General features: G+C 37.7%; 1 protein-coding gene, 1 non-coding gene and 1 pseudogene across 2 annotated transcripts; all 3 read right to left on the bottom strand.

Annotated features, from left to right (window-relative positions):
- Positions 1-7,233: 7,233 nt before the first annotated feature.
- On the bottom strand, positions 7,234-24,922 carry EXOC1L (exocyst complex component 1 like). Its single transcript, XM_049789961.1, has 3 exons — positions 24,770-24,922; positions 11,851-11,981; positions 7,234-7,500 (listed from the first exon to the last, which is right to left on the bottom strand). Exons 1-3 carry the CDS (start codon positions 24,888-24,890, stop codon positions 7,234-7,236), a joined length of 519 nt encoding a protein of 172 aa, XP_049645918.1. The 5' UTR covers positions 24,891-24,922.
- A 12,231-nt stretch (positions 24,923-37,153) lies between these two features.
- On the bottom strand, positions 37,154-37,217 carry LOC126033217 (uncharacterized; annotated as a pseudogene).
- A 2,850-nt stretch (positions 37,218-40,067) lies between these two features.
- Positions 40,068-40,174, bottom strand: LOC126033013 (U6 spliceosomal RNA). Its single transcript, XR_007504171.1, has one exon. It is a non-coding gene; the product is annotated as a U6 spliceosomal RNA (small nuclear RNA).
- Between the last annotated feature and the right edge of the window lie 27,423 nt (positions 40,175-67,597).

Raw genomic sequence — 67,597 nt, 5'->3', positions numbered from 1 at the left:
TGTAGAAACTGCTAAATTCTAGATTCAAAGATAAATTCAGAGATAGATAGATGATAGATTCAGAGGTAGTACAATAGGTAAGGCATTTATTTGCCTTGCATACAGCTGCAGAACCCGGTTCACTTCTCTGTATTCTCATTAGATCTTCCAGCATCGCTGAGCACAGAGCCAGGAGTAAGCCCTAAGAATGTGTGCTTGGGGACTTCCAGAATCTGATGATTCTTGGGAGGCCTTGTGGTGCCAGAGATAGAATTTGGCCCCTGACCTTTTCTTCAGGTCTCCCAAGCACGTAGCAGAGTTACCTTTAGTGCTCATTGTTTCCTAATTTTCAGGTACTACTGTCACCATATAATTCATCTGATCATCTAGATCAGAATCTCTAATACTCTTGAATTAAGTGTTTTGGTTATTGTGATGCAGGAGTTAATCACTAGTTATAATATACCAGTTGTCACTTTAACCAGCAGGGGGCCCTATTGTATTCTAATCATGTTCTATGATGAGCCTCCCAAATCCCATTCTGATGATTTTGATTTCTAGAGCCTGGTGTACTCTTGAAAGATGAGTTCATGACAAACACTTGTTACGTGCTGCTAGTTTTAGAATATAAACTCACATTTAGAATAGAATAAGCATCTCATAGAGGAAAAGTCACTGCAAGTTTCCCCATACTATGGGAAACTGTTTCACTGAATTTTTAAGAAAGGACCCATAATGAAAGACTTAATCCTAGGCTTTGGCCTAAAATCTGAGCAAAAGCCAAGATCACTAATTACAGATGACTGATTACAACAACAGTGATGGAATAGAACTTCTAGAACCATAAAGATTCTATTCTTGCCTTCGTTCTATGACCTGTGCAAATACCAAGATCTCTAGCTACAGAGGCCTGATTTTTATCATCCACAACTGAGCGGAAAGTTTCCTGGCAACATAAAAAGACCTTGGGTGTGAAAATGAGTGTGCATGGAGCCTGTAGTTGTTCCCATGGCAGTTTGCTTCAAGGGCAGAGAAACTTTGTATCTCTTAGGCCAAGGGAATTCCTTTTCTAATTTTCCCAATACTTACTGTGCCTATGCAAAAAAAAGAAAAAAGAAAAGAGAAAAGAAAAAAAAGCACAAAACCTTGCCACACCAGCCCTCCTTCTTTTGCTTTTTCTTTTTCTTCTTTTTATTTATTTTTTCCTTTTTTTCTGTTTATATTTTTACGTCTTTATATTTTTTACTTTTCTTTCGTTCTCCTGGTTATTATATGTAGCTTACATGTATATATGTATTGTTTTATATATATATATATATATATATATATATATATATATATATATATATATATATATATATATATGGTTATTTTTAGTAGCTGGGTGTTTTTTGTAGTGTTTTTGTTTTGATTTGGTTTTTGGTTTGTTTTTATTCTTTTTTGTTTTGTTTTGTTTTTCCTTTCTTCTTTTAAATTGATATTTATAACCTCTAGATGGATTCCTCCAGGTTTTTCTTCTTTTTTTTTTTCCAACAGAACCACATAACTTGAATCATCTTGTTCTGCCTCATGAGTTGAGGTGGGGGAGGGAATGGAGACTGCAGGACCAAACAGTGGTATGAACATTGAGTGGAAACAAAAAATGATCAGACTCAAACACCAAACCCAAAGCAACAACAGAATTGATACCCAATCTACAACAAGCTATACACAGAGGGGAGCAGTTAACTGCAGTCTGGGGGTAAATGAGGGAAATTTGGGGTGCATGCTGGAAACTGGGGTGGAGGGAGGACAACACTGGTGGTGGGAATGGCCCTGATTCATTGTCACTATGTACTTTAAATATTACTGTAAAAGATTCGTAATTCACTTTGGTCACAATAAAAATTAGTTAAAAAAAAGAAAGGTGTTTCAGATCTCTGCAAGAATGAAGACGATAAAGAAAAATAAAGCAATTTCCACCAGCTCTTTCATAGAAAGGAGCTTTTGGTTAAGGGTGTTTTCATGATTTTAGTTGAACATATGCATGAGGAGATGGTTTCTTGGGTTTCTCTTAGTGAGAGGACAAAGTGCTTTTACATTGCTCTGGAGAAAACTGGTTATTATCTGTATAGAATTGGTCACTGTCTCAACACCTAGACATCAAAACTAAGAAATTGATTTTAGTATAATTGTAACTAAATTTATCTCATGCATATTTGTTCAATTTCCTATCTATCTATATCAATCAATCAATCTGTCTGTCTAGTTTTAAGGTGCAATTCAGAATCTTACAGAACATTTGTCATATTTCTTTAAACTTCTTCCAATATTTTCCTCAGAGATAAGGACTGAATCTGTGTGCTCCCCAATCCTATATTTATTTCATAATTCATAGTTCCTCAGAATATAATCTTATTTGGGGGAAAGGTCTTTATAGTATAAATTAAGGTGAAATGAGATCATTAGTGTGGGTTATATATATGATTGAGGTCTTCTTAAAGAAAGTTTAGGCACAAATGTCTGTGCAGAGAGAAGAAAAATCAGGGGTCTCAAACTCAATTTACCTGGGGGCCGCAGGAGGCAAAGTTGGGGTGATCCTTGAGTGCAAAGTCAGTAGTAAGCCTTGAACATTGGGGCTGTGGCCCAAACAACTAAAACAAAACAAAACAAAAAAGATTCCTCTAGGGCAGGACCACAAAATGTTGTACGGAGGGCCGCGAGTTCGAGACCCCTGAATTAAATTGATATCAAGGGAACACAGTCATCATCAAGCCAAGGAGAAGCACTGTCTCTTACAGCTATTCCATAAAACCAGTGCTATCTCCTGGGTCTTGGACTATTTTCCTTCAGCATTGTGAAACAATCAAGTTTTATAGGTGAAATGTTCTTTGTTTTGCAACCCTAGCAATAGAATATAATCTATTCTCTTTGAAAACTTGACATTTTGCAAGGATGGTATCACGTAGAGTACCTCTCAATGTAGAATTGTCTCATGTTTTCTTGTGTTACACTCACATTATGGATCTGGGGGAAGAATACCACAGAGGTTATGTACACTGAACAAGGACACATCTTGTCCTTTCACCAATGGAGATGTGAATCTTTATTCCCTTGTTAAGGGAATGTCTCATATCTGTCACTGGAATATTACAATTTTTTTCTTTTTAGTCAAAAATATTTTAGAACACTTTGAAAATTAAAATATCCTATTTCTCATTTAATCCACATCCACAAATCTAATTTATTTTTAAATTTTTATTCTGTTAAGGCAATATGCAAATGTTTCTGTTGTAACCATCACATCCACCATCAACAGGACAATATTCTTCCACACACAAGAAATTGATCCTTTTAAGTTCAACATCCTCCATCTTGGTAACCCTCATTCCTGTGAATTAGATCAAAGAATTTTTCCCCTTTGACCATTGCTTTATTCCCTTGCTTTGTTTCTGACAAGCAACTCACTAATTTTACCATTCATTTCTTGATCTTTTTATAGCAATTGTTACTGTCTTTAAAATGGTGGCCATTGCCCTCTTTCTTTTCTATATTCATTAGTTTTTCTTATACTTTTTTTTTTTTTTTTACTGTAGGAGGATTTTTTACTTAAGTCATAAAGAAAAGTTGTCTCCCTTTTCTGATTTATTTTCCTGTTAGTATGGTCCCTTAGATAAATTAACTTTTATTGTTTGGATTATATTCCAAAGGATCTATTGCTTATTTTATTCCTCAAATTGCTTCATTCTGCCATTGGAATATATTTCAAGTTGTCTCTTGTGTTTTTGGGGGGACTGTCATATGACTTTTTAATTATAATTACTTTATTTAAATGCATCATGTTTACAAAATTGTCATGGTTGTGTTTTTGTCATAGAATGTACACTACTTTTCACCAGTGCACTTTCCCCACCATCAATGTTCTAGTTGAATTCCCCTTCTCTCTCTCTCTCTCTCTCTCTCTCTCTCTCTCTGTCCCTCTCTCTCTCTCTGTCCCTCTCTCTCTGTCCCTCTCTCTCTCTGTCTCTCTCTCTGTCTCTCTCTGTCTCTCTCTCTCTCCTCTCTCTCTCTCTCTTTCCTCTCCCTCCCCATTTTGACACTATTGTTAATGAAGGGGTATCAAATATCATTGTTATAGTGGCCTCTTCTCTACCCTAACTACATTCACCACTCTTTGTGGCAAGCTTCCTACCATGAACTGGTCATCCTGAGTTTTAGGCAAACAATATTTCTATACCAACCCCTTCATCGGGGCCCATTTTTACCAATCTTATAGTAAGAACTGGGATCACACTAGAAACTTGATTTAAACTTTGTTTACTATGGGTAAGTTTGTATATCTTTCCATATTTTTGCATCATTTATGACTTTTTTCCTTATGATCTCTTCACAAATTCTTCAATTTTCCACAGATTGGGTTATTAGGTTTTTTTAACCTCTTAATTTTAGATGCATTCTATAAATAAAAGCTACTAGCATATTGTAATATTATTTGTAATATTTTATGGTTTTATTTATTTATTTATTTTGGTTTTTGGGTCACACCTGGCAGTGCTCAGGGGTTACTCCTGGCTCTATGCTCAGAAATCGCCCCCGGCAGGCACAGGGGACCATATGAGATTCCGTGACCTTCTGCATGAAAGGCAAACGCCTTATCTCCATGCTATCTCTCCGGCCCCCAACCCAGGAGCTATTTCTGAGCAGATAGCCAGGAGTAACCCCTGAGCACCGCCGGGTGTGGCCCAAAACCAAAAAAAAAAAAAAAAAGATTTCTATAATTTAAATAGAAAATGTTTCTTTATTGTTTATGGATTTGGGAGAACAAAGGTTTTCTTCACACTCTGTTTTTTGTTAAATTGACCCATTCATCTAGTAGAATTTTTTTGAAGTAAAATAAGGTTTTTATTTAGAAATTCTGAGGAAGAAGAGAGAGATTAGAGAGAACTTAATAGAGAACTTGGGCTTCTCCAGTGGTAGAGAGAGCTTCCAGTATACATCCCAGTATTAAAGTAAAGTATTAAAAAGTACTCATCTTGGGACTGGAGCTATAGGACAGTGGTAATAATAATAATAATAATAATAATAATAATAATAATAAACGCCTACAGTTTGCTTTGTAGATGGCTGACTCAGGATGGACCTCAGTTTGATCCCCAGCATCTCTAGTATTCAGTATCCACTGAACCAGGAGCAATTTCTGAGCGCATAGCCAGGAGTAATCCCTGAGAGTTACTAGGTGTGGCCCAAAAACCAAAAAAAAAAAAAAAGGTACTCATCTCAGGAGGGGGAATTTAGTTGACATACTCAGGCAACACACATAGACACATGTTTCACTTTTAACAAACTTAATCAAGACAGGTTCCTGTTTTTCCTATCGCTTTATTGAAATATAGTTCACATACACACAATTTACCCACTAAGACAATCTACTTTTACTATTTAGATAGCACATTATTACTTTTTTAATTATGGTAAAATACATGACATTAAATAATTTAAATATACAATTAAGTACTATTAATTGCATTTATAATGTTGCACAAGTTTCACTACCTGTTTTTCTAAACTTTTTTATTCTACAAACTACACATTGAATTCAGAATCACATTGAATTCAGAAACTACCTGAGCATTTAAGCAATAATCTCCCATTCCTCCTTCATAACAGTGCCTCAGAGTTATTCTACCAGTAATATGACAGTTCTAATTTCTCCATAGCCTTATGTACACTGCTTATTTTCTGTTTCTAATAGTCCTTTCAGTGGGTGCAAAGTGACATTGAATTGTATTTTGATTAGAATTTGACTAATAATGAATATTTTTCCTGTGTTTAATGCATAAATTCTTTGGAGAAATGTGTCTTCAAATCCCCTATTTTCTAAATTTGATTGTATTGATGAGTGATAAGTGTTCTTTACTTATTCTGCATATCAAATCCTTACCAAACATATGAGTTTCAAATATTTTCTTCAAGTATGTTTTATCTTTCAAGTATGTTTTTTTTTTCATTTCCTTGATAACATCCTTTAGCCCAAATGTAATTTGGGTGAAACCCAATTTAATTTTTCTTTTGTTGTTCATCTTTTTTGTTGTTAGTTAGCTTGTATTTGAGCCGCACCTAGCAATGCTCATGGCTTTCTCTGACCCACCGCTCAAGAATCAGTCCTGAGTGGTACTCGGGAGACCATTCAGGATGCCTGAAATTGAACCTGGATTCACTACATACAGGGCAAGCACTTTACCTTCTGTATTATCACTCCTGCCTCATCATTGCTCATACTTTATGCTATAAAATTCATTGTCATCTAAAGTTCTTAACTTTTTTATATTTTATTCTAAAAGTTTTATAGTTTCTATCTTGGGTTCATACCATTGATCCATTTATATAAAAATAGATGTTCAGCATCAATTTTTTGCATGTGAATAACCATTTGTGTCTCAGCACCATTTGTTGAAAAGATTACTCTTTGCCCCAGTCAAAAATCAATAGAACACAGATGTATGAGTTTATTCAAATCTCAATTCTATCTATATTATAGCCTTAAATTAGTAACACCCTATTTTCATTACTGTATATCATTTTTTTGAAATTGGAAGAGCTGAGTTCTCTAAAGTTGTACTTCCTTTTCAAGATGGACTGTTCAAGGACTTTCATAATTCCATTTGATTGAAGATAGACTTTTCCATTTCTGTCAAGAAAAATGCCGTTGGAATTTTGGGAAAGATTGTTAAAACTTGTAGGTTGCTTTAAAAAGTATTGACATCTTGGGCCCGGAGAGATAGCACAGCGGCGTTTGCCTTGCAAGCAGCCGATCCAGGACCAAAGGTGGTTGGTTCGAATCCCGGTGTCCCATATGGTCCCGTGCCTGCGAGGAGCTATTTCTGAGCAGACAGCCAGAAGTAACCCCTGAGCAACGCCGGGTGTGGCCCCCCCCAAAAAAAAGTATTGACATCTTTAAGTTTTCCTAAAATGAACATGGTATATCTGTCCATTCATCTAGGCTTTTACAGATGCTTCATGGTACTTTTTTCCTAAAATACAATTTAGGTCAAATTTACAAAGGAACAAACAGGCAAAAAAATAAATCTTAATTGTTGAATGACTGCATTAAAACACATTTCATTATAAACCATAAAGAAAGCATTATTTTATTTTTATAAAAATAATAGTCATCAATATGAGGAAAAAAAAATTATGTTGTAGGAAAAAAATTATGTTGTAGGATTTATTTAGGAAACCTTTTTTCATTAAACACTGGTGAAAGAACATAATTTGTCAGAGTGGCAGAGGACACAAGGACAAGCATACAAGATTGAAAGCATAAAAGCATATTCGCATAAGAACCAAACAATCCTTATTATTGGAGGACCAAATGGAATCATCATTAATGTAAGTAGAATCAAAGTTCACAATCTGTAAGTCCTTTTTAAGATACGCATGATTCAGCTTATTTACGGTTCGAGCAAATGCATATTTGGAAGCACAACTATATGCTTCCAAACGGTACACTTTCTTGAAGTGCAGATCAAAAAATGGATTATCCTAGAAGAGAAAGGGAGATACAATTTTTTAGATAGAAAAGTAGATAGATTTTCTAGATTGACCTGTATTTTCTTGTATATGCTAATTGATTGTATCATGAACATAATAAACATATTTTCAAAACATACAAATGGGCTTTTAATGGTTATTACATCAAACATATAACATCTAAATAGTAAACAATAGAATATATTAGAGCATTTCTGTTTATCCAATTATGAAAATAATTATACCTTATACTGTGCAGTTATCTTGACTTCCTATGATAGTAAATTTGGGAAGATGGGTAGAGATGGAAAAAAGAATAAGCTCACTTTTGGAATTCTTTTTTGTTTTGTTTTGTTTTGGGTCACACCTGGCAGTGCTCAGGGGTTACTCCTGGCTCTATGCTTAGAAATCACTCCTGGCAGGCTGGGAGGACCATATGGGATGCTGGGATTTGAGCCACCACCCTTCTGCATGCAAGGCAAACACCTTATCTCCATGCTATCTCTCCGGCCCCCACTTTTGGAATTCTAAACAGTAGAGAAGGTTCTTTTCTCTGATAGAGGCTTTGTCTGATGTGTTCTTTAAAAGTGTTATTGAAAGAAGGGGGGGGGGAATAAAAGATAACTTATTAACCTTCTGATTCTAAAGTTAATAGCAAGGAATTAACTTTGAATCATTGGATGACACTGATGAAATACTAAGTAAGATTCCTTATAAATCAGCTGACTCTCGTTATACTTCTAGTGGAAATATTTTAAGAAACATAGACATAAAGGTTAAATAAAATTAATTATTAACATGACTAATAATAGTAATAATTCTTTTTCTTTATGCAATGTTAAATGCTTTCATATTTGTTATCTGTCTAATTTGTAATTCTCCTTGTGAGTAGTGGCTTTGCATTATTTATCTTTGTGTTCCTAATGCTTATCTCTGTCAACTACTAAGTTCTCAACAAATGTGTATTGAACTGATTTGAAACAGTCCTTTAGAAAAGAGAAAAGAGGGGCCGAAGTGGTAGCACAGCAGTAGGGTGTTTGCCTTGCACATGGGTGACCCAGGATGGACCTGGGTTTGATCCCCAGCATTCTACATGGTCCCCCAAGCCAGGAGTGATTTCTGAGTACAGAGCCAGGAGTAACCCCTGAGTGCCGCTGGGTATGGCCCAAAAACCAAAAAAATAAATAAAAATTAATTAACTATTAAAAAAAGAGAAAAGAAAGAAAATATTGCTATATATGACAAGAAGATAGAGACTAAATCATAGTATTCATTAATTACCATGTAAACATATATACAATTTATGCATTTTCATATTAATTTTTCAAGTATAAAATTTTTGCAGGAGACAAGAAAAAGAACACTTTCCATTTTTGTTATTTACTTTCTCTAGTTTCAGTTTAGTTTACTCTTCAATTTCTCCCTTCTTTAGTGTCTTAAAGTATTTTTACCTTTTAATAGTTTTGAAATTAGAAGTTCATTTATTTATTTATTAATTTACTTTTTGCCACACCCAGAAGTTCTCAGGGTTTACTCCTGGCTCTGTGCTTCAGCATCATCTGAGCTGACTTTACTATTCTCAGTATAATTTATAACATTTTATGTGGAATTAATCACATAAATTATCTAGTTGGGACTTAATAAGTAATAGTTATTTTTCTCAAATATGTTCCAGATCATCATATTTGTGTCAATATTACATTGCTTCATATCACCAAAGAGTTATGAAACAAAATTTTAAAAATAAAATGTACAATAGTGATGGGATTTTTTAGATATGGTGTTTACACATAAAATTTTTTTGCTACCTCTCATCACTGCAGCTTAAAAGACACTTCTGCAGAGATTCTCAATAATAGTAAATCACTTATTATGTCATCAGATGCTAATTTTCTTATGTAATTTTTTCTCTGAGACATTTGTCCCTGATATGTAGAAAAGATACTTAATACTTTTGAGTTACACAGAGGATTAATTTGTCACATTGCATAACAATAAAAGTCTTAGCATAAATCAATATACAATAAAATTCAAATACAATAGAACACAAGTTCTTCTTTACCTTCCTTAATTTCTTTTTTCCCTTTTTCTTCCTTTCCCCTTTTTCTTCCTTTCCCCTCTTTTTCTCTTCCCTCTTTTCTTTTTCTTTCTTCAATAGAATACTAGAGCTTAAAGAGGTTCTCACAGATAATTCAGTCAATTTTTGTATATAGCCAGGATGATACTTTCCAGAGATTGAACTCAAAGTCACACATGTAATTATAGGCAGAGCCAGAACAAGAAATAAAAAGCCTGTCTAGAGTACAGGTGGGGATGAGGTGGGGAGGAGGGATATTTGGGACATTTGGTGGTGGGAATGTTGCACTGGTGATGGGGGGTGTCCTCTTATATGACTGAAACCCAACCACACCATGTTTGTAACCAAGGTGTTTAAATACAGTATTATTTTAAAAAAGGAATTAAGATCTTAGTCCATCCAATACCATTTTTGCTATATAACTCTCTCTCCCATTGCATTATATCAATCTCCAAATCCCCAGTCATTTTGATTTCTGCTTTATAAATTGACTTCAATTTCAATTCCATTCCATTTTAAAGTTGACAACTTTCTGGCTTGAAATTGCTTTATTTAAAACTGTATCATGGCTATTGAGAAAAATATGATAAATGCTGACTCCTGAAGATTCAGTTCCAAAAGAGAGAAGTCTCAGAACAGCTGAGATCTTTTCATTTTATTCACAGAAATGAAAACCTTTAAGATAACCACTACTCTTCTGATATTATGGTTTTTCAACATAATTTAGAAATTAAAAAATTAACTATGGCAAATAGAAATGGACTTGACTCCCTGGTGTGGTAATGAGTTCTTCAATGGTAGGAGAGTTCAAAGAGAGCCTAGAAACACTATTTTTCTTTTTCTTTTTATTTGGGGGGGGGTGCACACCTGACAGTGCTCAGGGGTTGCTCCTGCCTCTGTGCTCAGAAATCACTCCTGGCTTGGGGGACCATATGGGATGCCGGGGATCAAACCCACATCTATCATAGGTCACCCACATGCAAGGCAAACGCCCTACCACTGTGCTACCACTCTGACCCCTGGAATCACTATTTTTCAAATGGTCAAGTGTGCATTTACAACTTTCCCCAACAAGGGTCTGGAGAGATAGCACAGCGGCTGTATAATAAGGAAAAAGAAAGGGTTTGTTAAGAATTACTTAACAGGGCCCGGAGAGATAGCATAGCAGTGTTTGCCTTGCAAACTGCCGATCCAGGACCAAAGATGGTTGGTTCGAATCCCGGTGTCCCATATGGTCCCCCGTGCCTGCCAGGAGCTATTTCTGAGCAGACAGCCAGGAGTAACCCCTGAGCACCCGTGTGGCCCAAAAACAAAACCAAAACAAAACAACTTTCCCCAACCTTTCAACTCTAAAGTTGTAGAATTTCCAAGACTTATTTATCCTTCTAGAAAATCAAGTGGCATGGACAGTAAACTTAAAGAACATAAGGAAAGTAATACCAAAACTTCCTTTTTTTCTTTTGGCTTTTGAGCTACACTGTCAATGCTCATGGGTGGTTACTTCTGCACTCTGTGCTGAGTAATCATTCCTTGTGGTGCTCAGGGGACCTATGCAGGGCCAGGAATCAAACTAGCGTCAGCAGGGTAAGATAAGTACCCAAAGTACTATCTCTCCATCCCTGGAATCTTAAAACTTATGGAGGAAACTAATATGCCAATGTGACGTTGAGAACATCACTTATTTCAATTTTCAAAATTGACCGGGAGATTTTGTTTAATGTGTTAAGAATCTTTTGGGAAAACTGGAGAGACTGCACATAAGGTGAGGTAATTGCCTTGCATATGATTCAATCTCTGGCAGAATAAATCTCCCCAAGCACTGCTGGGAGTATATAGTCAGTAGTTTCTGAGCACTGCTAGGTGTGGCCCTAAAATAAACCAGCACCTGGGAATATGTTTTCAAGCATTATTTTAAAAATAGATGTAATTCAAATTTAAACTCATAAAAAATAGAACAAACGTGGCTAGTGAGCTAGTACGGGGATTTAGGCACTTGCTTTGTTTCCACTGACCCTGGTTTGAATTCCCAGTACGACATATGGTTTCCCAAGCACTTCCAGTGGTCATTCCTGAACACAGAGCTAGGAATAGTCCCTGAGCACTGATGGGTGTGACTCAGCCAACCCTCACCCACATCCTAAAAAACAAAACAAAACAAAACAACCCAGAGAACAAACCCCCACTGTATTGTTCCTGTAGATTAGGACAAATCACTAAGAACAATATACTTAAATTAGGGTATAAAACATAAAGATTTTATATTCTTCTTATAAAACATAACTTACTGTATTTGCTTCTTTTCCATCAATCTTCTGCAGATCCTTCAAAGACCACTTTTTGGTTACTTCATATTTTTCATCTAAACCTATTCTGTAGTGTTTCACCATAATTATTTTTACTTCTTCTTTCTTGGTAACTGTAGAATAAAAAAATAAATCAAACTCTCAGAAGAAAATACATTGCTATTGTCATACTTTTCAGTATTTATATATCTTTTTCATATACTGACCTTGAACCACAATTATTTGAATCCCAGTGTGAGTATACTCCCAAATGCTTTTATTTTTGCTACAATTGTGAACTGTTACAGTAATGTCTGCCAAAAACAATTATATGCTTTGAAAGATGAGCTTTGAAGCAGAGAATGGGGTTTAATTCTGGGCAAGAAATAGTAGTTTCAATATTGGCATAAGTCAGTGTCAAGATATTTACCAGAACAAATTGGAATTTTAATTTATGGCAATATAAGAAAGTGAGGTCAGGAAAGTAGTTCTACTCATACAGCAATACAGTATTAAAAGTAGGTTAATATCACTGAATCTACTTTTTTGTTAAGTTGTGGTGGGATTTTTAATGAAGAAGTATTCTCTTTTTTGGGGGGGGGGCCACACCCAGTGTTGCTCAGGGGTTACTCCTGGCTGTCTGCTCAGAAATAGCTCCTGGCAGGCACGGGGGACCATATGGGACACCGGGATTTGAACCAACCACCTTTGGTCTTGGATTGGCTGCTTGCAAGGCAAACACCCCTGTGCTATCTCTCCGGGCCCTGAAGAAGTATTCTCATCACAATTACCATTGGTTTGGGTTTTTTTTTTTTGGGGGGGGGCACACCCATTTGATGCTCAGGGGTTACTCCTGGCTAAGCACTCAGAAATTGCCCCTGGCTTGGGGGGACCATATGGGACCCTGGGGGGATCGAACCGCGGTCCTTCCTTGGCTAGCGCTTGCAAGGCAGACACCTTACCTCTAGCACCACATCGCCAGCCCCTAGTTTGAGTTTTCTTTTCTTTAAATTTTGTTGTTGGTATTGCTTTAGTTTATTAATTTAATATATCTCCAAACTACTAGCATTCAAATGTGTCACTGAGACAAAAAGTTTTATATTTTACTTAAAAATTTTAGTCTTACACTTTTAGCATGTATAAAAATTTGACTTATATGAGCAAAATAAAGATTATTTCTTAACCTTAAACTCACTTGTATATGGTCTTAAATAAACATATTATCAGAGAACTAAACTAGATTCCAGATCTAATTCTGAATTGAAAATTATCAATGAGTATTGATGAGTAATGATGGAGTATTTACTGAGTCACAGCTATTTGCCTATTAGATTTTATATGACAAAATATAGGTGTGAAACAAAGTTATTGCTTTCTAGAAATAAGGTTTTCTTAAGAAGAAAAAAGGCTGACACATATGGGTCATATAGAATAATATTATAAAGATTTATAGTACATTATATACAAATTATATAACTGAGCATGGTTTTTGTGTTTTGAAGAGGTAACATCTGGCTGGTCGGCCAGCATGCAAGGCAAGTGACCTACTCACTACTATCACTCTAGTCGTGTGTGTGTGTGTGTGTGTGTGTGTGTGTGTGTGTGTGTGTGTGCCATACCTAGTAGAGCTGAGGGAAACATGGTGCCAGAAATCAAATTTAGGACTTTCTATATATGAAGCATGTGCTCTACCATTTGAGTCAAATTCAAGAATTCAGTTTTAAATTTATTCAGGATGGATCGGATAGCTTAGAGAGCAATGAGCTGACTTTGCCTTCTAAGAGTAAGATTAAAATTTTTTTTTTTTTGTATTTTGGACCACATCTGGTGGCACTCACGGGTTACTCCTGGCTCTGTGCTCAGAAATCACTCCTGGCAGGCTCAGGACCATATGGGATGCAAGGGATCGAATCCGAGTCCATCCCGGGTTGGTCACAGGAAAGGCAAATGCTCTACTGTTGTGCTAACTCTCTGGCCCTGAGTGAGATTAGAATTTATCTTCAAAAAATTCTCATTTTTTTCTGGAAAATACCACCTGAAAATTTCCTCCTTAATTAATATTTATAAAGCAATATTTTGCAACATAATTATTGTTCTAGGTAAGTGACATGGAATGGAATATCATTTTAAGAGGAGCTCTGGGAAGAGAGAAAATGAGATTGTTAAGGGAAAAATTATAAAAGAAACAGAATTTGAGATAGGACTTAAAATTAAACCAGTTTACAAATATAGAAGACATTTAAAGATGAATGCCTATAGGAGAAAATGAAAGGGAAATAGAAGTGCTTCAGTTCATTACGTTTTTGAAAGACTGGGTTTGAAAAGTGACAGAGAGGGACCAGAGCGATAGCACATTAGTAAGGCATTTGCCTTGTACTCGGCCAATCTAGGACAGACCTTGGTTTGATTCCCCAGTGTCCCATATGTTCCCCTGAGCCAGGAGCGATTTCTGAGCACATAGCCAGGAGTAACCCCTGAGTGTCACCAGATATCCCCCTTCCCAAAATTAGAAAAAAGAAAAGTGACAGAGAGAGACCACTGTGGACTTGTGGTATCTGAAGGCAATCTCTGCTGAGAAGGATAAAAAGATACCCTACGTAAATGAGTGCTCTAGAATTGGGGCTGGAAAAGGGGACCATTATCCTCTGGAAGTGCAGGAGATACTGAACTTAAAGGCAGTAAGCTGAGTTTAGTCCCCTAATTAAGGGAGTCAGAGCAAGTGGACACAAAAAATGGCATGGTGTCAGGTGTTCTGAAAAGGTCATTGCAGTAATGCATGCATAGTACACTCCCTCATTCCCCTGCAGGAACATCCTATTAATGGAGACTCTGGAAACTTTAATGTATTCTGAAAAAGAAAGGAAAGAGGAACCAAAGGCCTCTGAAAGAGGAGAGATGACCACTGGTCTCATATATGAAATATTCTAGATTTAAGTCTCAGCACCACTTCTTATAGTGTGGCCAATGTAAATGACTTCATGTTCAGAGAGTCTAACCTCAGTTTCCTCATGTAATGTGGATAGCAGAGTCATAAACAGCAAAGGGCATAAATATTAAAGCAGATGAAATCTGGAAGTGGCTTAGGGAAGTACTTGATTTGTACTAAGCAAGAAAGAGTTTTGTTTTAAGATATTATTGCCATCTAGGCATAGGATGTGGCCAGTGGAAAGAGAAGAGGTAAATCCAAATAAGCTTTCAAAATGAGGCCTTGGCAACCCAAGATGATAATACTGGAAGAAACCAAAACGGGAAAGAAAATAGAGAAGGTGTGAGTAGTTAGATGGAATAATGAGATTGGCTTTTGACAGACGTATTAGGTGTTCATAATCTATCTCTAAAGAGAAAAGTGTAAGTTGATAATTTAAGAATAAATATTTGGAACTGTTCTGTGTGGACAAATACCCAAGGCTAAGTGTAGAGGACAAAGACTAAAGTAAAGAGGTGGAGAGTGGAAGAATGTTGGAGAAAGGCAATCAGAAAGGAGAGTAATCAATTTTTCAGATGTTGAAAGACTGGATTAAAAAAATTGTGGGGTAAGAGCAATATCATAAAGGGTAGGGCATTTGTCTTGCTTGAGAACAACCAGGGTTCAAACCCTTGCATCACATGGCACCCCGAGCCCTGTCAGGTGTTATTTCTGAGTGCAGATTCAGGATTCACAATAAGCATCACTGGATGTGGCCCCCAAATAACCTCCCCCCATATTTTTGTTGTTAGTTTTTAGGCCACACGAAAATGCTCAAGGTGCACTCCAGACTCTATGTTCTGGGGTTACACTTGCTGGCACTGGGGTGTCCATATGCAATTCTGGGATTCAAACTATTTTGTGGTCACAGGCACATGCTCAACAAGTACTCTTTCCAATCCATAAGCTGCATTTTTAAATGTCTTTTCTTTTTACCTAGTTTTTAATTTTAGGCATCATCATTTGTAATATAGTGATAGGATTTAATGCATATAATACAGAAAGATTGAATTTGAAACTTGGCAGAAGCTCTGCAGACAAGTGGTGTCTGAATACAAACTCTGGTAGAAAGGAGGAGTAAGAGTGATTTGGATGTGGAAATGGGGTTTGGGAAAATGAATCCTTGTCCTGTGAAGGTATAAAAGATTATTCAATCAAGCTGAGCTTTTAGAAAAGTGTTTGAGCAGGCTGACATATCTGAAAAAGAAGCCACAGTGTCTTAAAGGGCACAATCATGCTGTCTGAAATTCAAGAGATTATCAAAGAATTGTAGACAATTCCATGAACTCAATTTGTTGGGTAAGGTCAATTCAGTCCTAGCACAGAAACACTTTAGGAAGATCATTGATTTCCTCCCTGATAGCATTTTTCTTGACTGAAGAGGACAGAATACAACCCAAAGCAGAAGATCTTAACCCAGAGCCAACAAAGTGGTTCAGTATATGGGTCTTCTGAAATTATGTGCAATAAGTGGTGAGTCTGCCTATGCCTTCTATTCTGGCTGATTTCCACTTTCATTGATTTCCATTTGATTTTCCATTGATTTTCCACTGATTTCCATTTCCACTGATTTAGATACTATGGGTAAAGGAATGGATTAGAAAAGCCTCTAGAAAGTTGGGCAGATAGCACAAAAATTAGAATTTATGCCATATAGCCCCCCCACCTGAGCTAAGAGTAACCCTGTAGTTTCCTGAGCACTACTGAGTATGTCCCCAGAGGTACCAACATTTTATCTTGGGGCCTTCACATTGAACTGTACTGGCCCAATTGCCCTAAATTGCTGGGAGTGTCCCTGGATTTCCTGAGTATCCGTATCCATTGGGAGTTCCCCTGCAGAAGTAATTAGACTGATGTGGTGAATGGGAGGAATAGTTGGTTCTGCCTGACTTGCTAAGGACAAGAAGCTTGGAAGCAGTTTTCTACAGGCTCACAAACTACTTAGTCTATCACCTTCTTTTCAGTAACAAATTATCACTCAGTACCCCACTAGAAATCTGCTTGCTTGCTTTGAGTGAAAAATCAGAAAGCACTCCAAGGCCATTGCACCCAAGTTACCACTATTTCCTTCCCTTAAATCCCCCCAAAAGATCCAGTGCTTTCCAGTGGGGGTGTGTATCCCCCTTTGGGATACACTAATTCAGACAAAGGTTCTACTTAGAGCCTAGGATCTAGTTTTGGCTAGCTGCCTCATTTCTTACTGACTAGTGGAACTGGGTAAGGATGAGGAGACAGAAAGAAATAATTGACATTATTTATCACATTATTTTATTATTTATATTACATATTATATTATTTATGATATGTTAGTATAGAGAAATAACTGTGAAATTTCCTTCAATAGTATTGAAGTCTAGGCTCATCTAGAGGATATAATCAGATAATAAAATTATAGATACCACATTCTATTTCATTAATTTGATAAATACTCAAAGGCTTTTTTTGGACAAAGCACTACGATAGCATTGAAAAATTAATTCTTGTCTGGCACCAAATCATTTCCATTGATATTACTGTAAGTTAGGGGCTTTAGAAAGTAGCTCAGTGTTATGACAGAAGGGCATTTTTAATCTGATTGGCTGTCAGAACACTTTCTGAATGTCACTGATTAGTAAAAGGCAATGGGAGTTAACAGAATGAAGAATTGGGTTCATGGGAGTTTGAGAACACATGTGTACAAAGTCATAAACTACTTGATACTTTTGAGTTTTTGTAAGTATTTGAATTTGACATTGTATATGAGGGCAAAGAGGTTACAGAAAGCACTAGAGACTGGAGTTAGTTTCACAAGAACCTTAAAAGAGCAAGTGTTAGGGACTCCATCTTGCTCCTCACATATACACTGTTCTCACTCTCTCTCCTTTTTTTGGTGGGGGGGACAATGCCTGGTCATGCTCAGAGTTTACTTTTGGCTCTGAACTCAGAAATTACTTCCAGCAGTGCTTGGGGGACTAGATGGGATGCCCAGAATTGAATCTGAGTCAGTTTAGTGCAAGATCAACACACTACCCACTGTACTATTGCTCCGGTCCCATCTATACATAAACAATTCCCCTTTCCTTTTGATCTTTGTCTTATCCCTCAATACTAAGACTTTTTCTCATGGTGTGTTTTATGTTTAACCAAGTTCAGTTAGAAAATAAAATGAGGGATCAGGAAAGAAAAAACAACAGGCCCTCTGAAAATAATATGCTTGGAATTTATTATGCTCAAGGACTTTTCTTTCCTTTGGAGAAGATTCAACAAGACCCCTGGTAAGACTCTAGAGATAAGTCAGCATACAAATCCTGGAAAAGAATGGTTTGTATGATCTTGTTACAAAGAAAAGTCCATCATCCTTCAAGAATCTATTAATTATTGACAGCAACCTGGATAACCTCAAAACAAAATTCTCTTCTCTTCTGACCCCAAATCATTAATTTCTTTTAACTTCCTGTTCTCACCAGTCTTACATGCATCCCTTGCTCCAACCCAAGAGTAAGATGGTTTTATTTGTTTTCTGAGGACAAAAAGTCTTCTATCTTCTAATTTTGCAAGTCACTGAATAAGCTCTCCTATCTCCCCCCACCCCAACCACCCTTATTCATTGCCCTTTTAGTGTAAGCACCCAAACTTGGGTTCAGAAACAAGTCTAAAGAGCTCAAATGTTATCTTGAAAATTAAGTAGTTGAGAGGGAAAATGAAGGAAGATGTCGTCATTGAAGGACTTTTAAGTATACAGGATGAACTCTAAATTTTTTAGTTTTCTTGAGTAGTTCTGTGAGGGATAGGTTGTGTAGGGAATGAAATGAAGAAAAAAAAAAGTAGGATCTTGACATTTAAAAAGAGTGAGCGGATGTTCAGTAACATTATCCACCAAGGGCATAAATATTCACACTATTGTGACCATGTTACCTCAACTACAAAAATATGATATGAAAACACGGGCTTATTGGTTGCATTAATAGTCTCTGTCCCAGTAAAGCCCAACAAAAGAAAATAAGAAAGCATGCTCTAAAAATTGGCCTTTGGATCCAAAGATGCACCAAAGAGACAGTACAGTCTCCTTCATTTGGCAAAACAGCCTCTCTTGGAGCCAAGCAGTCTCCAGAAATTGTCTTCAGCCAAGAGCCAAAGAAGTCTTCTCAGGCTGGAGTGGACCCAACCCCGAATTTCCACATTTGGGTTAAGCTGCCAGATCAAATTAAAAGGCCATATCCACATTAATGCAGTGGCAAAGCAGAAACTTCTCACATAGTCTTAAAACCAAAATGTGTTTATAAAGTCAAAATGTTAGAGAGTTGGTTTCAGACGTTTCATAGGAGCCATTATAAATACCATTTAGTGAGTAATATCTAGAGACCCAGGGAATTCCAGAATTAACTGTTCCAGTTTTGGTTTCTTTTTGAGCTCACATTTTCAGAATTATAGTCTTTATGTCAACCAACTCCCTAGTCTTGATCCCTGGCACCATGTTACACCCCAAGTGTCATTAGTGTGACTCAAAGGCCCTGCAGCACTATTGGGTGGGCTTCATGGCCCCTAGAGCTACAAGGCCTGCAGCACTGCATCAATCTATCATAGAACTAAAGGACTGACTTCCTTGTCCCCCTGCCCTGCCAAAATAAAACACACACACACACACACACACACACACACAAAGTCAGTATTCTTTGTGAAGCTAAGTAGAAAAATTGTTGGCCAACTGGAAAATATAATCTGGCAGCCCCAAGAAAACAGCTCAGATATGCATTAAATAAATAAATGCTATTTTATAGTCCCAGAATTATCTAATTGTTCTCATCTTTGAAATGAAATAATATGTAAAAATTACCAAGACATATCAAAGATAAAAAAGCGCTGTATAAATGTTTTACTATATTACAATGTATTAATGATATCTTGGGTTGGTTGAGATTACTCAACTTTCACTGAACTTTTTAATTTTTTCATTAAAATTTTTATTAAAAACTAAAAATAATTTTAAGTAACATTGTTATGGTCATATTTTAATAAAATTTAATTAAGAGCTTCATAAGTTGAATGTTTATATCCTCACATTCCTATGTTGGAATCTTTAAACTACAAGGTGACCCTATTCAGAGGTGGGGCCTCTAGGAAGTGCTTAGTTCATGAGAGCCAAGTATTCATGAATGGCATTTGAGTTTTATTAAACCCTCACTGAGCCTTTGCGCTCTACCTCATCTCTCTGATCGTGCCAAGATATAGGGAGAAAACAGCCCATGAGGAAGAGGCTTTTCACCAGATATCAGGTAGGCAGTGATGACATGAAGAATAAATAACTGTTGATCATAAATCACCCAGTCAACTGCATTTCTTTCATATTCTTGTAATTTATTCTCATTCAACAATATTATTGTTAATACTTTATGAAATAACTTGACAAAATTGATTCTCTGAATTACGTAGAAGTTTCGGCATCAAATGTAATATGAATGGAGAATTTATGTATATAATTTTTCTAAGTCTACAAAATGGTAGTTTTAGATTTAATCTGTAAAGAATACTTTTCTTGGGGCCGAGTGGTGGGGCAGCAGTAAGGCATTTGCCTTGCATGCGTCTGACCTAAGACAAACTGCGTTTCGATCCCCTGGCATCCCATATGCTCCTCCAAGTCAGGAGTGATTTCTGAGTGCATAGCCAGGAGTAACCCCTGAGTGTCACCTGGTGTGGGCCAAAAACAAAAACAAAAATTAAAAAAAAGAAAGGAAAAAAGAATGCTTTTTTTTAACATATGAGAGTACTGTGAAACAACCTTATCTAAATACATACATAACTTTACTATAATTATGAGTAATATATACTTATAGTAATGCTATAGTTTTAATATAAATACTTATTTTAATATATGTTTGCATATACATTTTAATATATTTTAATAGTATATTCTTTTTCTATAAATTTGGATAGAATTTTTAGATTATTTCATTCATATATGGTGTATAAGTTATTAGAGAAAATGGGCAAGAAATTTGGAGGGTTTCTGATACTTTTGTGTGGACATAATGTAGCAGCACATTATATTTTAACTCTTAAAATCAAGAAAACTAATGGCTACAGAAGGAAAGTAGCAGGAGTGAGCAGGGAGTGATTTGGGTGGTAGGAGAACTTTGGAACTTTGATGGTGAAAAAGGGTACAATTACACGAGAGAGAAGTAAAGCCCTAACCAATGATGGGTCAATGAAACTATCTATCTGTATCGATAAAATACTGGCTCTTATTTTATATGGGATGCTATTCCCTATTATAGTCTTTCCAAGTTAGAAATAAATAGGAAAGCACCAAATGCATAGATAAGTGTTATTACCACCACTTCAGAGACTTCAAGATGAAGAGATACTCTTTTGTTTGTTTGTTTTGTTTTGTTGGGCCACACCTGTTTAATGCTCAGGGGTTACTCCTGGCTAAGCGCTCAGAAATTGCCCCTGGCTTGGAGGGACCATATGGGACACGGGGGGGGGGGGGGGGGGGGGGGGGGGGGGGGGGGGGGGGGGGGGGGGGGGGGGGAGGGGGGGGGCGTATTGAACCGCAGTCCTTCCTTGGCTAGCGCTTGCAAGGCAGACACCTTACCTCTAGCGCCACCTCTCCGGCCTCAGAGATACTCTTGATTCAAATATCACAGCTGGCAGGTGGGCAGAGCAGAGTTAGTTTTACACTAGATTCATCTTATTCCAAGCCTTCTAATATCTGCTTCTCCATGAATTGATTCTTCCCTTCAATTTTGACTTATGCTTCTTTTCTCTTTATATTCCTTGAGAATGTCATTACTTTATTTGCACAAGGGACATCCCTTTCTAGAACCTTCACATCTAGAACCTCCCTCATCAGAAGATGCTTCCTCCCTCCTATCTATTTAACATTTTTTAAATTGTACTTTAGGTAACATGGTTACAGTAGAGTTAAAGTTTTTTGGTTTTGGTGTATAATTACTACCAAAGTTTTCCAGACCCTCCACCTTATCCTTTTTAATTAAGAGTTTACATTTTACAAAAGTGCCAATATTATTTTTTTTATACTTGCTGTGCTTCTACATCATGTCTATGACAAGAGTGTCAGAATTCCTCCATCTTTTCTCAAGATCTCTTACTCCTCAATCAGTTACTACACCCAGATCACAGTTCTATTTGTTGTAATTATTGTTGTTTTGGTGCCACCCCAGTGGTGCAGAGCTTATTTCAAACTTTGTGCTCAAGGTTCATTCATGTGGTACCAGGGATTGAATCTGGATCAGTCACATACATGAAAGGCAACCACCTTACCTGTTGTACTATATCTCCAGCCTAGAAAATTCTTATTATAAATGCCAGTGATCTGTTCTAGGCTAGAGAAAGCTAATATTAGGAGTGTATCACGAAAGTTCTTAGGTGAGAGGAGACTACAGTGTCAGAAACCCCAAGCAAACTCCAGAGAGATTGGCATTAGAGTTTATGATGTCTTAATTTTTTAAAAAAATTTCTCTCAGGTAGAGCATCAAAATAATAGTAGTAAATAATAAATATCTGCTGTGAGACAAGATAAAAGGGTAAACTTTGAGTAGATATGTAGAAAATGCATCTAATTTAAAAATATCTTCTTTAGTTTGGAAAAAATGTAAGGTAAAATTTGACTAGCCTGCACCTGTGAGTCTTGGACATTATAGGATAACAAGGGTGGAAGTTGTAACTGTGTGTCTCACATGGAGTTATTTGCCTCTTGGGCTATTATTGTAACTTGCCTGATTCATACGCAGAGAAATTTTCTGAGCAAAGTGTGGTCAAAGATTTAATCTGCCACACAACTCTTCTAAGTTATTTTATATGACTGATCTTATAAATTTGTTTATATTCATCAGGATAAACGTGTAACATTTGGGGAAGGTGCTCTCAAATGGATGGATATGCTATAGAAGATAGTTAGGAAAAAGTAATCGTTAGAATTAGTCTGATTTATTGTCAACATTTATCTGGGATGTCACAATATTGTCTTTTCTTCCTGTTCTCTGGAAATTACCTTGTTTTTGTCTTGCTTATTACTTTACAGAATCATTGACTTTTCCAGTAAATGTGATCATCTCCTTGATTTGCTCATTTTCCAGATGAGAATGTTGGACTCTAAAGAGTTTACTTCTCACGTGTTTACTATAAATACTGTTTTAAAAGGTTAATGTCATGTAATAAGACAGCAGGTGTCCATGCCCAAAGTGTCTTTGAGGATACCAAGAATAAAATGAGATTTATTAATTTTTTTTCTTTTAGGAGATATTTTTCCCAGTCAGACAGAGCAAGTTTAGTTGACCTATATGATTGGAGGACAGTCTCAGTTTATATATGGTAGATTATATGTATATATAATATATATGACACATATTTTTGTTGTTGCCTTTTTTTTGTTTGTTTTTGTTTTGGTTTTTGGTTTTTGGGTCATACCCAGCAGCGCTCAGGGGTTCCTCCTGGCTCTATGCTCAGATATCGCTCCTGGCAGACTCAGGGGACCATATGGAATGCCAGGATTCCAACTACCATCCTTCTACATGCAAGGCAAACCGCCTTATCTTCATGCTATCTCTCTAGCCCCATATTTTTGTTGTTTTTAAAACATTTGGATATTAATGTGATGAGGAATCAACTTTATAAAGTAGGATCAACAATAGGTATAAAATTAAATATTAATGTTGGAATAAGTATCTTTGCTAATATAGTAAGTTAAAATACTTTATGACGTGTTTATTTGGCAGTTGGGCTATGATATATTTTCTAAAATTTTTTCTTTTAATTTTTTTTTTGCCATAAAGTTATTGCTTTCTTTCTCCTGGTCCAATAAAACACTTTACTTTTCTGATGTGCCAATTGCCCTTTGTAGAGCAAACTGCTAGAGAAGTATTATTGGTAGTAGAGTATTACTATTTGTATAATTGAGTAATTACTATTCTTTATTTTTGGGGGGGACACATCCGGCGGTGCTCAGGGGTTACTCCTGGCTGTCTGCTCAGAAATAGCTCCTGGCAGGCATGGGGGACCATATGGGACACCAGAATTCGAACCAACCACCTTTGGTCCTGGATCGTCTGCTTGCAAGGCAAACGCCATTGTGCTATCTCTCCGGGCCCTGAGTAATTACTATTCTTATCAAAAATAATATAATTAAAGAAATTCTTAGCACTTTAATGATGTCCTACTTCCCTTAATGTATTCCATCTTGGCACCTTTAGAAAGATCTTCTTAAGGCAATTATCAGATGGAATTGTAACAAGCTATTTACTGGAATGCAGAGTGGAATGCGTTAGAAAAGAAAGTTAACAATGAACATTTAAAGTTTCCAAAGTTCTTTCCTCCTCACTTCCTGAAAAGTGTTAAAGACAGATTAGGAAAGGGAATGAAATAATGGCATGCACACATTATTTAGTTAGCAAATGTTACTTTATCTGACTTACATTTTCATGAGTTTATTTTTACCATAAAATACTGCCTTTATGAGTACACTTTACATAAGAGAAAAACTTTTTAAAGATCATTTCTCTCTTCAAAATAAACCACAAGGAAGTCTGAAGAAATAAAACCAAACCAAAACAAAACACCTTGGTAGCATGAAAAAAGAACTTTAGCTGGCCAGACTGGTTGAAATAGAACTTATAACTCAATTCTCCAAGATACTAAAATAAATATTCAGTACTCTCTGCTGAAAATTTAAATGTACTCTTACTCTATAATATTGAACCTCATGCAAGTGAATTAAGTAAAAGATGGGAAGCAAAATAATAAAATCAGGAAAAGTACACACCCATTTCCCCTTCTGAACAATTAGCCGAAATATTTTAAGTATTCTTTTTGTCTTCCACTCTGTCATAATTATACTCTATCATCACAAGAAGATTATGGTGCATTATTAGGAAAGAAAATAAGTATTCCCGAAATCCCTCTCTCACCCAAATAGCTTGAGGTTGTTTACATTTGGAAAGGATAACAAAAAGAACAGATTACCTGACACACAGAGGTAGTACCTGTCCTGGACCGAGAACTCTATTTCAATAAACTCGTACAGATTCTGAGAGAGAGGCGTAAATAATTTCTTCTCCAAGTCCTCTTTTACCAATGATGACATTGCCTCCACTTCCACTTGGCTTGCTCTCTTGACTCAAGCTCTCTTTTCCCGTTTGCTCCCTAAATTTCTGACTTGGATTTGGCAGTCTTGTCCACTTCCCAGCCTTCACTTTCTAAACGTGTCTTTCTTAGCAAAAGCCAAAAGCCGGCTGCCCAAAACACTCAGCTGCGGCCAGACCCCTCACTGTAAAATCTACCCAGAGACAGCAGAGGCTGGCGCAGCCCAAATACAACAGCATCACCAGCTCAGCGTCACTTTTCAGTATCCAGGCTCCAGCAGACTGCTCGCTAAAGACCTCCTCAGTTTGCTGGTGGGGAACAGATTTCTGAACACCAGCAAATATACTTTTGGAGTCCCCTGGTTATTCTCCTCTAGTAGACTTGCCCTCCCACTTCACTCTGCAGATGGAGACCACGACTTCAGCCTGATTCCATTATATAAATCAGCTGTCTGGCGCTATTGATTGAGATCATCTTCCATTAAGAATTTCACTATCATTGGCAAGAGAGAAAGCAAGCACTCTTGACACTTCCAACAAGTCTTTTCCCCCTCCTGCAAATCGCACAGATCTTTGCTTCCTGACAAGCAGAACTGATTCCTGGGTTCAAATTTCTTTGTTTAAATGAACCACCATGTTGCTAATTAACACACACACTAATTATTAAATATTTACTGATCCAAATTATTATATGTGTTCCTGGAGAAGGTGAACTTCCTATCCTCAAGGAGTTTATGATTTCATAGAGGAAAATATGCCAGATGATCATAAATGTTAAAAATGATAAGTCGACAAGAGAGAAGGGAAAGATGTATCTGAAAATATCAGAGAAAGTGTGATGGGAAAAGATCTATAGCTTGAAGAATACAAGAAATGAATACCTTGCAAATGAAAAGGAGCATATTCATGGTGAGCCAAAATCCAACGTCAGAAACTGAAATGATGCAGTTTTCTCTACTGTGGCATGTGTGAAGGTAGAGAGGGGCCAAGTCATGAAATTCATGAATGTTAAGGGAAGTCAGCTAGCTGTTTTCTAAAATAGTTGACTCTTTGTGAGCCAGACACATACTACAGGGATTAAAACACTTACCTTGCATACAGGTGACCTCAGTTTGGTGTTTAGCATCAAATAAGGTACCCTAAGCATTGCCAGAAGTGAGCCCTTAGCACAGAAACAGAAGTAAGCGCTGAATAATTTCAGGTGTGACTCTAACATCCCCTAGTCCCCAAGTATTTTCATCCTAACCAAAAAAAGTAATCAAAAAGAAAATCACTACCATCACCCCTACCCTCCTGCCCATCCCTTACTTCCAGTTTTTAATGGCTAAACAGTAGCTACCTGAAGACAGAAGCCAGGGTCTTCAAACTACGGCCCGCAGGCCACATATTGTATTTATTCCCATTTTGTTTCTTCACTTCTAAGTAAGATATATGCAGTGTGCATAGAAATTTGTTCATAATTTTTGTTTTTACTATAATCTGGCTCTCCAACAGTCTGAAGGACAGTGAACTGGCCCCCTGTTTAAAAAGTTTGAGGACCCCTGGCCGAAGATCAGAAAAATGGAAGGTATTTGAAACTCTTAACTGTCCTTGTGATGGCTTTCAGACTTTCAGACTTCTATTATGAAAATCTCTTTTCTCCTTACAATTCTGTGCCATGTTCCTTGTAGCTGAGTGTCACTTTCTTTCTATCTGTGCCACTGAATGAACCACTTCCTTTCTATCTATGCCACTACACAAGAGCCAGGAATTGACACAATCTCTTTGAACTGCCACATTTCCAGTTCTAGAACATAGCATGGCAGTGTCAGTCCTTGAAAAATACATGCTTCTTAAAAACCACAGTGCCGGGGCCGGGTAGGTGGCGCTGGAGGTAAGGTGTCTGCCTTGCAAGCGCTAGCCGAGGAAGGACCGCGGTTCGATCCCCCGGCGTCCCATATGGTCCCCCCAAGCCAGGGGCGATTTCTGAGCACATAGCCAGGAGTAACCCTTGAGCGTCAAATGGGTGTGGCCCAAAAAAAAAAAAACCACAGTGCCTAAAAAGGAGAAAGAGAATGAAACAGAGATAGAGAGTTGAGTGAATGAGAGAGAAAGAGAGAGATGTCTGCCATAGAAGCAGGTTGGGGCAGGGCAAGAGGGAAACTGGGGATATAAGTGGAGGTGAATGTGCACTGGTGAAGGGGTAAATGTAACATTTTATGATTGAAACTCAATCACGAACAACTGTGTATCTCATGCTGATTCCATTAGAATTGTTAAAAATAAATTAAAAAAGAAAAAAATATATTGCATACCTCCAAAACTGCACTGACTGTTGTTAATGTCGCTGTCAATTTAAACAGTGACTCACATGTTGGGAGTCAGGATGGGGAGCAATATTGTATAGATTACATGGTCAGTCTGTGAGCTTACTCATGACTGATAAGGCGATTCTCAAGTTTAGAAAGTCCTTGTGTTTCTTTTTCCTATTTGTGTTGGTCTAATTTTTTATTCTTAATTGCCAGGTCCTGAAATGGTTTGCAAGGGAAGAGGAAAAAACTGTTTATCAACACCTATCAATGCTAGGTTTGAGTATTGATCTTTGAAATATTCATTGTTTAATTCAATATTCCAATCAAACTGAAAGATATTTATAGTAGACTTCTTCAGTCTTTTTATACCTATGAACCAGTACCTGGCCTGTACTGCATACCAGGCTATGTGGTGACTGTTATAATGGTAGACTAGTGGTTGTTAGTCTTTCTATACATGTAGGCTGGCGTCATTCCATGGACTAGTGGTTGAAGTCTGAAGATTTAGAGAATGGTTGCACTTTTATCTGTTTATATGGAAAGTAAATATTCTGTTAATGCATGGTAACCATTTTTATACTCAAGCAAGGCATCTAATGCATCTCTGTCCCAAGTTTATTGTGTTTTCTTTTAATAACTATGTCTTTAGTAATAAAATGTTACAAGTTCCTTTTGTGGAAAATCTAGCTTAGGAACATTTTGGGAGTTTGTGTTGCCCTTTAAATCCATCTGTTGAAATCCTATTCCTGACAGGGATGGGATCTTCCAAGGAGGTGGACTCGATTAGGCCATGAACGGGATAGGTGTCTTTATAAGAGAAAATCTAGAGAACACCTGCATCACTTTTGTGAGGATTCAGAAAGGAGAATGAGGAAAACAAGTTTCACAATGCTCCAAATCTGCTGGTGTCTTGCTCTTTACCTTTACAGCCTCCAAATGCTTAAGTAAATGATTGACTCTATTGCACTGTTTATATAACCCAGATGGGCACTGCCTGTCACTGTGCGTGCACTCTGCTACAGTACAGAAGGATGTACCTTCTGGGGTGTTTTTTTATTTTTCTGCTTTCTTTATTTTCCTTTTTGGCATGCATATTTCACATAGTTCTCAAACCAGGGCTAAAGTAAAAATTATTAGCTATTGTCCCTTTCTAACAGGAAAGGAAGCATAGGTTCTTACTTTTGTGACTATGTTCCCTGATGGCTAAGGTACTGGCCATCCCAGCCTCCGGTTTCATGCTAATACTTTACAGTGTCTCACTGCCAGTGCCAGCATGTTCATTAGAAGAGGGCCTTTCTACCTCAGCCTAAGGTACAGCACATTTTTCTTGCTTGATATATTTTAATGTCATTTTTTCTTTTGTCTTAGAGCCACACCTGGTAGTGCTCAGTGACTACTACTGGCCTTGTGCTTAGGGGTCTTTCCTGTCAGGGTCTAGGGGGTCCATAAAGTATTCCAGAGATAAAAGACAGATCAACTACATGCAGACAAGTGCCCTGCCGTTTAAACTATCTCTTGTCAAGTTTTAGGGTGATTTTATGGCACCAGAGACAGTATCCATTTAAAAAGCAAAAGATAAAAAGAAATCTACAAGGATTCTGTGAAAAAAAAATGCTTCCTAAATCATATATACAAATTCATCTTCAGGTAGGATTTTGATTTGTATAGAATTTTGCTAGCATTTAAATAAAAACTAAATGGAAAATATGTATCTTTTGTTCTCTTACTGCACAAGAACAAATTTTTGTTTGTTTGGTTTTATTTGGTTCCATTGAATGCATGATTTGTTTTTATAAAAAGCTGCTTTTATCCAAAAGGTAGTAAAATAATAAAATTGGATCTCTTGAGGCCCATATATACATGCATTTATGTATGTTTATATGCATATATTGCTTATTTGGAATATACACATTCTGTCTCTTTCTCAGTCCCTACCCATCTTCCTCTATCTCAAAATAAAAATAAAATTGTAGTTCTCTATATTTTATACAGCAGTTGGTTGTTTTAATAAAATATTTTTTTATTTTTTAGCTAATAGGTTTAAAGCTATGTCACATTCCTTGATATCTAGCTAATGACTGCTAATTCATAACATGCTAGTCACAATTGCTTGCTATGTGACAGTGGTTGCTCAAAGAGATTTGTACTTATTAATTAATTTAATTTAATTTAATTTTATTTGGTTTTTGGGTCACACTCAGCTCAGGGATTCCTTCTGGCTCTATGCTCAGAAATCGCTCCTGGCAGGCTCAGGGGACCATCTGGGATGTCAGGATTTGAACCACCATCCTTATGCATGAAAGTCAAACACCTTACCTCCATGCGACCTCTCTGGCTCCCCATTAGCTCATTTTTTTTTCACTTGCCCTATTGTAGTGAAGTCAAATTTGAATACTATCTTACTCAATACTTTGTGCTCTTCTTTATATATAAATTATTAAAAGATCACGCATCACATAATTGATATAGCTGATTATAATACATTAACTTTCAGGTAAGTGGGAATAAAATTATTAAAAAATAAAAAAGAAACAGAAAAGAAAGGAAAGAAAGAAACAACAAGAAAGTTTGTGAAAATGATTGTATCTCACAATTAGATCATTAATTTATTGTCAAAAGGTTTAGTAAACTCTTATTGCTATTGATCATCTGTTACTTCTTTTGTTTCTGAACATTAGGTGCTTCAGATACATATTAGAATCTAAATTGGTTCCTATAAATATGACAGTTCCTATGATGTTCCTATGAGTATGATAGTATTAAAAATTGAAGTTGTCACATGGCTGCATTCCGTAAAATTACAAGCACAATTGCTGAAACTGTGGTTATTGTGGAGTGTGCTTTTGGTTATTAGGTCTTCTGGAAGTATAGAAGGTAGAAGGAGGATGCTTGCACTCACTCCAAAAACATCCTGGTGATGTCAACCCAAATATTAGTATACCTGGAGTTGTGGTCAGATTGGTCTCTGTAGAGAGCCTTAGATGAGTGGTGAAGCTGTTTCATTGCTGAAGTGGCAGCTGAGGGTGATGGCTTGGCTTCGATGAGCAAGGACTTGGCTCACCCTCTCCTCCCAAGATTCCCTTTTTTAGTTGTGTGGCTGGAATATCCATGATTACTCATGGGCTGGTAAACATTTCTTTTGAGAATAGAGTGAGGCTATGGATATGACTTAATGCAGACATGATGACTCTAGTTTGTATTCTTTTTTTTGTTTGTTTGTTTTTTTCGGGCCACACCCATTTGATGCTCAGGGGTTACTCTGGGCTAACCGCTCATAAATTGCCCCTGGCTTGGGGGGGGCATATGGGACGTGGAGGATCGAACTGCAGTTCTTCCTTGGCTAGCACTTGCAAGGCATTACCTTGCAAGCACTTTCCTCTAGCGCTACCTCACTGGCCCCTAGTTTGTATTCTTAACCACTATACACCACTGTCTTATAATAATCTGACTAGGAGAGCACTTTAAAACTTTATTTCAAAATCAAAACTCATTTTTAGAACCACCTAGGTTCTAATTAAAAGTGTGATTTTTTAGTAGCTCATGTCTTCTTTCTAGATGCTTTTTATTTTTTACCTTTCAATTCCTTATGAGCAAACAAAGCTAGTAAGGATAAACTCCTCTCATGAAAGGTGCTTAATATGCATCACCTAAATGAATGCCAAGAGCAGAGCCTGCTCCCTCACCAGCAACACACACATCAGACCCTGCCCCGAAGAGCAGAGCCTGCTCCCTGCCAGCAGAGCCTGGAAAGCATATCATCCCAGTTAAGTGGACCACGTCCTGAAAACAGAGCCACTCTGCACCACTCTACTCTGAGGCTGCACACTTCTCCTAGTCAATGAATCCCAGCATGGCACATAGAAAACACCACACTGCAAGTGTTACAGAAGGGAAACAATGCACACCACAACCATGTTTAGAGAATGAAGATGGCAGCTTTGATGAGCCAAAAAATACCAACCACCTATTTTGCCTCTCAGATAAGGACTTTAGAGAAGAAAAAGGGAAGATCCTCAAAGAATGCAAAGAAAGCATGGAATGAATTCCATAAAAGCATGGAACCACGAATAAGAATCAAGAAGATATGAAAGTAAAAATGAGAAAACTGCCAACTGAAATAACAGGACTGAAAAACTTTGTAGGCAAAATGAAATTCTCACTTAAAAGCTTCTCCAACAGAGTAAAAATGGCTGAGGACAGAATCAATGAGCTGGAAGATGAGATGCTTAACAACTCCAAAAACAGAAGAGATTGAAAAACAAATGATGAATCAATGGAAAAAATCCTCAAAGTATGTAAACAGACAAGAATAGAAGTAGTTCACCCTGGGGCAGGTGAGGTGGTGCTAGGGATAAGGTGTCTGCCTTGCAAGAGCTAGCCAAGGAAAGACCGCGGTTCAATCCCCCCAGCATCCCATATGGTCCCCCCAAGCCAGGGGCAATTTCTGAGTGCTTAGCCAGGAGTAACCCCTGAACATCAAATGGGTGTGGTCAAAAAAAAAACCAACAACAAAAAAAAGAAGTTGTTCACCCTGACTTCAACATAGGATCTGTGCAAAAATCAAGATCTCTAATTACTAAAGCCTGACTGTGACAACTGTGATTGAGGAAAACTTTTCTGGGATCATGAAGAAAGACTTTGGGGTTGGACAACTTAGTATGCCCTTAGCTATCATTGGTCGTATGGGTAGGATCACCTTGCTTTATAGGCCAAAGGTTTTATCTTTCTATTTTCCCCAACTTTTGCTGTGTATATGCAAAATAACTGTGACTCCTTTTAATCTTTTAGATAGGTGCTCCCACCTTTGTCATAGAGCCTAGGGACAGGAATCACTTTGTTTTACCTCTATTTCAGCATTTTTCTATAAAATTAGGAAGGAAAAACAAAGAAAGCATGGGGCAGGGGCCAAGTGGTCTCAGGTGCATTGGTATAGATTAAAAAAGAAAACCAGTTGCACTAGCATTCTGGGGGGTAAAAGAGGGAGATGTGGGATGCATACTGGGAACAGGGGCGGAGGGAAGACAGCACTGGTGGTGGAAATGTCCCTCATTCATTGTCACTATGTACCATAAATGATGCAGTGAAAGATTTGTAATGTATTTTGGTCACAATAAAAATTAAAAAAAAAAGGACGAACTAAATATCCAAGCCAAAGTCAACAAAAATATAATCAAGAGACTCAAGCTATAACAATCTAAACTTAAAATGGGTAGATTGTTTATCCCCCACCATGTGCATTTCAACGTCGGTGCCATCCCAACCTGCCACAGCCATCTCTGGGACACAGCCAACCCAGACGAGCCTGCAAAAGGCACAGCAATGGAGGTGAGCTGAATCTGCCCACAAATAATGGAGCCAGAGGAGTCAGGCCACTGAACTCTGCTCTGTGGCCATGCACATCTCCTAGTCAATGAACCCCAGCACAACATGGAGAAAACACCACACTACAAGCATTACAATGGAGAAACAATGCAGACCTCTACCATGCATATAGAATGAAGACGACAACTCTGATGATCAGAAAAGTGCTGACCACCTGTTTAGATTTTCAGATTGGATTTTAGATAAGAAATATGGAAGATCCTCATAGAATTCAAAGGAATTATGGAATGAACTGACTGAACCAATGAATTACAAATAAGAATCAAGAGGATATGAAAATAGAAATGAGAAAATTCCAAACTGAAGTAACAGGGCCAAAAACTTGGTAGGCAAAATAAAATTTTCACTGGAACGCTTCCCCAACAGAGTAACAATGACTGAGGACATAATCACTGAGCTGGAAAATGAGATGCATTACAACTCCATAAAACAGAAAAGATTGGAAAATAGCCTTAAAGCAAATGTTCAGACACAGGAAAATATCCTCAAAGTAGGTGAACAGACAAAAATAGAAGTCTGTGATAAACTCAACATAAACAATGTAAGAATCATTGGAGTCCCAGAGACCTGGGAAGAAAATCCCCATGAAGCATCAATAGTCAAGGACATCATTGCAGAGAAACTCCCAGAGCTAAAGAGTGCATGCGACCAAATCCTGCACGGTCAAAGAGTACCAGCTAAAAGAGATTCGAAGAAAAGCACACCAAGAGACATCTGAGTAATGTCATGGCACACAGTATAAATGTCTCCATTTTGGGGGAAGTTAGCCCACCAGACGTGTCTATTGGTTTTCCTGGTGCAGTGGGCTGATATTTCTCCTAAGAAATTTTTAGTCAGCAGGCCCGTTGGAGACCATTAATCATAACCCCTACGTGGTTTACTGGCTACATTTCTGTTATACATGGTATGGTGGTGATATTAAATATCTCTTTTCTTATCATTTGGCTTTGCCTCCCTTGTAAAACTGCACGCTAAAATTCGGCCTCAGTCAATGTGCACTCGGAAATTTTCAGTACCAAAAGTCGCTCAAGTTCCCCGCTGGCAAAGTATATTTGCAAAGACGAGTCCACCCAGCTACCTGCAACCTGTTTTTCTCGTCTCAGCTTCTAGGTGGTAAACAATAATTTCTGTCTTTCTTGTCTTTTTTTTTTTTTTTTTTTTTTTTTTGGTTTTTGGGTCACACCCGACAGCGCTCAGGGATCACTCCTGGCTCCATGCTCAGAAATTGCTCCTGGCAGGTTCGGGGGACCGTATGGGATGCTGGGAATCTAACCGTCCTTCTGCATGAAAGGCAAATGCCTTACCTCCATGCTATTCCGGGAGGCTGCAAAACTGTAGCAAAACCAGATTCTCTTTCTTTGTTATAAGAAGCTCCTTGCTAAACCAGAACGCCCCCTTCTCGTTTTGCCTTCTCATGTCTCACCTTACCTTGCTAGCTCAGGATTCTTTTCACCTGTATGGGCTAGTTTTTTGATATGCATGTTCTAGGGCCCGGTACCATTGTGTTGTTCCTCCTAAAGATTCTTCGCTTTTTGTTATCACGGAAATACCTTGCATACCAGAGTTGTGCTTTTATGTCATCAGCTTGAAAAGTAAAATTGTCTCAAGTCTATTGAAGACGTGGGTCCCCATACAATTTATTTTGTGTGGTCTCATTATTTTATATTTCATATTCATCCATTCGTGTGCCTGCTTTCCTTTCATGAAGGATTTTGTCCCCACCAGAAGATGCTGAGACGCAAGACATCTGAAGCATGTCACAATGTCAAATCCCACAGATACGGATAGATACTGAAAGCAGCAAGAGCAAAAAGGGAAATTAAATTCAAAGGAGCATCCCTCATATTTACATCAGACCTATCACAAGAAACCCTCAGGTGAAAGGGCAGTGGTGTAATATAGTGACAAAACTCAATGAAATACATGTTTCACCTAGAATACTTGACCCAGTCAGACTTACATTCATGTTTAAAGGAAGCATACATAGCTTCATGGATAAACAATAGCTCAGAAACATTACAGACTCAAAATCAGCTTAAAGACAAATTGAAAGACTTACGTTAAGAAAAGACAGACCAACAGACACACCAAACTCCAACATAAAGATGATACCAAATCCCATAACAATTATTTCTTTCAATGTCAATGGACTAAATACACCAGTTAAGAGACACAGAGTGGCAAAATGGATCCAAAAACTGAGTCCAACGTTCTGCTTCCTACAAGAAACACATTCTGGCTATCCTGAATAGCCAGAATAAACACAGACTCAAACTCCAAGGTTGAAGGACAATCATTCTAGTAAACAACTGCCTTTAAAAAGGCTGGAGTGGCCACACTAATTTCAGATGCCACAAACTTTAGACTTAAAAAGGTTATAAGCAACAAGGATGAACATTTCCTAATAATTAAGAGATATGTACAACAGGAAGAAATTACACACCTAAACATATATGCACCAATGAGGGACATCAATATATTTAAAATAATGGTTTTAATATGTATGGTCTACCTTCCTTCTTTCCTTTTTCCTTCCTACCTTCTTCCTTTTCCTTCTTTTCTTCCTTCCTTTCATTAATTTCTTATTTCCCCCTTTCATTTTTCCTTCCTTTCCTTCCTTCTCCCTTTTATTCTTTTTTCCATTCTCCCTTTTTTTTCTCTTTCTTTCCTTCCTTCCTTCTCCCTTTTGTTCTTTTCTTCCATTCTCCCTTTCTTCCTTTTTTCTTTTTTCTTTCATCTTTCTTCTTTTTTCTTTCTTTTCTCTTTCTTTCCCGTTTTCTCTTTTCCTTCCTTCCATCTTTTTCTTTCTTTCTTTCTTTCTTTCTTTCTTTCTTTCTTTCTTTCTTTCTTTCTTTCTTTCTTTCTTTCTTTCTTTCTTTCTTTCTTTCTTTCTTTCTTTCTTTCTTTCTTTCTTTCTTTCTTTCTTTCTTTCTTTCTTTCTCTCTCTCTCTCTTTCTTTCTTTCTTTCTTTCTTTCTTTCTTTCTTTCTTTCTTTCTTTCTTTCTTTCTCTTTCTTTCTTTCTTTCTTCTTTCTTTCTTCTTTCTTTCTTTCTCTTTCTTTCTTTCTTTCTTTCTTTCTTTCTTTCTTTCTTTCTTTCTTCTTTCTTTCTTTCTTTCTTTCTTTCTTTCTTTCTTTCTTTCTTTCTTTCTTTCTTTCTTTCTTCTTTCTCTTCTTTCTTTCTTTCTTTCTCTCTCTTTCTTTCTTTCTTTCTTTCTTCTTTCTTCTTCTTTCTTTCTTTCTTTCTTTCTTTCTTTCTTTCTTTCTTTCTTTCTTTCTTTCTTTCTTTCTTTCTTTCTTTTCTTTCTTTCTTTCTTTCTTTCTTTCTTTCTTTCTTTCTTTCTTTCTTTCTTTCTTTCTTTCTTTCTTCTTTCTTTCTTTCTTTCTTTCTTTCTTTCTTTCTTTCTTTTTTCTCCCTCCCTCCCTCCCTCCCTCCCTCCCTCCCTCCCTCCCTCCCTCCCTCCCTCCTTCCTTCCTTCCTTCCTTCCTTCCTTCCTTCCTTCCTTCCTTCCTTCCTTCCTTCCTTCCTTCCTTCCTTCCTTCCTTCCTTCCTTCCTTCCTTCCTTCCTTCCTTCCTTCCTTCCTTCTTCCTCTTCCATATCCAGCAGTTTCCAGGGCTTAATCTTGACTCTGTGCCCCTGGATCACTCCTGGCAGGGCAAGGGAGCCATATGTGGAGCTAATGGTTAAAATGAGGTCAGATCATAATTCCTTAACTCCTATACTATCTATCCAGTCCAAATATATATGTATATATTTAAAGTTTATTTATTTAATTTTGGATTACACCTGATGATGTTCAGGATTTGGCTTACTCCTGACCTTTGTGCTTAGGGGTTCCATAATCAGTGATAGAGGTAAAATTAGGGGTTGGCCATATTCAGGTTTCTTATTTCCTGTACCTATCTATTTGACTATTAAAGACAAGGTGTTTCCTTTTTGGGGACACACCTAAGGTGTTCAGGGTCATACCTGGTAGTGCTTGGAGGTTCATATTCATGCCAGTTACATGCAAGGCAAGACTCTTAACAATTACACATTTTTTTCAGTCTTTAAAGGAGAGTATATCAACCAGGTGCTTTATTTTCTGTATTCTGATATTTTAAGAAGCTTGTTGACCTGAAGGGACTTCTACTCCTCAGGTTTGCTGATTCTTTTTTTTTTTAATATAATTTTTATTTTGATCATAGTGTCTTACATATTGTTGACAATAACATTTTAGGTACATATTTACATAAAATCGGGGGGGATTCCCATCACCAAATTGTCCTCCCTACACCTCCTTTTTTGTCCTACCTCCCATTTCCTCTTCCCTCACCCCCAGGGCGGCTAGAATATGTGGTCCCCTCTGTACCTAGGCACCTGTTTGGTCTTGATGCCTCCCTTATCTCCCCCTCTAACTGTAGGCAGGACTAGCTAGTTCAAGTTGCGTGGTTTTGCCGGAAAAAGAGAAGATATATAAACTGGGGTAAGAGTCTAATACTCCAAAAATGGGTGGAATCCTTCTAGAGGCTCTCATCATCGATTTGGGAGGTTTGCTGATTCTTAAATGGTACCACCTCATAGGAACTTACTTCCAGAACTTTTTTCCCCCTAGGGGCCATGCTAATCTTTTCTGTATCATTCCAATTTTAGTATATGTGCTGCTGAAGCAAGCACTACTTCCAGAACTTAGACCAAACAATTAAGAACCCATTCTCTCACTTTCCTATCAGCCCCCACACTTGGGGCAAACCACCGGTTTTAATCATCTCAGTTCATGGACCAGACAGTAGGAGCAACCCCTAAGCCTTGAAGTTCACTGAAATGACTCAGGCTTGCCTATTCCAGATCTGTTTTGCTCTACGTTGCCCATTTCTCCTTATGACACCACAATAATGGCTCTTGCCTGTGATTTTTCCAATTCTTTCCTGGCCAGATCCTGTGGTGGGGCATGGTATGCTTCCTTTGGAATCAGTGAAATACAACAGATATTTTGTTGAGTGGCAAATGTCTCCTGAGCCTTTCATTTTCAATTGTTACACTGTATTTTAAAATAGAGACCATGAACATAGGAGTGTAAATGTCTCTTTATTTAAGAGTTTTTCACAATAGTCAAAATCTGGGAAACAACCAATGTGTTAGAAAGTGTTACAAGCGTAACAGTGTAAGAAGAGATGAGTGGATAAAGAAATACAATGGAATACTACTTGGCAATAAGAAAAATCAAATAATAAAATTTGCTGTTGATTGAGAAGTTTGGAGGTGAGTGAAGTTATCCAGAAGGGGAGAGACAATACAGCATATTGGCTGGCACAATTGTGTGATTTTCATGTTCTAGGAAGGTAAAGAAAGTTACTGAGAAATCTCTTACAGGCAAGATCTGTTCTGTTATATATGTTTTTGTGGGCTGAATACTTGAGTCTCCCTCCTCTGTTATTAATACATCCAACTCTCACTTTTATTGTGATGATATGAGGAGGTAGAGCCTTTGGAAGGTGGTTAGGTTATGAGGTAGAAGCCCTTTTGAATGGGAATTGTGCTCTTGGAAGAGAGTTAATTCCTTTCTTTTAATCTAATATAGATGCAATGTCAACTCACAATAGCCCAGAAAGGGTTTCTTACCAGAACCTAACCTTGCTGGCAGCCTGCTCCCAATCTCTCAGTATCCAGAACTGTGAAAAAATAAATGTTTGTTGACAAGCCACTCAGTTTAGAGTATTTTATTGTAGTAGCACAAACTGACAAAGACATGTTTTGAAACCTCCATTTGCTTAAGAGTAACATGACCTTTACTGAATTTGTTTCCAGTATTGATTCACTAAAAGGTGTAGATTTAGAATAACATTGCTGCATAAGAAGAGGAGTTGGCCAGTATAAGGAATTTAGTACTATTTTCTTGAGAATTACATGCTGTAAGTTGTTCTGAATCTCTGATTTCCCAGAATTTTTTACTGGCTAAAATTGTTCTACATATAATTCCTCCCTGCTTTGGCAATCTCTCAAGAGTTATTGATTAATTATTAAGTTATGATAAAATCAAAATGCCAGAATTAGTCATAAAATGACATATTCATCAGAGTCTAGTCAAGAGGAAAAACAATGTTTATCATGACAAAGAAAATTTAACAGGATAAATTTTTACTTTTATATAAAAATATAAAGACCTTTTAACTTAAAAGGCAAAAGAACTCTCTATGGACGGGACAACTTGCCCTTAGTTCCAGGACTGGGAAAAATAAGGAAAGAGGTTGAAATGATTAAATTTTATACTCTTAGAGGGGAAACCCTGTGAATAAAAAAATCATGTCTCTGAGTGTTATTCAAAGGGAAGAATGTTTCTGGTCCTATTCATGGAACTTAAAAACTTAAAAAAAATTCCGCACTATAAGTGATTGTCTGAGTATTTCAGATATCACATGTATACAATGTACGGGCGTTATATATTGTAGATAGAGGCCTTTGAATTAGTCCTCATATGTATTTCAATTGGTTTCCTTTGAATTAGTTCTCATGTGTCTCACTGATTTCCTTTGGTTTTGTTTCCCCATTGCCTTTTCATCTGTTTTTCCCCCTCCCCTTGGGGGTGGGGCTTTATTTTTGATGTCAATAAATGTTAGTCAGGAGGCCTGAACTGAGAGTTGCCTTCTAGGCTTGTGGTTCCACATGAAGGTGCAACTGGCTTGTGGGTGAACAGCTTGCAGTGTGAGTTTATTGCCTGCTAAAAAGTTCATATCTGTGTGGATTATTTATTGTGGAGAATTGCTACCGGATTAGCTTCTCCTATCCTACCAGGATAGGGGGGTATGGGAGTCCCCTTTCCCCTCTGGGTACTTGGGTACTGTGGAATGTATAACCTACCATTCAACTACACACACACACACACACACACACACACACACACATATATATATATACACACATATATCTATATCTATATCTATATCTATATCTATATCTATATCTATATCTATATCTATATCTATATCTATATCTATATCTATATATCTTCTCTTATAGATTCTAGAACAAACAACAGATATTGACTGCTAAAGAGAACTGGCAAATGCCTTTTTAAATGTTATTTTTAAGACATTGTGATTTATAAAGTTGTTCTTAATAGAGTTGTTTTAGGCACACAATATTCCAACACCAATCTCACCACCAGTGTCCCTCACCCTCAACCAAAGTTTCCCTATTAACACCCAACTAGCTCCCTTGGAAGGCTTATAACAAATTTATTTCATATTGCTTACTCCAGCAAAGCTTAAAAGAATGAAAAAAGTAATTACCAGAAAAGAAATCAATAAAATCCATTTGTAATGATTGATTGTTAACAGATTTTAGCCTGTATAAAGACATTCAAATAATTTAATGCAATATAATGCCTATTTTATTAAATAAATAAGTTTTCAACCCTCATATAAAATATTTTGCATTAATTTTTAAATTTTGTACTTGGATCTAATTGTGACAAATTATTAAATCTTCTTTATTATAAATAAAACTTGTTTTTAAATATATATATATTTAAATATGAAATGCTTCACAAATATGCTTGTCATCCTTCCACAGGGGCCATGCTAATCTTCTCTGTATCGTTCCAATTTTAGTATATGTGCTGCTGAAGCGAGCACCTTTTTAAATATATTTTATTAAAATGCTACTATACTTTGGGGCTTAGATAAAAAAGGTAAAAGACACAAATGTAAATTTTAGTTATTATGAAGAAAATTTAAGGAGGAAAATATAAATAGACCTATAAAAATGTTTTGTCCTAAGAAGGGGAATGTTTGTTTTATATTAGAAATTATAAATATTTCTTAAATGTCTGTATTAATAGGTAAAAGATTGCAATAAACATTTCTATGGATGTAAAAAAAAGCACTGATTAGACATAACTGGAAAACTTTTAAATTGGAAAGGAAAGTGAAGAACTGTGAGGAGCATTATAATGATTTGCTTCTTTTAAGTCCTCTTTGTTTCATTGCCAAGACCCAAAAGATCTCAGAAAAGATCTTTATTTCTTTCCTTTTTTTTTTATCCTTGTTTTGGGGGCCACACCCTATGGTTCTCATGGGTTACTCCAGACTATGCACTCAGAAATTACGCATAGTGGTGCTTGGGGGACCCTAAGAAATGCCAAGGATCAAACCTGGGTCAGCTGTGTGGCAAGGAGAGCACCCTAACAGCATGCACTTTTCCCTCAGAAAAGTGTTTAACCAGAATTTCTGGGTTAGTTGGCAAGAAGCTATTTGTTGTTGTTGTTGTTGTTGTTTGGGTCATATCCAGCCATGCTCAGGGATTACTCCTGACTCTATGCTCAAAAGTCGCTCCTGGCATATTCAGGGGACCATATGGGATGCCAGGATTCAAACTACCAACCTTCTGCATGCAAGGCAAACACTTTTACCTCCATTGCTATCTCTCTGAACCCTCAGGAAGGCTATATTTAATTTCTTTTTTTTATATATATTTTATTTAAAACACCTTGATTACATACATGATTGTGTTCTGGGGTTTCAGTCATATAAAGAACACCACCCATCACCAGTGCAACATTCCCATCACCAATGTCCCAAATCTTCCTCCTCCCCATTCAACCCCCGCCTGTACTCTAGACAGGCTTTCTATAACCCTCATACGTTCTCATTATTAGGATAGTTCAAAATGTAGTTATTTCCCTAACTAAATTCACCCCTGTTTGTGGTGAGCTTCATGAGGTGAGCTGTAATTTCCAGCCCTTCTCTTTGTTGTGTTTGAAAATTATTATTGCAAGAATGTCTTTCATTTTTCTTAAAACCCATAGATGAGTGAGACCATTCTGCATTTTTCTCTCTCTCTGACTTATTTAACTCAGCATAATAGATTCCATGTACATCCATGTATAGGAAAATTTCATGACTTCATCTCTCCTGACAGCTGCATAATATTCCATTGTGTATATGTACCACAGTTTCTTTAGCCATTCATCTGTTGAAGGGCATCTGGGTTGTTTCCAGAGTCTTGCTATGGTAAATAGTGCTGTAATGAATATAGGTGTAAGGAAGGGATTTTTGTATTGTGTTTTTGTGTTCCTAGGGTATATTCCTAGGAGTGGTATAGCTGCATCGTATGGGAGCTCGATTTCCAGTTTTTGGAGGAATCTCCATATTGCTTTCCATAAAGGTTGAACTAGACAGCATTCCCACCAGCGGTGGATAAGAGTTCCTTTCTCTCTACACCCCTGCCAACACTGTTTGTTCTCATTCTTTTTGATGTGTGCCAATCTCTGTGGTGTGAGGTGGTATCTTCTTGTTGTTTTGATTTGCATCTCCCTGATGATTAGTGATGTGGAGCATTTTTTCATGTGTCTTTTGGCTATCTTTAATTTCTAAGAATTACTTAAAAATTAAAATATGACAACAGTGTGAGGTGGATAGAGAAAAGAGCCTAAACTTGTGTTCACAAGACTGTTTTTCCTTGAGGAATGAGTCCCAGGACAACAAAAGATGGAGATGAGGGATAGGGAAGAAGAGCAAGAGGCAGAGAGGGTTTTGGAGTTGATGGAAAGTCACTGTACTAGCAATTAGGAAACACAGCCTAGTGCTAGGCCACATTAGATGCCTTCAAATAGTCCCATATGGAACCATTCATACTGAAAGGGTTACAGTGGGATGAATGAAATGAATGTACCTGTCGTTTCCTTACTTCATGCTGACTATTAGTGGTCAATGTTAGCCCTCCATTTTGTTTGTGTTATTTGATCATTTAGAGAATCCATATCCCAAAGTACAGGGGGTACAGGGGCCCCCTGGATATATAAGACTGGATGTGGTTTTGGAGCAGCCTGTGTTGAGCATGATGGAGCCTTCTCAACCTCTGAACTTCCCCTAGGAAGGAGAACTTCTGCAGAGATAGGAAAGAGGCAATGTTGACAGTGGCCAGAGCTTTTAACAGAGGGAGGTTCAAGTGCAAAAAGCTAATTTGAAGCAGAAATGTGCATTTGATCTACCTAGCAAGCAATAGAGAAGGAATTACAAAAATTTTTATGAGTACAATAGGTCCTCTTTTGCCTCACAAATTGCAGTTATCCATAGTTAAAACATTATATATAAAATATATGCACAATAAAGTATTTGATAGACCACACTCACAACTTTTATTATAATTGTTATATTGTTCTGTTAGTGATATTATTGTTATTCTCTCTTATCATTTTTTCAGAGATGTGTATATGTAGGAAAATCATAGTAACCGTAGGTTTGTGTGTACTATCTATTACTTTAAGCACTTACTGGAGGTCTTGGAATGTCCTCTGCTGACAAGTGAGACAATTATCATCGGAGATATGGAAAGTTCCAACAGGATATTCTGCATTATGGGCTTTTAAAGCATGAGTTTGATGGACATCTATCAACACAGGACAGTTATTCGGAGGCAGAAACCCATCTGAGTTTCCTCTTCTCTTAGCCGAGAGATGATCTTGAATAGTCTTTTTATCACTCTGAATCACTGTTAAGACATGAGAAAAAAATAAAGCTTCAGGTTATTTTTAGTTTTAAATGTCTAAAAAAGAAATTATCTTGCAACAGTAATATACATGTTCAGGTTATTTAGTGTTCACTATATAAAATGAGAAATTATAGTCAAGAACCTCAGTAGATGGAAACTAAATATTTTTAGTGTGAAAAATTCTCAACAGGGTCTGACAGTAAATGTTTACTCAGAGAATTCAGTCAAACTGAATCCTATGTGGATTCTTTTGAGCAAACAGCCATCACATGAAATAAGTAAAAATCTATTTCTAGGGCCCAGAAAAATAAATCAATGGGCTGAGTGCATGCTCTATATGCCAGAGGCCAGGGTTCCATTCCTGGTACTATATTGTTTACTAAGCACCACCTGGAGTAATACCAGAGCAAAGATCCAGGAACAGCCATTGAACACCAGTAGGTATGGACCTCAAACCAAAATAATAATGATGATAATTGGAGGGTGGGCTCTGTCTAATGGTGCTCAGGAATTAATTCTGGTTCTGTGCCATATGTGTTCTTAGGGATCAAATCTAGGTATATCATGTACAAAGCACTGTACTATCTCTCTGGTCCAGTAACAATATTTGAAAAAAATCTCTGGGTTTCATTAAACACAAGCTCTGTGTTGGAATGTCATATTATTGGAATGTCACTGTTAATGCACACCAGCTGTATGAGCTTGGGTTAGTAGGTGTGTGTGCTCCTCTGTAGAAACCACTTGCATAAAATCAAAACAACAACGAGGTACCATCTCACACCAGAGAGACTGGCACATATCACAAAGAACAAGAACAATTAGTGTAGGTGAAGGGGAGTGTTCTTTACATGACTGAATCCCAACTACAATTATATTTGTAATCAAGGTGTTTAAATAAAGATATTAATTTAAAAAAGAACAATTGTTACTAGAGGGGATGTGGGGAGAAAGAAACCCTCATTTACTGCTGGTGGGAATGCCACGTAGTCCAGCCTTTATGGAAAACAATATGGGGATTTCTCAAAAAATTGGAAATTGAGCTCCAATGTGATTCAGCTAGGATATACCCTAGGAACACAAAAATACAATTCAAAAATCACTTCCTCACATTTATATTCATTGCAGTGCTATTTACAATAGCCAGACTTTGGAAACAACCAAGTTACCCTTCAACAGATGAATGGCTAAAGAAATTGTGGTACATATACGCAATGGAATATTATGCAGTCATCAGGAAAGATGAGATCATGAAAGTTTCCTATACATGGATGTACATGGAATCTATTATGCTGAGTGAAATAAGTCGAAGGGAGAGAGATAGGCATGAATAGTATCACTCATATGTGTTTTCAGAAAAACAAAAGACATTTTTGTAATAATTTTGTAATAATTCTCAGAGACAATAGAGATGGGGGCTGGAAGGTCCAGCTCATGATATGAAGCTCACCACAAAAAGTGATGAGTGCAGTTAGAGAAATAACTACACTGACAACTATCATAACAATGAGAATGAATAAGGGAAGTAGAAAACCTGTCTCAAATATAGGCGGGATGGGGGGTTGGGGAAGAGGGAGTTTTGGGGCATGGTGATGGGAATGTTACATTGATGAAGGTGAGTGTTCTTTATATGACTGAACCCCAACTACAATTATGTTTGTAATCAAGGTGTTTAAATAAATATATTTTTAAAAAGTTCCTGGATAAACATCAAAGCTAATCACTGGATAGTTTCTTCTAAATTTATTAACAGTAAATTAATTAATATCAGGTTTTCTCTAGAATAATTTTCTAACAGGAAAAAAAAACACTTGCATAAACTTACACTTAATAGGTCACAAGGAGGAGCTTAAAAGATAGTATAGGGGGTAAGGCACTTACCTTGCATGTGACTGATCTAGTTTGATCTCAGTACTGCACACAGGTCCCCAAGTATTACCAAGAGTGATTCCTGCACTATTAGTATGGCCCCCAAACAAATAACATTAGACACATAGTTCCTTAGGATTAGTGTGAACAAAAGTCCATGATTTCATATTCAAATTTATTACTGACTATGCTTAATGAATATTTATTATATGTGTAGTTATGTGTCTTGGAGAATCACACAACCTAGTTAAGGTTGTCATGAAAGATTATAAACTGTGTGTAGTAATCTGAAAGATTACTTTCTTTCTTTCTTTCTTTCTTTCTTTCTTTCTTTCTTTCTTTCTTTCTTTCTTTCTTTCTTTCTTTCTTTCTTTCTTTCTTTCTTCTTTCTTTCTTTCTTTCTTTCTTTCTTTCTTTCTTTCTTTCTCTTTCTTTCTTTCTCCTTCTTCCTTTTCCTTTTTCTTTCTTTCTTTCTTTCTTTCTTTTTCTTTCTTTCTTTCTTTCTTTCTTTCTTTCTTTCTTTCTTTCTTTCTTTCTTTCTTTCTTTCTTTCTTTCTTTTTCTTTCTTTCTTTTCTTTCTTTCTCTCTCTTCTCTCTCTCTCTCTCTCTCTCTCTTTCTTTCTTTCTTTCTTTCTTTCTTTCTTTCTTTCTTTCTTTCTCTTTCTTTCTTTCTTTCTTTCTTTCTTTCTTCTTTCTTCTTTCTTTCTCTTTCTTTCTTTCTTTCTTTCTTTCTTTCTTTCTTTCTTTCTTTCTTTGTTTTTGGGCCACACCCAGCAGGGCTCAGGGGTCACTCCTGACTCTATGCTTAGAAATCACTGCTGGCAGGCTCAGGGAACCATATGGGATGCCGGGATTCGAACCACCGCCCTTCTGCATGCAAGGCAAACACCTTACTTCCATGCTATCTCTCTGGCCCAGAGAGTGATATTTTAAAAACATAATAAATATTATTTGAAATTCTAAGATTGCTGTTAATAAGTGCATTATACTGAGGAAGGCACTTTGTCAGTGTTGGAGAATAGGCTTGTGATAGGATAGGGCTTTGCAGTTTCTTAACAGTTCTTTTATAGATTCCCATTAGTATATATTGATGATAACTAATGGAGTGTTATTGGGAGCAGCATTCACACAGATTTTATTCTGTCTGAAGCCACATAAGTTTTATTCTAATGTCCAAAGCATGGTAAATTATATATTATTGCTTAGCCTAACTGCTCTTTTTTAAACAATATTATATTTCTAATGTAAAATCTAGTATTTAATTTGATAGCAAATGATGTTTTGAGTTGAATTGAATTGAAAAAGCTTTATGTTGTCATAAAGATTACCATGGTTAGGATCTGAGACTCAGAACAAAATATTCTCTACAAAAAATAAAGGATAGCCTCGTATTCTTCAATGATGCATTTAATAATCTAGGAAACAACATTGAATACAGGATTCAAAATTCAAAAATACTCATTCAAAAATTAGAATTATAAAAATAGTGGAAAAGTTAGGAAAATTATGTCACTTCAATAAATGGTCTTTGGGGCTGAAGAGAGATACTCAAAGTCTGGAGCACATGTGGAGTTCTGTTTTGATCTCTTTGGTCTTCAAAGTACCACAGGAATGACCTCTCAACAGCAGGTATAAGCTACTGGGTATGACCAAAACCAACCCTACAAAATATTATGTTTGCAGCCAGGATCTCATGGTTTATAAATGGCCCAAGTTTGGTTTCTGGTCCACATAGCAACCCTCTCTTTGCACTGCGGATGTAAAGTGCTGGAGGCCTCCAAGCACTGCCACGGTGGTACTATTACTGAAGGGCCAAGCAGCATTACATTTTCAGGTCCAGCCTCTTGCTCCAGGATCACCAAGAGTGAGCCTCTAACTTCCTGAGCACTGCTTGGGAGCCTTTCCTTTTCAAAAAAGCAGTCTGGATAGTAAAAAATGTAAAAAAATATCTGTTGTATAATAATAAAATATAAAAAAAGTAACAAGAAGTGTAAGAAGTTTTTTTTTTTAAAGGCTATTTGGAAAGAAACTATTATAGAGTGCAATGCCCTGGGGTGGTAAAATGCTAATTCCTAATATGCATTATGTCTGCTTAACTCCATATACTGTTCACTTTGCAGATTAACTCAGCCAGATGTCTGACTATATACATGATCTTTTTATCTATAAAATTAACAAGTTACATTTTTTTCAAGCTTACTATTAATGTTATATATGAGTATCAAAATTTTGTAGACCTATATATTAAGGAGATAAATTGATTTTGTTCATTTTGGTCTAAGTAACCTATGAAAATAGAGTTGGCTGCATGACTTAGCCTTGTTTTTTTGTTGTTGTTTGTTTGTTTGTTTTTTGGTTTTTGGATTTTGGGTCACAGCCGGTGGTGCTCAGGGGTGACTCCTGGCTGACTGCTCAGAAATAGCTCCTAGCAGGCACGGGGGACCATATGGGACACCGGGATTCGAACCAACCACCTTTGGACCTGAATCGGCTGCTTGCAAGGCAAACGCTGCTGTGCTATCTCTCAGGGCCCAACTTAGCCTTGTTTTATATCAGATAAAGTGTTCTTAAAAGATTGCTTGTAAGGTGTACCCCTTCCTCCAACACTTTGTCATCCTCAGAGACAAACATTTTGAATTTTTAGGATTGTTTTGTCCAGTGTTTGTTCTTATATTTTGAAGTTATCTGGTAAAATGACTCATTGTTAAATTGTGGCAAAATATACATAAAATTTATCATGTTGACCATTTTAAGTGTAGATTCAGTAAAATTAATTATATTTACATTGTTGTGTAATTATAACCACTCTACGTGCAGTATTTTTTCATCAGTATAAATTGAAATTCTACTGATTTAAATTATAACTGTCTGTTATCCCTTGATCTCAGGCCTTGGTAACTTTATTCTAATCCTGTCTCCATGTATTTAATTACTCTAGGTACTTTATGCAATTGGAGACATACAATAGTTAATGTCCAGGAGGTTCAACCGTACTGTAATATGGGTCAGAATGTTCTTTCTTTTTGAGATTGGGCAATATTCCATTAATGCTATTTTATACTTTGTCCACTCATCTGCTGTTTAGGCTATGGCTACCATTTGGTTGCAGTGACCAGAGCTATGCAGACTGAGTTCAATGCAGGAGAACTAATTGTTTGAGATTCTAATTTAGACTCATGTGTTTATCTAGCCTAAAGTGGCATTCTGGATAATATGGTAACACTTTGTTTAAAGTCTTTTGAGAAATTATCAAACTGATTTTCACAATAGCAAGACTACCTTACACTCTCATTAAAAGTGTACATGTGGGGGTAGAGGGAGCTGGGCTGCACATAGAAAGTGGCTATAATTACATGGTCGACTTGGGTTTGATCCCTGGTATCCCATATGGTCCTAGGAGATGGCCAGGAATAATTCCTGAGTTTAGAAACAGGACTAACCCCTGAGCATTGCTGGGTGTGGCCCTAAAATAACAAAACAAAATTTTAAAAATGCACATGGGACAGATTGTGGAAATCTTCATAGTGCTTGTTACTTTCTTAAAAAAAGAAAAGTAACACAACAAATTCTTATCATCCTGTGAGGAATTGTTCTGTTTTTTCTCTTTTTTGTTCTAATTGAATATAGAAATTGTTAAAGCTGCATTCTGTTTCCTGTTTTTTAATTTCTGGAAGAGTCCCTCATTTTATCTTTCAATACACTAAAAGTATTATTTATCCAATCACCTGCTGAAGAATGACTCTCAATACATCCACGTTTTGACAATTAAAGCAACCATAAACATAAGTGCAGGCTTTTATGTGGGCATATTTTTAACTCCCTGAGTAACGAACGTCAAGGACCATGATTGCTGTATCACACAGGAAGAGAGTGTTTATTTTTGTGAGTGTGGTTTTGTATGGAACTGCTTGTCTTCCCAAGTCACTGGAGAGTTTTCATTCCCAGCAGTAATGTCTGAGAATGTCTGTTACTTCACATTCTTATTTTGGGATATTGTCATTGTTCTGGATTTGGCTATTCTAATATGTGTGCAATGGTATCTCCTTGTTTTAATTTGTATTTCTTTGGTTTGATATGATGTGGATCATCTTTCCATAGGCTTATTTGCCATCTGTAAACTTTCTTGGGTGAGGTCTATTAAGATCCTTTGGTCAAAAAAAAAAAAAAAGAAAAAGAAAATACCTATAAAGTGTGTACACTTCACTTGTTTCAAAAAAAAAAAGATCCTTTGGTCTATTTTAAAATTGAATCGATTATTTTCTTATTGTTGTTGCTGTTTAGGGGCTACATCAGCAGTGCTTACTCCTGACTTTGCACTTAGGAATAACTTCTGATGGGAATCAGGGGACCATATGGGATTTGAGGGATTGAACCTGAGTTGATTTCATGCAAGGAAAATGCCTTACTAATTGTCTCTCTAGCTCCTTATTGTTGAGTTTTAAAGGATTTTATATACTATGTTCTTAATTAACATTTTCATAGCTTGACAAAAACCTCAATATTATTTATTTTTATTTTAATTTGTAAAGGGGAATTGGGATACCTTTGGTACTCAGGGACTTCCTTTTTGGGGAACAATATGTGGTGCTAGGGATAAAACCAGGGACAAAGAACACCTAAATCAAATGCTTTAATCCCTGTACTATATCTCTCACCCATTGAAAAACTTCAACTTTAAACAAAGCTGAAATAGTATAATGAAAGCAAGCCCATGAATAATATTCAAGGTAGGCTGTGATCTTTCCGTTATCAACTTATAATAAAATTATTTAGGAGATCATGACATTAAGGACATTATAATATTTGGATATTAGTCCTTTAGCTATTGAGACTTGTGAAAATTTTCTTCCAGTTTGTGGCTTACCTTCTCATTTTTAGGTTATTTTTTATTTTCCTATTGTTTATTTTATTATTTTTATTTTATTTTATTTTTTTGTTTTTGGGCCACACTATGTGATGTTCAGGAGTTACTCCTGGCTATGCACTTAGAAATCACTCCTAGCTTGGGGGACCATATGGAATGCGGGGGGATTGAACCACAGTCCGTCCTAGGTTAGTGTGTGCAAGGCAAGCACCCTACCACTTGTGCCACAGCCCTGACCCCTTTTTAGGTTATCTTTTATAGAGTAGATGTTTTATATTTTAATAACATCTAGCTTAACAATTTTGTCATTGATTATTCCTTTGATTTTGTGTCTGAAAGGCTACATTATACTCCTTATTTCCCCAAGGTTATCTTCTATGATTTTAAAGGGGTCTCTATGGCAACATCTGGAGGTGTACATGGAAAGAAGGCTTTTGCCTGTATCCCTTAGTTATCTTCTCAGGCCTTGAATTTTTATATATTTGTGCTTTATATTCAGACCTGTGATCCATTTTAAGTTAATTTTTGTGAAATGGTTTTTGTGAAATCTAAGTCATGATTACTTTTTATTTTGCATGTGAGCTCCAGTACTATTTGTTGAAGATAATAAACTCATTTCACTGTATTGTCTTTGCTTCTGAGTGAAAGATCAACATATTTTCAGGAGTCTATTTAAGGCCCTTCTGTTCCATTCCTTTGACCTGTTTATTCTTTCCCTAATACCAGACTGACCTGATTACTGTAACTTTATAGTAAGTCTTGAAGCCAGATACTATCTTGTTCTTTTTTCACTGGGTATATTAATTATAAGAATTTAAGACATTATTTTGCCTTTGTGGGCTTTATTTCACTTTGTCTCTCCCTTTCCGTGGTCCTTTATTTTAATTTGTCTTTCAGATATCAAGAGAGCCTCAGCCATCTGGTCATATTTAAGAGCTCAGTGCTGATTGAGAGCCATTGGTTTTTCTTGACTTAGGGAAGAGTAGTTCTGTAGAAAAATTTTGTTGATATCTTTGGATATATTATTTTGGGCTGCTATGGTAAATAAAGAAGTATTTTCCATTTCCTTCTTTGCAAGATATTGCTTATACTTTCTTTATTCTGGGGTTAATCAAGAAAAGGGATCTTGGGCCAGAGAAGAGTGCTTGCCTTGCATGTGGCCAACTAGGGTTCCATCCCTGAGCACTACCACACATGATTCCTGAGTGCATAGCTGAGTGTGAGCATTGCTGGGTGTGGCCAACACAAAAAGGGATCTTTCCAAGGATCACTATACAAATATTCTGTTAATGCATCTACCTTCAACTCTACCTAGAAACTTAATTTTTTTTCTCAGAGAGAAAAATCTAATGCTGTGATGAGGTGGTGGAGAAATATTTAACTTGCTGAAGAAGTGAGAGAAAAGATCAGAGGGTCTAATTGTGTCTTTAACCAACTAAATAACTCGATACGTTATGTCTCCACTTTTGCCCCTTCTTTTGAAGTTTCAGGTATTCTACAGAAGTGGATTGCTTCTCAGCTTCCTCTCTGCACGTTTAGGACTTAGATCTAAGTCAGCTTTTGTTTTTACTTACCTGGAAAGAAATATATTTTGGTCAATTTTGTCAACTATATGATGAATGTTCTTTAAATAAAGTAAATAAAAACATTTAAAAATTATTAAATCATTATGAACTATAAAGTTACAAAATTATTCACAGTTGAGTTTTAGGCATACAATATTCATTATCAATCCCTTTACTTTCCTCCGTCAATGTCCCTAGTTTCCCTCAAGTACCTAATTCTGACTCTATGTCAGGAATTTTTTTCCTTTTCCTTTTTTCCTTTTCTCTTTTCTTCCCTTCCTTTACTTTTATTTCCACCTTTTTTCTCTTTTACTTTTTTATTTTGGCACTATGGTCCACAATACTGTGACAGATTTCAAATTATTGTATAATTTCAAAGTACTTTTATGCCCATTCTATTACCATACTTATTACCTGGTATCTGTAGGTTAGAAAGTGAGGTATGAAAGACGAGTAAAAATAAAGCCCTTTGGGGCCGAAGAGATAGTACAATGGTAGGGTGTTTGTCTTGCATGTAGAAGGAGAGTGGTTCTAATTCCAGCATCCCTTATGGTCCCCCGAGCCTGTTGGGGGCGATTTCTGAGCATAATGCCAGGAGTGGCCCCTGAGCATTTGCCAGGTGTGACCCCAAAACCAAAAAAATAAAGCCCTTTGAAATATACAGCTGAGATAGGCAGTGCAGTAGAAGGCCCCTTGCAGTGAATTTCAGGAAGCCATAAATCCAAGAAATGTATAGCGAGACAATATATAATCTGAAAACGAATCTTCCTGCTGCCTAATAAGAGACTCGACTCCCTGCAGAGGCAATTCAGAAGAAACAAAAGTCCTGATAAAACTAAGAACTAAGAGCACATCAGAGTTCAAAGTCTTTTTTCCTTAACAAGGCTCCAGCATAGAGGGCTCAGCTCAAACAGCTCGGAGAAAATCCCTAAATTTTCAGCCAGAAGATTGATGTACCTGTGACTTTCGTTGGTTTGGCATCTCTTCTTAGGTTAGTCATGAAACTGTGAAGCTGGCCTATTTACATGGTGGAGGCCGTGTGATTTGCCATAATTTTTATATTCATTTACTCTACTTTGTGGTGATGAGGTCTACTCCCTAGGTAGGAGCTGAGTCTTGGAGGAGATTTAGAGTTGGAAGTGGTACAATTTGTAACTACTATTTATCAAGCACTTACCAAATGCCTAATATGTGCAAATACTTTACACACATTTCATTACTCTTTTTAATGGTCCTTTTTCTTTACAGATAGGAAATTGAAACCCATTTAGTAAAGTGAGCACAACTATTGACTGAAACAATAATCATTACTGTATGAAAAAAGGAAAAACTTTATTTTCAGAGTTAGAAGGTTAGGAGTCCACATCAAAGTTATCCCAATCAATAGTGTTCCCTGTTTTCCCAAGGTAGATTCTAGTTTCACTACCATTGCAATAAAGGGCTATTCTTAATTAAAACATTATTTTTTTTTTTTTACTAACACAACATTTAAAGTACCAAAGCATTTGTTTTTAAAGAAATGCTCTAAAATCCTGACAGAATAGAAAATGTTTCTTAAGCTCAGGGCTCATCACAATGTGTGGTGAATGCAAGAAGTAAGAGATAATTTATTCTAAAGAATATATCTTGGGGTATCAGAGAGATATACAGTGGTTAAGGTGTTTGCCTTTCATCTGTTAGCTCCCAGTTCAATTCCTAGAATCACATCTGGTTTTCTGAGTATCTCAAGGACTGATTCCTGAGTGCCACCAGTTGTAGCCCAATTCTCCCCTGCTTGAAAGAAAAGACTGTCTCTTGAGCCAAGGAGATGGTTTAAGGTGCTAAAATGCTTACCTTCTACTTTATGCTAGTTGTGATTCAATTTAAAAAATGGGGTTAAATCCCCAACACAGCATGGCTATCTAGCACTGCAAAGTATTCCCCTGACCTCTTCCAGGGCTAAGACCAAGTACCACTTGTACTGGCTTCCAAGGTTCCCCTTAAAAAGTAGTTCCTCCTGCCTCACAAGTAGGTAAATCTCTCCTCCCAACCTGCTCCTCTGCTAATGTATTTTGTTTGGGGCCTGTGGGTCTCTGTTCTTTAAGTGTAGGGTCTGCAGTGTAGGTGGCAAGACTTGCAGGATATTACACAGCTGACACCTCTAAAATCTCTTTGTTACACTGATACCCAGCTACCAGCTCAGAATCGCTGCAGTTTATTTTCTCTATTTGCCAAATATGCAAACTTTCTGCCACTTTATAAATACAGGAATTGACCGGAATGATAGCACAGCAGTAGGGTGTTTGTTTTGTATGCTGCCGACCAGGAATGGACCCCAGTTAGATTCCCAGCATCCCATATGGTCCACAATTCTACCAGGAGCGATTTCTGAGTGTAGAGTCAGGAGTAACGCCTGAGCGCCACTGGATGTGGCCCAAAGACCAAAATAATAATAATAATAATAATAATAATAATAATAATAATAATAATAATAATAATAATAATAACAACAACAACAACATATTAATATATCAATTAACTAAATTTAATTAAATCAATCTATTTATTAATTAAATTAATAATGTAATGATATAATAAAATAATAATAAACACAAGACTTCGATTTGAGACCCAGGTTGTTCTGTCTTGAAAGTTTTTTATTTCTCCTAATAGCACAGGTCAGTAGTTTAGTGTAATGGTGAAATTAAGAAAAATGTGCAATTATAGGGGCCGGGTAGGTGGCGCTGGAGGTAAGGTGTCTGCCTTGCAAGCGCTAGCCAAGGAAGGACCGCGGTTCGATCCCCCGGCGTCCCATATGGTCCCCCCAAGCCAGGGGCGATTTCTGAGCACATAGCCAGGAGTAACCCTTGAGCGTCAAACGGGTGTGGCCCAAAAAGAAAAGAAAAGAAAAGAAAAATGTGCAATTATAACACTGTGATGAGGACTTTGGAAGGGTTATAGTTTGATGTTAGGAGAGCCTGGAGGAGGGAATCTGAGAAACTACCAGGAGAAAATCTCTTAACCAAAGAGACCTAGGAAGTGAAGAAAACATCTATGAGCATTCCATTTTGAGTGATCAGAGAGACATTCTTATACTTTGAGGAAATCAGAGAAAACTAGCAAGTGCCACTAGGAAGGAATATGTAGCAGATGATACATATATATGTACATACACACATATATTTGCATTTTATAAAGATCATGCTGGTAGCTTAGTGAGAATGGATTTGGAAAGGTATGGAGGGGGGAAGAGTCAACAATATTCTCAAATCTCTTTCATGGGCAAATGTACAAGGTGGTGTCATTCACGGAGACAAGGAACATGCTCAGAAAGAGAAAATTATTATAGTCTCTAGGAGAGCAATCTAATAAATTAGAGCAGGGTTTTTAAAGAAGAAAATCAACATATATTTAGAACTGAATAGATCTTTTCATAATCCATATGTGTGTCAGATTCAGAGTGAGTTTAAATAGTAAGAGATTTTGGGTATTCTTGTATTTGTGTATCTTTTTCCAATTAAAACTTTTTTAGAATGTACATGGCTGGTTTGGGGAGTTTTTTATTTTGTGTTAGAATCAAATTCAGCAGTACTCCATGCTTACTCCTGGCACTGAGTTCAAGGATCATTCCTGGTAGTGCTTGGGGGACTATATTGGGTGCTGAGTTTTAAACTTGGGTCAACTGCATGCAAGGCAATCACCCTTTCTCCTATTCTCTCTCTCTTTCTCTCTCATCTCTCTCATCTCTCTCTCCCTCTCTCTCATCTCTCATCTCTCTCATCTCTCTCTCTCTCTTTCTTTCTCTCCAGTCTCCATACATGGCTTTTTGAAAAATTAAATTCTACAAGCACAAAGGCTTTTATGAGTGTTTTATATTTGTTTCATTTTAAAAATGAACACCACATAATATTTAAAATATATGTACATACATAATCATATTTGTAGCTGGTAAGGGCTCTATTAAGTACTAAAAGCTTACAAAACCAAAAAGCATTGGAACTAAATATCTTTCTAAGTTGGTGGAGCTAAATAGTAAAGAACATGTTCCTAATGCAATGCATTTGCACATTGATTTCTTTGATATTTATGATCTATAAAAAAGGTTATGGATGATTGTCCTAATTACACAATTATAAGGGTGGAAAGAAGTTTACATAATCCGGTTCTCACATTTCATACTTAAAGAACTGAACCTCATAAAAGTCCCTTCAATAATAAAAGTCACAGGGATTGTGGGTGTGGTTCAGTGGTAGTGAGGCTGAATAGATAGTAAACATGTGATAAATAATCAAAATAGATGGGAAAGGAATCTGAAAACATTGCCTCTCACAAAAAATCTTTCTTTGTATAAACCCACAAAGCTTGACAACTAGAGCATCCTGTTACTTCCTTAAGCAAATATTTATATGCTTATATAAGAGCCAATAGCTACCTTGTCCCTTGACACGTGAACATCAGTTTTTGATCAACATTTCCTATTTTGATCAAGTTTTTCTTGCAAATTCTTACACAAAGCCTGGTAACCTGATATGTTTCTGCCAACAGTTAATGAATTATAAATGCTGGTCACCAAAGAGTGAGAACAATTAGTATTAAGACTAGTTAGAATCAGATTAAAGGACCAAATTACCATAGAGGATCCACAACTTTCACTTTGAAATTCCACATATATTTTCCTCTTATTTAGTTCTTCAGTTTCTATAGCTATATACCTAGAATTTGTATTGACTGTGGGCTGCCTCTTTCTAGCTGCTAGAGTATGCTCATATTCTGACTCTTTGATGCTCAGGGGTTACTCCTGGCTAAGCGCTCAGAAATTGCCCCTGGTTTGGGGGGACCATATGAGACGCCGGGAGATTGAACCACGGTCTTTCCTTGGCTAGTGCTTGCAAGGCAGACACCTTACCTCTAGTGTCACCTCGCCAGCCCCATATTCTGACTCTTGATAAACCACTTTACTAAGAAACAATGCTATTCTCTTTAAGTGATGCCTATATTTTGATTTAACAAAATTCTTTATTTTGTTCTTTGACTTCCTGTTGAAACTTCCTGCAATGAAGTCAAGAACCTGGGCCTCAGAGTAGGATTAATAGTTTTATCTCAAATTTGAATCTCACCCACATATTGTTGGTTTTGGGGCCACACCCAGCAATTTACTGGTTTACTCCTGTTCTGTTCTCAGGGATTGCTCCTGAGTAGGGTTTGGGGGGGGGCGGACCATAAAGGGTACTAGGGATTGAATCTGAGTAGGCCATGTGCAAAGTAAGTGTCCTGCCTGCTGTATTTTTGATCTATCACATGATATTCCAACACTAATCCCAATACCATGACAACTTGCTTTTACAAGTGTTCCCATGTTTCCTCCATCACCTTTTGGCACCCCAGTCACTCCACCTGCCACTCTGATGGGCACATTACAAATTTCAGTGGTTGTAGTTGAGATGGCACATTTTTAGAATTGTTGAGTCTGTACTTTATGTTGAGTCTGTATTTCATATTCCACTTTCTCTCATCACTGGTATACTCAATGCCCCTGATCCCTATACCCCATTACTTCCTTCTTCCATCCCCTCTTGATTTCATTTCTTTACTGTTCTTCTACCTCCCTACCTTCTGGAGTTAAGGGTGATCTAGACATCCTTGCCCCACCCTTTACTACATTTCCTTTTTCAGGTATTTTCTATACCACAGATAAGTGAGGCCATCTGTTTGCCCTTCTTCTGACTTATTTTACTCAGCATGCTATCTTCCAGTTTCAACCAGGTGGCAGTAAATTGCATGATTTTATCATTCCTTGCAGCTGCATAGTTTTCCATTGTGTTTATGTGCCACATTTTCTTTTTCTTTTTTTTTTTTTTTGGTTTTTGGGCCACACCCGTTTGACGCTCAGGGGTTACTCCTGGCTATGTGCTCAGAAATCGCCCCTGGCTTGGGGGAACCATATGGAACGCCGGGGGATCGAACCGTGATCAGTTCCTTGGTAGAGCTTACAAGGCAGTCACCTTATCTCTAGCGCCACCTTCCCGGCCCCAATGTGCCACATTTTCATAATTCATCTATTCATATATTGTTGGACACCTAACTGATTCTATATATTAGCTATCCTGCTAAGTTTTAGGTTTAGATGTATGGGTTAGGGGCTAAATATTTGTTAATTAAAAATGCAAGCTTCACATTGGTACAATAAAAATTTAAAAAAATGCAAGTTAACAACCGACAATTGTTAATTTAGGCTATTTTTTAGGTTACAACCTAGGCTAGAGTTAGGATTAGTATAGTTAGGGCCATGATTTGGATTAGAACAAGGGTTTAAATTTAGGGTTTGTATAGAAGTTAGGTATTAGGTATTACTGTTTAAACAGTTAAAATCCAAGTTAAGCATTTTGCAATAGTTAAATTTAGGTTAATTTTTAGGTTTAGTCCTAAAATATAGTAATATTAGTAACATATAGTAACATATTAGTATGTTATAGTTATGTTGTAGTAACATATTAGTAACATACAGTAACATATAGTAACATTAGAGTTATAATTAGGACAGTGCTTCTCAATTATTTTCTGTCATGCCCCCCTAGGAAGAAGAAAACATTTTTTGCGTCCCTCGCGCAACTGTAAATAGTACCTTTATTAAAAAAAAAACAACTTTAACCTGCAAATATATACATATATAAAATAATTTGAGTTGATTTTTTTTTTTTTTTGTGGTTTTGGGTCACAACCGGCAGTGCTCAGGGGATACTCCTGGCTCCATGCTCAGAAATTGCTCCTGGCAGGCACGGGGGACCATATGGTCCGGGATTCGAACTGATGACCTTATGCATGAAAGGCAAACGCCTTACCTCCATGCTATCTCTCCGGCCCCTGAGCTGATTTTTTAATCAGAGGTGATGCCTGGATTAATGGCTACAATTAGCACGTTTTGCAATGCATAACTTTTCGAAATGGGTTTGAAGCAGGACACAGCAACTCTCAGCTCCAGAGACATACAGAGACATAAACACAGGGCTTAGCTTGTTATGACAGTATTTGCTAAGACTCGGGGCTTAGCTTGTTATGAAGTGTTTGTCGAGGTCAAACGCGCCCCCCTTTACGGAGCCTCGAGCCCCCCCCCCGGGGGGGGGGAGCGCCCCACTATTTAAGAACTACTGAATTAGGATTAAAGTTGAATCTAGGATAAGGCTTATGGTAGGGTTATATGTTACATTTAGTTGTAAAATGTTAAAATGGAAATAAGAGTACAATTATAAAATTTATGATCAGGTTAAACATAGTATTAGGATCAAGATTAAGACTAAGATTAATGTTCAGGCTAGGTTTAGAAGGTTATGTTTAGGTTTGTCTAGGGGCTAGTTTTTAGGTTTGGCTGTATTTAAGTTAAAATGAATGCAAAATCTAAGGTGACTGTTAAATTAGGGATACTGATAATTTGCAGAAATTACTTGTCAGTTTTAAGATAAGTTAAGGCTCTGAGTTTGGTTTGGGCGAGGGTTAGGGTGTGTGTAGGAATTGGGTATTAGAGTTTGTGTAGGAACTAGGTATTGGGCTTTTCTGATTTCATAGTTAAAAATACAAATCTTGGGTGATTGCTAAATTTGGGCTAAATTTTAAATTTAGGCCTAGGATAAATTCAGGTAAATAATGAATTAGAATTATGGTTTGGATAAAAATTGTGAGTAGGATGAAGTTTATTCAAGGGTTATATGTGAGGTTTGGGTGTATTATAAGTTAAAAATGAATGTAAATTATAAGCATTTATTTAAATTGGTGGTTCAAAAAGAGGAGCTAAGGTACAGGTTAGGACTGGGTTAGTGTTAGAATTAGGATAGAGTTAGGTTACAATTAGGGTTAGGTTTGGGTATCAGTTAAATTTTTTGTTTTTATAATTAAAGTGCAAGTTAAAAATAGGATGATTCTTAAATTTAGGCTATTTTGTAGTTATAGTTTAAGCTTTTGTCAAGGTTAGTATAAAATTTTCTCTAAGGTCAGGGACAGGGTTGCCCACTCTTGTCACTTCTCTTCAATTCTATTCAATATATTACTAAATAAACCTGCCATAACTATTAGAAAAGGAAAAGATAGTATGCGTATCTAGAAAGAAAAGGACAAAGTCAAGCTATCATTGTTTGTGAATAACATTATACTATATTAAGAAAATTAGGCTGAAGCCATAGGAGGTAAGGAGCTTGCCTTGTACAACTGACCTAGGTTCAATCCCTGACATCACATATGGTCCTCAAGCTCTCCAGGTGTAATTCCTTAGTGCAGAGTTAGGAATAACTCTGAGCATTGCCACATGTGCCCACCCACCCCCCAAAAAAAATGAAAAAGAAAATCTTAAAGACTCTACAAAATAGCTCCTAAAACAATAGATTTGTATAGTAAAGTGACAGGCTACAAAATTAATAGGCCATAAAGGCAGGCTGAGGATGCGATTGGGAGAGTAACTGGGGAAACTGGTGGTGGGACATAAACACTGGTGAATGAAAGAGTGTTGAAACATTATATGACTGAATCTCAACTATTAATGACTTTTTAACCCTGTATCTCACCGTGATTTAATAAAAAAAATTATATGGATAATATATATGCTTTCATATAAGCAACTAATTAAAAAGGAGAGAGGAATACTTAAAGAAAACAATCCTATTCACAACTATGCCTCATGAAATCAAACACTTAAGAATCAGTTTAACTAAAGAGGTAGTAGACCTATACAAAGAAAACCACAATACACTACTTCAAGAAATTCAAGGAGCCATAGCAGTGGAATATCTGTAGGGCTTGCACGTGCTATCCTAGGATGGACCGTGGTTCGATCCCCTGGCATCCCATATAGTCCCCTAAGCCAGGAGTGATTTTTGAGCACATAGCCAGGAGTGACTCCTGAATGTCACTGAATATAGCCCAAAAAAAAACAAAACAAAAAAAGTCTAGAAATGAAAGAGGTTAGGAGGAAATGGAAATACATCCCTTGCAAATGAATTGGGAGGATTAACATAATCAAAATGGCAATACTCCCCAAAGCACTACACAGATTCAGTGTTGTCCCTATAAGGATATCCAGGGCATTTTTCAAAGAAAGAGATCAAACACTTCTGAAATTCATATGGAACAATACCTCACTCAATAGCAGATAAAATTCTTGAGAAAAAGAAGATGGGAGGAATCATTTTCTCCAACTTCAAACTACAAATCTGTAGTAATTAAAGAATCATAGTACTGGAATAATGACAAACCCTCAGATCAATGGAATAGGGTTGAATACCCTGATTTTTAAATTAGTTAGACGAATTTTTTAATTTAGGCTAATTGGTACTTATTGGCATTACCTGACGTCAGGCTTAGCAAAGGTTAAGGTTAGAATTATGTTTTAATTCTAGAATTTAGAGTTTGTATAGGATTTAGATGCAAAATTCTCCAGGTTTTTCAAAGTAAAAGTGGCAAATTACATATTGGGCAATATTAAATTCTGGTGAATTGGAAGATTTAAGCCTTGATTGAGTCAGATTACTTTATAATCAGCATTTTATTTTCATTTTCAACTTTGAACATGACCAAACTTAACACAAAACCTTTGCACAAACCTCACCCTAATCCATTTTATCCTAATCCTAGTTAATCCTAACCTTACTGTAAATCTGATGATGGCCTAGATACATACCAACAAATTAACCAAAATATGTTTGCCCAAAACTTAACTATTTTTTTTCTTCTTTTTTTTATTTTGAATTATGAGAACAAAAGATGCAAAGAAAGAGGATAAGGTAAAGTTACAGTGGAAGGACAATCACCCATAACATAATTATCAGAAGAAGTCCCCTTGCTGATATCTTAACTTTGAACTTTCACCAAAGAAAGTTAAGATAAATAAAACAGAATCCATGTGCAATTACTTTGTCCCTCAAGTCCCCAGATTGTAGCACATTATAATATTTCTTAACAGCACACAAGGCAATCTAAAGCCATCAAACTTACGTAACTCCTTAAACATTAGAGGCATAGTATTTTTTACATTTCCATGTACATGCAATATTAGCTTAAGTTAACCTCAAATTTTAAGTGGGTGCGTTTTAAGGATTAGAGTCAAAGGAGCACAGTAAAAACGGTGTTAGAGTGGCAATTGTTGTTTGCATAGGCCCACCAAAATATGAGAGGCATGGAAAGGAATAACCTTGGCCTAAATACAAAGAGATCCTACCCCTGAAGTTTCCTGGCATAAGACCAGCTCTAGGCCTCAGGAAAGTTATCGTTCGCTCCAAGACATTGTCCGTAGCGCCAACACCCTTATCACACAGTCTCTGTTGTTGGTCTCATGTTTCTGTATTAAAGATTCTGGAATCTGCATGTCCTACATTGAAGTCATGATGTGGAGTGCCTTCTCGTTTCACCTCACCATGAAAGGGCAATGCAGAAAGCCCTGTCCTGTAAGCAGGTTGTTGTTGTTAAGTCTTCTCAGTGTTAAGGGAAGTCTCTTTTGAGCAGGACGATGCCTGAGCAGTGGTAGGGTCTTCTGTGGTAGAGGATTGCTTCCAGGTGATGTTATAGACAAACCTCACCATAAAGGGGCAATACAGCAAGCCCTGTCCAGTAAGCAGGTCATTGTTCTTGTTGTCTTCTCAGTGTTAAGGGGTGTCTCTTTTGAGTAGATCGATGTCAGAGCAGCTGTAGGGTCATCCCTGGTACAGGAATGCCTCTGGGTGATGTTATATACAACCTTGGATGTTTTGTAAATGTCTTCTGTAGATCAAGGGGTAAATGGAGAATGCCCATTCTTCTGAGGCCTGTGCCAAGTCTTTATGTCAATGTTCAGGGTGTAAGGTCTCATTGCACTACAAGATTTGTGTGTTCCCATTTCTATTAGATAAGAACTTATTGGTATGTATAGTATTTTCCCATGTTAGTGTGCCTACGCAAACAAGATATAAAGCCACGTGGTGCTATCAGATATATGGGGGCATAAGAACATTTCCAACAAGACCCATGACTTGGTTCAAACATAAGTATTAAACTGAGGGATTCTTTCACACCAAATTCCATATTGAGCAGTTCACAAAGAGAAGATAAAAAACATGGGGGGGGGGATCATCACTGTATAAGAAAGTATTTAGCAAAAGTTATAGCCGTCAAAGAAAACACCCATAAAATGTTGAAAATATATGTGTCCTTTTTATGCCTTTTAAAATAGTTGGGTGGGTGTTAACTCTAGGGCACCACTTTGGTCTGTGACTTAGGACTCAACAGTACTTAAGTTAGAAAGGGTAAAAAAGGAGTAATGATGATAGGAGTTAAAGAAGTTAAAGAGAAATATGAACTTATGAAGGGGTATGCAAAAGGGCAGAGTACAAAATGGACATTCTGCATACATAAACACATAATTCAATGATAGTGAGTACTCTTAGTGTTTCTTGTGAGAGTACTATTAATGTTTCTTGTGTAGAAATTTTGAAAATGTAGACTGGACAGAGATTACCAGTGCCAGCCAAACCTCCTCCTGCTAGACTCCCGGCTCCCAGGAAGGAGAGATCCTTCAAGAAGCTGGGAGAACAGAAGTTCAGAGCCCCACCCAGACCCTCCCTAAGGAGCCGCATGGATAGTGGGGGAAGGCCTAGGGTACCTTCAAGCTCCACCAAGGGACCCAACTCACCGGCATGCCCAGGCGTGTGGCCCGGGGAAGCCCTGGAGATCTGGAGCAAGGCGGTAGAGGAGTGCTGGGGTTACCCAAGTCCCGCACCCCCACTAGGCCTGGCCAAGCAGGCCTCTGGCATGGCGGGGGCCTGCCAAACCTCCTCCTGCTAGACTCCTGGCTCCCAGGAAGGAGAGATCCTTCAAGAAGCCGGGAGACCAGAAGTTCAGAGCCCCACCCAGACCCTCCCTAAGGAGCCGCATGGATAGTGGGGGAAGGCCTAGGGTACCTTCAAGCTCCACCAAGGGACCCAACTCACCGGCTTGCCCAGGCGTGTGGCCCGGGGAAGCCCTGGAGATCTGGAGCAAGGCGGTATAGGGGTGCTGGGGTTACCCAAGTCCCGCACCCCCACTAGGCCTGAAAAAGCAGGCCTCCGGCATGGCGGGGGCCTGCCAAACCTCCTACTGCTAGACTCCCGGCTCCCAGTTAACTTTTTCTTTTTTCATTGAAAAAGACAAAACTTGGGGCCGGGCGGTGGCGCTAAAGGTAAGGTGCCTGCCTTGCCTGCGCTAGCCTTGGACGGACCGCGGTTCGATCCCCCGGTGTCCCATATGGTCCCCCAAGCCAGGAGCAACTTCTGAGCGCATAGCCAGGAGGAACTCCTGAGCCTTACTGGGTGTGGCCCAAAAACCAAAAAAAAAAAAAAAAAGAAAAAGACAAAACTTGAGAGTAGTACTGGAGTAATTCCTGAGTACAGAGCCAGGAGTAACCCCTGAGCATCCCCAGTTATGGCACAAAAACAACAAAAAAAGATACTCCACTGGTGAGGCCATATGCACCCAAGGTTAAAAGTCAAGGAGGGAGTGGAGCCCAACTGTGAAAAATTGTGTGTTGCCTGTGTGTGTTGTCTACAATCCTGCTGTGTGAACCTCTTGGGAGTGGGCCGAAAAGAGGCTCCAGAAAACTCACTCTCCCAGAGGCCAATTCTAGGGCGGAAACGCGAAGGAACTGCTCCATAATGTGAAAACCGGCTATACTTTGCAGAAGCCAGGTCCCCTGTTTGTGACGTCAGGCTGGGAAAATTCACGAAACTATGCCTGCCCAGTGGGGCCCAACTGTGAAAAATTGTGAGTGCTGCCTGTGTGTGTCTGTCTACTATCCTGTTGCGTGAACCTCTTGGGAGTGGGCCAAAAAGAGGCTCCAGCAGAGCACTTTGGCTCTGCTTCGCTACGCGGCTGTGTGCTCTTTCTAAGAAAAGAACACCATCACAACAAGAAGAAAAAATCACACTAAGAACTGTGCTGGATCACTGAAGCCCATCATTTCTCTCCGGACTGTCTTCTGTGTTGCGTGCTCGGGCCTAAGATTTGCTCCTGTATGAGGCTTCATCCACAGAGGACTCCCCTCCCTTGGAGGCAAGTCAACCCATCCAGAAAGGGCAGAGCCAGAGGAGTGTGCTGCCTGCATCATTTAGCCAATGAATACCACCACAACACGTAGAAAAACCCACAATACAAATGAGACAATGGGGAAACAACACGGGCCAGCATCAGACATAGATGACAATTCTGATGACCAGATAATGACCAACCAACTAATCAACCTCTCAGATAAAGACTTTAGACTAGCAATATGGAAGGTGCTCAACAGACTCCAAGAAACCATGGATTGAGTTGAACAGAACACTAATAAGAACCAAGAAAATATGAAGACAGAAATCACAAAACTCCAAACTGAAATAACATGTCAACTAACAGGCTGGAAAAACTCAGTAAATGAAGCGAATGACAAAATGGATAAGCTCTGGGACAGGGTATCAGAAGCTGAGAATAGACTTGGTGCTGTGGAAGATGAGATAAATAACAATTCCATACAGCAGGAGAGATTGAAAAAAAAAACTTAAAGCAAATGAACAGACAATGGAAAAATTAGTCAAAGAATGGGAACAAATGAAAATCGAAGTCTATGATAAGCTCAACAGAAACAACTTAAGAATCATTGGAGGGGCCTGGAGAGATAGCACAGCGGCATTTGCCTTGCAAGCTGCCGATCCAGGACCAAAGGTGGTTGGTTCGAATCCCGGTGTCCCATATGGTCCCCCGTGCCTGCCAGGAGCTATTTCTGAGCAGACAGCCAGGAATAACTCCTGAGCACCGCCGGGTGTGACCCCCCCCAAAAAAAAAAGAATCATTGGAGTCCCAGAGACCCAGGAAGAAAGTTTCCAGGAAGAATCAACGGTCAAGAACATCATTAAAGAGAAACTTCCAGAGCTAAAGAATATATGTGATCAAATCCTGCATGCTCGAAGAGTACCAACCAAAAGAGACCCCAGAGAAAAGTACCCCAAGACACATCCTAGTCACAATGACGAATCCCACAGATAGAGACAGAATTTTGAAAACAGCAAGATCAAAAGAGGAAATTAAGTTCAAGCGAGCATCCTTGAGATTTACAGCAGACCTGTCACCAGAAACACTAAATGCCAGAAAGCAGTGGTGGGATATTGTGACAAGACTGAATGAAATGAATGCTTCACCTAGAATACTGTACCCAGCAAAACTCACTTTCTGGTTTGACGGAAGAATACATGGTTTCACAGACAAAAAACAGCTCAGAAACTTTACAGACTCAAAACCAGTCTTAAGAGAAAAACTGAAAGACCTAATTTAAGACAAGACTAACCATAAGACACACCAAATTTCGATATAAAGATGGCATTAAGTGCCTACTCTTCTCTGTCTTTCCTGAACTCTGGAAGCTCTCCTCAGAGCCCTGGGAAGCGAACCCCAAGGAAACTACATTTGGGAGCTGCCCAGCGAGCCGGGGAGTGAGTAAGAAATGGCTGGATGTGGGGGTTTCCAGGCAGAGTGCTGACTGCTCTACCTGCAGAGTCTCCACCCGGCTGTGCTTCTTCTGAGGAAACTGAGCACCGGAAGGGAGCCCTGTCCTACTCTTCTCTGTCTTTCCTGAGCTCTGGAAGCTCTCCTCAGAGCCCTGGGAAGCGAACCCCAAAGAAACTACATTCGGAAGCTACCCAGCAAGACAGTGAGTGAGTAAGAAATGGCTGGATGTGGGGGTTTCCAGGCAGAGTGCTGATTGCTCTACCTGCAGAGTCTCCACCCGGCTGTGCTTCTTCTGAGGAAACTGAGCACTGAAAGGGAGCCCTGTCCTACCCTTCTCTGTTTTTCCTGAACTCTGGAAGCTCTCCTCAGAGCCCTGGGAAACGAACCCCAAAGAAACTACATTTGGAAGCTACCCAGCGAGCCAGAAACTGAGCACCTGAAGGAAGCCCTGTCCTACTCTTCTCTGTCTTTCCTGAACTCTGGAAGCTCTCCTCAGAGCCCTGGGAAGCAAACCCCAAAGAAACTACATTCGGAAGCTACCCAGCAAGCCAGTGACTCTCCTCAGAGTCCTGGGAAGTGAACCCCAAAAATACAGCATTCTGAAGCTGCCCAGCGAACGAGTGAAAACTACGCCTGACCAGTGGGGCCCGACTGTGAAAAACTGTGAGTGCTGCCTATGTGTGTCTCTCTGCTATCCTGTTGCGTGAACCTCCTGAGAGTGGGCTGAAAAGAGGCTCCAAAAGGCACTTAGCTCCACTTCGCTACGCAGCCATGCGCTCTTTCTAAAAAAAAAAAACACCATCACAAGAAGAAAAAAGCCACACTAAGAACTGTGCTGGATCACAGAAGCAAGAATTTCTCTCCAGACTGTCTTCTCTGCTGCGTGCTTGGGCCTAAGATTTGATCCTGTGTGAGGCTTCATCCACGGAGGACTCCCCTACCTTGGAGGCAAGTCGGCCCATCCAGAAAGGGCGGAGCCAGAGAAGTGTGTTGCTTGCATCATATAACCAATGAATACCACCACAACACGTAGAAAAACCCACAATACAAGTGTGACAATGGGGAAACAACACAGGCCAGCATCAGACATAGAGAATGAAGATGACAATTCTGATGACCAGTTAACGACCAACCAACTAGTCAATCTCTCAGATAAGGACTTTAGAGTAGCAATATGGAATATACTCAAAGAACTCAAAGAAACCATGAATAGAATAGAACAGAACACTAATAAGAATCAAGAAAATATGAAGACAGAAATCACAAAACTCCAAAATGAAATAACATGTCAACTAACAGGCCTGAAAAAATCAGTAAACGAAGTGAATGACAAAATGGATAAGCTCTGGGACAGGGTATCAGAAGCTGAGAATAGACTTGGTGCTGTGGAAGATGAGATACATAACAATTCCATACAACAGGAGAGATTGGAAAAAAAACTTAAAACAAATGAACAGACAATGGAAAAATTAGTCAAAGAATGGGAACAGATGAAAATAGAGGTCTATGATAAGATCAACAGAAACAACTTAAGAATCATTGGAGTCCCAGAGACCCAGGAAGAAAATTTCCAGGAAGAATCAACGGTCAAGAACATCATTAAAGAGAAACTCCCAGAGCTAAAGAATATATGTGATCAAATCCTGCATGCTCGAAGAGTACCAACCAAAAGAGACCCAAGAAAAACCACCCCAAGACACATCCTAGTCACAATGACAAATCCCACAGATAGAGACAGAATTCTGAAAACAGCAAGATCAAAAGGGGAAATTACATTCAAGCAAGCATCCTTGAGATTTACAGCAGACCTGTCACCAGAAACACTC

This window comes from Suncus etruscus, chromosome 16, assembly GCF_024139225.1.
Source record: "Suncus etruscus isolate mSunEtr1 chromosome 16, mSunEtr1.pri.cur, whole genome shotgun sequence".
In the NCBI taxonomy this organism is placed as follows: Eukaryota; Metazoa; Chordata; class Mammalia; order Eulipotyphla; family Soricidae; genus Suncus; species Suncus etruscus.
This window is presented reverse-complemented; position numbering and strand designations above follow the sequence as displayed.

Coding starts and splice junctions, on each gene's coding strand:
- EXOC1L (XM_049789961.1), bottom strand. CDS start 24,890: ATGTCATCATTGGTAAAAGAGGACTTGGAGAAGAAATTATTTACGCCT. Junction 11,982..24,769: donor GTACTACCTCTGTGTGTCAG/GTAATCTGTTCT, acceptor TTTATTCTACAG/TTACCAAGAAAGAAGAAGTA. Junction 7,501..11,850: donor ATGGAAAAGAAGCAAATACA/GTAAGTTATGTT, acceptor TTTCTCTTCTAG/GATAATCCATTTTTTGATCT.